The 70632-nt window shown below is 45.1% G+C and overlaps 3 protein-coding genes and 1 long non-coding RNA gene across 5 annotated transcripts in view; 3 read left to right on the forward strand and 1 right to left on the reverse strand.

Moving 5' to 3' along the window:
- The window catches only part of LOC111139772, a 7061-nt gene extending 1158 nt beyond the window's left edge, over positions 1-5903 (forward strand). The window contains exon 3 of the long non-coding RNA XR_002640109.1: positions 5781-5903. This is a non-coding gene — a long non-coding RNA (uncharacterized LOC111139772). The remainder of the gene's footprint in view (positions 1-5780) is intronic.
- Positions 1-22587, forward strand: part of LOC111139764 (zinc finger protein 84) — a 128048-nt gene extending 105461 nt beyond the window's left edge. Inside the window, exons 1-4 of one of the 2 annotated variants that reach the window (XM_022492136.1) lie at positions 5842-5974; positions 12982-13108; positions 13742-13837; positions 19900-22587. In XM_022492136.1, the coding sequence (XP_022347844.1) occupies positions 5960-5974; positions 12982-13108; positions 13742-13837; positions 19900-21878 (2217 nt within the window). In that variant the 5' untranslated portion in view covers positions 5842-5959 and the 3' untranslated portion in view covers positions 21879-22587. Of the gene's footprint in view, positions 5975-12981; positions 13109-13741; positions 13838-19893 lie in introns of those variants that run through there. The other variant, XM_022492134.1, reaches the window with a different exon arrangement.
- A 12091-nt stretch (positions 22588-34678) lies between these two features.
- LOC111139771 (zinc finger protein 140) lies at positions 34679-48956 on the forward strand. Its single transcript, XM_022492149.1, has 3 exons — positions 34679-35443; positions 36004-36099; positions 47126-48956. The coding sequence occupies exons 1-3, from the start codon at positions 35305-35307 to the stop codon at positions 48280-48282; spliced, it is 1392 nt and encodes a 463-aa protein (XP_022347857.1). The 5' UTR covers positions 34679-35304; the 3' UTR covers positions 48283-48956.
- A 9398-nt stretch (positions 48957-58354) lies between these two features.
- Positions 58355-59992, reverse strand: LOC111139776 (zinc finger protein 891). The gene is given in 6 exon segments (XM_022492160.1): positions 58355-58537; positions 58539-58858; positions 58861-59263; positions 59265-59466; positions 59468-59764; positions 59766-59992. Coding segments are annotated over 6 exon segments (1632 nt in total).
- Positions 59993-70632: the final 10640 nt, after the last annotated feature.

Raw genomic sequence — 70632 nt, forward strand, 5'->3', positions numbered from 1 at the left:
CCAGTTGTGCAGAGAAGGGTTTAGGCTTCCGTTTGCCGAGAGGACACGTGGGAGCCATATAAAACAGCTCAGGAAAAACTTGTCAAAACTTTCAATTTTCAGAAATGTATTTGTTTAAATTCAGAGTGAGGTTGAGTCTACATTTTTCTGAGTAACAAATGTCGTTAGAAATAATACCACCACACTGAGGACTTGTCACACTTGTTCACTTGAAATTCTCAGCTCCATGTGTTTTCTATAACAAGTCTACACCTGGTTTTTTTCCTTTGAGAGGGAGTGGGGAAGGGACAGGGGGAGAAGGAGAGAGAGAGACTCAAGCAGACTCCCCACTGAGCATGCCTAATGCAGGGCTCAATCCCAGGATCCCAAGATCGTGACCTGAGCTGAGGCAAGAGTTGGACGCTTAACTCACTGCCCCCGCAGGTGCCCCTTAAGTCCACGTCATTTTGATCTGATGAGTTTTCTACTCTTGGTAAGTTTTCGTTGAAACCTAAGTAAACTTCACTGAGTAGCCTTTGACAACAATTACAAAGGAAATTTTATTTTTATTTTTTATTTTTTTTTAAAGATTTTATTTATTTGACAGAGAGAGATCACAAGTAAGCAGAGAGGCAGGCAGAGAGAGAGAGAGGAGGAAGCAGGCTCCCTGCCGAGCAGAGAGCCCAATGCGGGGCTCGATCCCAGAACCCTGGGATCATGACCTGAGCTGAAGGCAGAGGCTTAACCCACTGAGCCACCCAGGTGCCCCACAAAGGAAATTTTAAAATGACACTGTGAATTTAAGGAAATGGTTTACATGATAAACATAGTTTTATTTGTCACGGTGCCAGAATGTTTATTATGTGAAATGAAGTGAAAGTATAATGCAAAGCAAATGACATTTATTGTCATTATATTTTCCTGGTTTGCGGTGTGTGTATACAGGGGGCGGTTGTGTGGATTTGACTTTTTTTTTTTTCCGACCACACAAAGGTTTTTCCTTTTTTTTTTTTTTAAAGATTTTATTTATTTGACAGAGAGAGATCACAAGTAGGCAGAGAGGCAGGCAGAGAGAGAGGGGGAAGCAGGCTCCCCGCCGAGCAGAGAGTCCGACATGGGGCTCAATCCCAGGACCCTGAGATCATGACCTGAGCTGAAGGCAGAGGCTTAATCCACTTAGCCACCCAGGTGCCCCAACCTTTTTTTTTTAAGATTTTTAAAAATTTTTATTTATTTGACAGACATCACAAGTAGGCAGAGAGGCAGGCAGAGAGAGAGGTGGAGGCAGGCTCCCTGCTGAGCAGAGAGCCCGATGCGGGGCTGGATCCCAGGACCCTGGGATCATTGTAACCCACTGAGCCACCCAGGTGCCCCTACATATTTTAATAGTTTAATTTATTGACTTTTTCTTTTAATTATGGTTCTTGCCTTTGCATTATGTATAGGGAAATTTCCCCCCAAATTTCACAAATACTGTGGGGTTTCTTTTTTTAAAGACTTTTTTCACATTAAAAAAAAAAAAGATTTTATTTATTTATTTGAAAGAGTACAAGCAGGGAGAGCAGCGAGGGAGAGGGAGAAGCAGACGCCCCACCAAGCAGGAATCTTGCTGCAGGACTCCATCCCAGGACCCTGGGATCATGACCTGAGCCCAAGGCAGATGTACAACTGACTGAGCCACCCAGGCGCACTCCCACCCACCCCCCCTTTTTAATTAACATATAATGTATTATTTGTGTCAGGGGTACAGGTCTGTGATTCATCAGTCTTTTTTTTTTTAAGATTTTATTTATTTATTTGACAGAGATCACAAGTAGGCAGAGAGGCAGGCAGAGAGAGAGAGGAGGAAGCAGGCTCCCTGCTGAGCAGAGAGCCTGATGCGGGGCTTGACCCAGGACCCCAAGATCATGACCCGAGCCGAAGGTTGAGGCTTTAACCCACTGAGCCACCCAGGCGACCTTGATTCATCAGTCTTAACACCCAGCGGTCCCCAAAACACATACCCTCCCCTGTGTCCATACCCCAGCCACCCCATCCCTCATACCCCCCTCCCCTCTAGCAACCCTCAGTTTGTTTGCTGACATTAAGAGTCTCTTGTGGTTTGTCTCCCTTTTTGGTTTCGTCCTGTTTCATTTTTTTCTCTCTTCTGCTATGATCCTCTGTCTTGTTTCTCAGATTTTACATATCAGGGAGATCACATGATAATTGTCTTTCTCTGATTGACGTAATTTCACTTAGCATAATACATGTCATTGCAAATGGCAAGATTTCATGGGTTTTTTTTGATGGCTGCATAGTATTCCATTGTGTATATATACCACATCTTCTTTACCCATTCATCTGCTGATGGACATCTAGGTTCTTTCCATAGTTTGGCTATTGTGGACATTGCTGCTATAAACATCAGGGTGCCTCACTTCTGTTTTCTTAAGGCATTGTGGTTTAAATGAAAATCCATATGGAATTAGTTTGTTGTAATGTGAGAGACAAAACTAGCCTTATTTTCTTTTATTTATTTATTTATTTATTTATTTATTTATTTTTTATTTCATTTTTTTTTAAATATCATTTGCCAGGTAGAGTCATTTTATCAAATTCTCCATTTTTAGGAAGCTAAGGTAGACTATTATTTGCTGGGCAAAGGTACACAGAAAAGCCCTGTTTAATGCATTTATGTTTTCTTTTTTTTTTTAAGATTTTTTTTTCCTTAAGATTTTATTTATTTATTTGACAGACAGAGGTCACAAGTAGGCAGAGAGGCAGGCAAGAGAGAGGGAGGAGGAAGCAGGCTCCCTGCGGAGCAGAGAGCCCGATGTGGGGCTCGATCCCAGGATCCTGGGATCATGACCTGAGCCGAAGGCAGAGGCCTTAACCCACTGAGCCACCCAGGCGCCCCTAGCCTTATTTTCTTTTAAATGTTAATCACTTCTGTTCATTAAACAAGCCAGTTTTATTCATGGCTTTGAAATGCCACATTTGGGGTGCCTGGGGGGCTCTGTCCATTAAGTGTCTGCTTTCAGCTCAGGTCTTCATCCCAGGGTCCCGGGATTGAGTCCCGCATCAGGCTTCCCGCCTGGGGGGAGTCTGCTTCTCCCTCTCCCTCTGCCCCTCCCCCTACTTGTGTGCACTGTCTCAAATAAATAATATCTTAAAAAAAAAAAAAGAAATGCTACATTTATTGTCTGTTAAATTTCTACATATTTGAGCTGTAATGCTTCATGCATCTGCATGTCTTATGGAGACAGTGTCAAAAGTTTTTAATTATTTGTACCCGTTAATATTATGTGGACCTGTTCACATTCATTATTTTGTAATTTTTAAAAAAGATTTATGTTATTTGGGAGTGTGCATGTGTGTTGGGGGAGGGGAAGAGGGAGACTCTTCCAGCAGACTCCCTGCTGAGCGCAGAGCAGAGCCTGACTCTTGAGATCACAGCCTGAGCCAAAATGAAGAGACAGTCGCTTAACCAGGTGAGCCGCCCAGGTGCCCCAGTTACTGTGTATTTCTAAAAGTGGCCAAGCTCTTCCTGAACATTTTTCTTCCAGATGAACTTTAGAATTGCTTCTTAAAGAAAACCTTTTTGAGATTATGGTTGGAGTCAACTAAAGATATAAATAATTTGGGGCTAAATTACTTCACTGGGAAGTCTTCCTATCCCAGAGCAAGACCAGATTGTGCCAGTATGAAGCCTCTTTCTATAGTTCCCATTGGTTGTTTCAATTTCTTTCCAATGGGTCTTACATGTTTCTTGTCCGAAGGTAGTCGTACATAATTTCTGTGTTTTTTTTCTTTTCTTTTTTTAAGATTTTATTTATTTATTTGACACAGAGAGATCACAAGTAGGCAGAGGGAGAGGGGGAAGCAGGCTCCCTGCTCAGCAGAGATCATGACCTGAGCCAAAGGCAGGGGCTTAACCCACTGAAACACCCAGGCACCTCTGTGGTTTTTTCTTTGAGAGTAGATTTTATTTCCCATATACATTTTTGCTAAAAATATCCAAACAGAGGGCACCTGGGTGGCTCAGTCGTTAAGCGTCTGCCTTCGGCTCAGGTCATGATCCCTGTGTCCTGGGATCAAGCTCTGCATCAGGTTCCATGCTCAGTGGGGAGCCTGCTTCTCCTTCTCCCACTCCCCCCGCTTGTGTTCTCTCTCGCTGTGTCTCTCTCTGTCAAATAAATAAATAAATAGATGCAAACAGTTTCCCTATCCCTTAAGATTGGTTGTCTGGGTGTGGTAATGGAGGTCATAGTTTCTTACTTGGCTTGTATATGTTGCTGAATTTTGCCATCATGTCTCACTGCTGCAGTCATAATTATGGCTAATACCTGCGTAGTGCTTACGTGTCAGCTTCTCTTCTAAGATAGGTGTATTTTCACTATCTAAAGGCATTGTTTCTCGTGTAACTCGGAGAAACCTCAGTATTTCTGAGCTGGTGCTGAAGTTTGAATCGCAGAAAGACACGAAAGGGAAGAAGCGCTTGTTCCTTTAGGTGGTGTCTGTTAGTATGAATTGGGGGCAGCAGGCCGCTCGTGTGTGTTCCTGTGGAAACGTGGTGGCTGGACGTGTGCGCGGAGATGAGCACTAACTCGAGGATGTACAGCGTGTGTCTGTGCAAACACGCACATGCCGTCCTTCGAGCAGGGAGCGCCTTAAGCGCAGGACGGAGGAGATGCGATGCTGCGGTCCTGCTGCTTGGCCGCCGTGAGTCCCTTCGAAGACCGCTCGCGTTCGGTAACCTGGAGGTTCTGTTAAATGCCTCCTCGGCTTGTGTGTGAGGGTCAAATTATAAAGTGCTCAGAGAGAATTCACATGTTGTCCTTTGTTACTATAAGGAATACTCACTTTCCATTTATTATTTCATTTCTCCCTCAGAATCCCACTGTTAAGTGGACCCAAAGGTCCACTTTATCCTCACAATTTTAACAAGTAAAAAAATGAGGCTTAAAAGCTAAGAAAGGAGCATTTGGCATAAGGAGGGCCATTACACCATGATTAAAGCATAATCTTCCAGAAATACACAACCTCTGTATGTTGAACAATATGCCTTTAAACATTGAATGCAAATATTAATATGATTACAAGGTAAAATTTACCAATCTGTAATCTCATTGGGAGATTTAACATGCTTCCATCAGAAGTTGCTAGAACTGGCTGATGTAAATTGAGGGGGTTGTGGAAGACTTTCTCTGCCTGGTAAAGATAGAAGTTTGTCTGGTTTTGCCCAAAGCCATGTAGCCAGTGGTGGGAACAGTTGGTTGAAATTCTAGTCTTTTTTTTTTTTAAGATTTTATTTATTTATTTATTTGACAGGGAGAGAGAGATCACAAGTAGGCAGAGAGGCAGGCAGAGGGGGAGGGGGAAGCAGGCTCCCGGCTGAACAGAGAGCCCAATGCGGGGCTCGATCCCAGGACCCCGGGATCATGACCTGAGCTGAAGGCAGAGGCCCAACCCACTGAGCCACACAGGCACCCCTCAAGTCTGTTTTAATACAAATCAGTTAAGCTCTCCAAATTCCCATCTGTCTGAAATAGAGTTGTACTTCTTTACACCTGTGAGAGCAGTTGATGCCGCAGTGTCCGGAGTGAGCAGTGAGTGGTTAGCAGAAGTTCTTTACGTCTGGTATTTCTGGATCTGGCTGTCACAGCTTTCCATTCTTCTGCACCATATCCTGTTCTTACCCTGGGTAGCCCCGTGTCCATCACTCAGAACCGCAGATGATCGTGAACGCCAGGTTCCTAGCAAGCGGGGAAGAGATCGTAGGTGCAGCCTGAGTCTACGCCTCAGAGTGTGTCGTTTCTAAGTCCGCAGATCCCGGTCACCCACAGGAAGGCCTGCCCATGCGGTGTGAGGAAGGAGCTCCCGCAGCCAGGACCCCGCTCCCGGTGTGAGAGGCGCAGCCACGGCCTGGCAGAGTTCGGGGCCAAAGCCGAAGAGGCTCAGGGTGCAGCAGGGCTCAGAGCTACTCATCTCGCAACAGAAAATGACCATGTTACAGGTGAGGTGACTGCTGCTTTGTTTTCCAGGGACTGGAAGGGGTGGCTCTGTCTTCTAGGGAAACAAGTGTAAGTAGTCGAGAGGTCATGGGAAAAGAGCCTCAGCATAGAAGACCTGGGTTGGGGCAGAACTAGAGCAGTGGTGGGGTCAGGGGCGCAGGCTTCCTGCACGGGGAAAAGCCATGTGTAACTTTTGACTCCCCCAACCTTCACTCACAGCCTGCTGTTGACCGGAAGCCTTACTAGTAACGGGTGATTAATACCTGTTTTGTATGTGTATTATATACTGTGTTTTATGATAAAGTTAGAGAAAAGAAAATGTTATTAAAATCAAAGGGAAAAAAAATACATTTATAGTACTATAATTGTATTGAAAAAATTCACACGTGAGTGGACCTGCCCAGTGCACACCTATGGTGTTCAAAGGCCAACTTTTTTTTTTAGATTTTATTTATTTATTTGAGAGAGAACACAAGCAGGGGGAGTGGCAGAGGCAGAGGGAGAAGCAGGCTTCCCACTGAGCAGGGAGCCCAGTGCGGGGCTTGATCCCAGCACCCTGGGATCACTACCTGAGCGGAAGAGAGACGCTTATCCGACTGAGCCACCCAGACGCCCTTTCAAGGGGCAACTTTACTAACAATAGGAACTTGAGAAGGTCTTATGATTTGAATTTTTTGTTTTGTTAGGGAGAGAGTGTGGGGGGGCCGCACGAGCAGGTGGAGGAAGGACAGACAGAAGAGGAAACCTTTCTCTCTTTTTTTTTTTTAACAATTTTTTATCTTCTTATTAACATATAATGTATTATTAGCCCCAGGGGTACAGGTCTGTGAATCGCCAGATTTACACAGGAGAGGAGGAAATCTTAAACAGATTCTGCACCCAGTACAGAGCCCAACAGGCTCGATAGCACAACCCTGAGATCATGACCTGAGCCAGAATCAAGGGTCAGATGCTTCGTAGACTGAGCCACCCAGGCACCCCCTGAATTTTTTTTTTTTTTTTAAGATTTTATTTATTTATTTGACAGACAGAGATCACAAGTAGGCAGAGAGGCAGGCAGAGAGAGAGGAGGGAAGCAGGCTCCCCACTGAGCAGAGAGCCCGATGCGGGGCTCGATCCCAGGACCCTGGGATCATGACCTGAGCCGAAGGCAGAGGCTTAACCCACTGAGCCACCCTGGTGCCCCCCCCCCGAATTTTTATAAACCATAGTGTCCTACATAATTAATGAATTTGAGCTGCAAACTTGATTTTCTAATTTTTAGCTGTTGTAATAAAGAAATAAGAATATTTCTGTGGGGTAAAAGTAAATTAGTTCTTCATAGAAAGTAAATATTTCTTGGTCATGCTTTGATGAAATCTTTGAATAAATGATATAGTGTGGGTAATGTCCTCAGAGAAACGTGGTAAATCCATGGGTATTACAGTCATTTTTCCTAGTTTTCCACAGAATGTGACCCAAGAGGAAAATACCGAAGCACTTAGTAATCATAATTATGTATTTAAGTACCTCTTTAATTGTAAAGCAGAATTCATATATGGAAAAGTACCTAAAATGTAAAAGTACAGTTCAGTGAATTATTACCAAGTGCATATGCATGAAGCCACCATTCAGGTCAAGAAGTAGAACATTCCGGGACGCCTGGGTGGCTCAGTTGGCTAAGCTGCTGCCTTCGGCTTGGGTCATGATCCCAGGGTCCTGAGATCGAGTTCCGCATCGGGCTCCTTGCTCGGTGGGGAGCCGGCTTCTCTCGCTGCCTCTCCCTGCCACTCTGCCTGCTTGTGTGTGCTCTCTCTAACTCTCTTCTGACAAATAAATAAGTAAAATTTAAAAAAAAGAAGAAGAAGAGGAAGAAGAAGTAGAACATTCCCAGCCCAGATGAGGCCCTTTCTGTGCCAATCACAGCCTCTTCCTCCTCACACAGAACTGGGACCCTGACTTTTGTTGTAACCATTTCTGTCCTTCTCTTTCTAGTGTTCCTTTAACACTGCAGTTTGGGGCCGTCTGCTGTAGTGTATAGTAACTTGTGTTTTGTTTCTTTCACTTAACACCTTGTTTAGGAGGTTAATTGCAAGTGCAGCCCGCTGTCCAGCAGCTTCCTAACATCACCAGAGTCAGTGTTCAAAATTCCAGTTGTCTTATAAAACCGCAAATCGTTTGAAGTTTGGATCAGAATCTGGGTAAAGTTCATACAGTGTAATTGGTTGATCTGCTCTCTTAAGACCCTCTTAACCTGTTGGGTCTTTTTTCCTAGCCCGTTTTTTTCTTTTCTTTTCTTTTTTTTTTTTTTAAATTTACTTGACAGACAGAGATCACAAGTAGACAGAGAGGCAGGCAGAGAGAGAGGAGGAAGCAGGCTCCCTGCCTAGCAGAGGGCCTAATGCGGGGCTCGATCCCAGGACCCTGAGACCATGACCCCAGCTGAAGGCAGGGACTTAACCCACTGAGCCACACAGGTGCCCCCATTTTTTTTTAAGATTTTTATTTATTTATTTGACAGACAGATATTACAAGTAGGCAGAGAGGGAGGCAGAGAGAGAGAGAGGAGGAAGCAGGCTCCCTGCTGAGCAGAGAGCCCGATGCGGGGCTCGATCCCAGGACCCTGGGATCATGACCTGAGCCGAAGGCAGAGGCTTTAACCCACTGAGCCACCCAGGCGCCCCCTCCATTTTTTTTTTTAAGATGTTATTTATTTGAGAGAGAGAGAGCATGAGTGCGTGAGCTGGGAAGAGGGGCAGAGGGAGAGGGGGAGGGAGAAGCGGACTCGCCCCTTAGCAAAGAGCCTGACGTGGGACTCGATCCCAGGACTCCAGGATCATGCCCTGAGCTGAAGGCAGATGCTTCACTGACACCCAGGCACCCCTCCTCACCACATTTTTGGCGGAAGAGGCCAGGTGGTCTATTCTGTGGATTTCCCACTGTCCGAGTTTTGTTAGTGTTGCTGGTGTGTTCTGTAGAGCTCTGCTGTCCAGTACAGATGCCACTGGCCACATCAGCTGATTCAATTTAAAATGATTAAATCTAGGGGCGCCTGGGTGGGTCGGTAGGTGAAGTGTCTGCCTTCAGCTCTGGTCATGATCTGAGGGTCCTGGGATCGAGCCCCGCATCAGCCTCCTTGCCTGGCAGGGTTCCTGCCTCTCCCTCTGCTGCTCCCCCTGCTGTACTTTCTCTCTCTCTCTGACAAGTAAATAGAATTTAAATAACATAAAATGAATAAAATAAATAGAATAAAATAAAATAAAAATGATTAGATTTAGCCCCAAGTCACACTAGCCACATTTCAGGTGCTCCGAAGCCATGAATTAGCACAGGTAAAGGGCGTCTCCATCTTCACAGACCTGATCCGGAGGCTTGATCACATTCAGGTGTCACTTTTTTGGCAAGAGTATTTCAGAGGTTTTGGTACATACTTTCAGGAAGCAGCTCCTGTCTGCTAGCACTTGTCTGTGGTTGTTGCCTTGATGGATTATTTCCATAGGGGCTACTAAATGATACCCTGCATTGACCTCCTCTTTTTCTTCCACTTCTTTTTTTTTTTTTTTTTTTTTTAAGATTTTATTTATTTGACGGCGAGAGAGAGATCACAAGTAGGCAGAGAGGCGGGCGGGCGGGTGGTGGGGAGCGGGAAGCAGGCTCCCTGCTGAGCAGAAAGCCTGATGTGGGGTTGGATCCCGGGACCCTGAGATCATGACCTGAGCCGAAGGCAGAGGCTTAACCCACTGAGCCACTCAGGCGCCCTTTCTTCCACTTCTTTGTTTATACAGTTATTTACTTACTTTTAAAAGATTTTATTTAGGGGCTCCTGGGTGGCTCAGTGGATTAAAGCCTCTGCCTTCGGCTCAGGTCGTGATCCCAGAGTCCTGGGATCGAGCCCGGCATTGGGCTCTCTGCTCAGCAGGGAGCCTGCTTCCTCCTCTCTGCCTGCCTCTCTGCCTACTTGTGATTTGTCTGTCAAATAAATAAATAAATAAAATCTTAAAAAAAAAAAAGATTTTATTTACTTATTTGTCAGAGAGGGAGAGAGCACCAGCAGTGGGAGCAGCAGAGGGAGAGGGAGAGGCAGGCCCCCACTGAGCAGGGAACCCAATGCGGGGCTCGATCCCAGAACCCTGAGATCATGACCTTAGCTGAAGGCAGATGCTTAACCCACTGAGCCACCCAGGCGCCCCTTCCTTTTGAAAATTTAATAAGCTTTTTTTAACAACTTAGTTCAATTTTTTTCTGTTGTGCTTCTTTGTATGTTCTTTTAATTAGTAAATACGCTTTATCTGCATCTCTCAAGGTGATCACATATCTCTTCTTAATTTGTTAGTGTGGTGAATATCTTTATTTTTTTATTTTTAATGTTAAACCAACCTGTAATTTCTGAATATACCAGCTCAGTCTTGATGTATTTTCTTCTGTATATATTGTTCCGCATAGTGTGGTAACATGTCGGTTAGGATTTTCACAACAGTGTTCATCTGTAATTTGGCCTTTGCTTTTCCTTTCTTGCAATATTCTTACTGCGTTTTGTTATCAAGGTTATGCTTGTATCAAAATGTTTAGTGTTGTGTTCTTGCTTCCATATTCCATAGTTGTTTAGTAAAATAGGAATTCTGCATTAAATGTCTACAGAATTAACTAGTAAAGCTGTTGTTTTGTGAGGAGATTTTATGTTGGAGATTCTTTTTTTTTTTTTTTAAGCTTTTATTTTTTTATTTATTTGTCAGAGAGACAGAGAGAGTACAGGCAGGCAGAGAGGCAGACAGAGGCTGAGGGAGAAGCAGGCTCCCCACAGAGCAAGGAGCCTGATGCAGGACTCAGTCCCAGGACCCTGAGATCATGACCTGAGCCAAAGGCAGATGCTTAACCCTCTTAGCCACCCAGGTGCCCCTATGTTACAGTTATTCTCATTACACAGTTACTCCTGGATGAATATTGACATTGGCTACAGAATCCTTCCTTTCAGCACTTTTAAAATGTTCTCCTTTCTACTGGCCTCTGTGCCTTTGAATAAGACATCTGCAGCCCATTGAACTGCTCCCTGTGAGAGTCATGTGACTCTTCTTTGTCTGTATTCCCTAGCAGTTGGGTTGTGATGTGTTTGGTCGGCTCTCTTCATGTCTGTCCAGTTGGGGGTCCAGCCCGTCTCCTGAGTCTGCCGCCTTATGCCTTTTGCCACATTTGGGGAGCATGGAGCTGTCACTTGTTCTGCCTGCCACGCTCCTGCTTTTCTTTTCCTGGGACTCCTGAGACGCGTTTGGTGTTGTCTGGCCCTGTCCTGAGCCCTGAGTGTCTGAAGTTCATTTTTTTTTTTTTTTAAGATTTTATTTATTTATTTGATAGAGATTACAAAGTAGTCAGAGAGGCAGGCAGAGAGGCAGGCAGAGAGGCAGGCAGAGAGACAGGGGGAAGCAGGCTCCCCGCTGAGCGGAGAGCCCGACACGGGGCTCGATCCCAGGACCCTGGGATCATGACCTGAGCCGAAGGCAGAGGCTTTAACCCACTGAGCCACCCATGCGCCCCCTGAAGCTCATTTTTAAGTCTTCTTTTCTCTCAGTTACTCAAAATGGGTACTTTTATTGACTGGCTTCAGGTTTGCTGGCCCTTGTCAAAGTGTGTGATGTCCTGTTTAGGTGAGGTTTTGTATTTTATGATGGTATCCTGCGTTTTTTAGTTTTCTGGTCATCTCGGGAGGCTTTGGGACATAAAATCCAGAAATCTTTCTGAGACCTAGATTTGGTTATATCACTCCTATTCCGTGAGTCATGGCTAGCTGTTGGCAACAAGAGCGTGTCTAGCTCAGGGGCGCCTGGGTGGCTCAGTCGGCTGGGCATCTGACTCTTGATTTCAGCTCAGGTTATGATCTCAGGGTCGTGGGATCGAGCCCCATGTCAGGCCTGTGCTCAGTGGGGAGTCTGGTTGAGATTCTGTCTCCTCTGCCCTTCCCCCAAATAAATCTTTAATTAAAAAAAGAAAGAGGGATGCCTGGGTGGCTCAGTTGGTTAAGCGGCTGCCTTTGGCTCAGGTCATGATCCCAGCGTCCTGGGATCGAGTCACACATCGGGCTCCTTGCTCGGCAGGGATCCTGCTTCTCCCTCTGCCTCTGCCTGCCTCTTGACCTACTTGTGATTTCTCTCTCTCTCTGACAAATAAATAAAATCTTTAAAAAAAAAAAAAAAAGAAAGAAAGAAAAAGTGTCTAGGTTGGTTAATTCCAGTTAGCCCCACCTCCCATGTGGCCTTTAATCCCTACCTCACACTCTCTGATGTTGTCTAACTTGTACCTCCCGAATTCCAGCAGTTTTGGGGTCTCATTGGAGCTACTGGCTCCCAGTATGCCTTTGCATCCCCATTTTTTTTTTAAAGATTTTTTTTTATTTGAGAAAGAGCGGGAGCATGAGCAGGGGGGAGGGGCATAGGGAGTGGGAGAAACGGGCTCCTCGCTGAGCAGGGAGTTGGACGTGGGGCTCGATCCCGGGGATCATGACCTGAGCTGATGGTAGACCCTTAACTGACTGAGCTACTCAGGTGCCCTGCATCCCTGTTTTGTGGGAAGTACTGCTAATTTCCTAAAACTCATCTCAAGCTTTGCCTCTTGGAAAGAGCCTCAGCTGACGCTCAAACTGATGCTCTTGCTCTGACCCGTGATGTGCCATCTGTTCATTTCTGCCTCTGCTATTACAGTGGCCTGTTGTAGGAACAGGTGTGCAGGTTTGCAGTCCTCTGCAAGGCTGTGCACCTTTTTAAGCTGTTTTACTCTCTTTCTTTTGGTGCCGCTTCTCCGGTGCCACAGCTGTGGTGCAGTACACATTTTGTTGGTAGTTCAGAAGATGTAAAGTTGGGAGCTCCAGTTGTCAGGTATCCTATGAACAGAGGGATGGAAGGGTGCATCGTGGCATTTTCTCCTAGAGACGTGATGCGAAGGAGTCACGGTTGTCATTCTCCGTGGCTTGCTGTGATGGAATGACGTGCGCACGTCACGCAGCGGCCCTTGCTGCAGGTTCACCGGGGCTGTGCTCTTACAGGAGGCGTTCTCATTTGAAGATTTATCTGTGGACTTCACCCAGAAGGAATGGCAGCTCCTGGACCCCAGTCAGAAGGACCTGTACAAGGATGTCATGTTGGAGAACTACAGCAGCCTTGTGTCCCTGGGTAAGGCAGCTCCCCGACGACCTCCTGGCAGGCCCAGCATCTCACTTTTTGAGTTGCCAGGAGCTCCGCAGCTTCTGAAATCTCTAGTTGTTTTGGACCTGAATTTAGGAGATTGAAAGTTCCCTGCGCTGTGACAACTAGGGAAGGCATCTGCACCTCACCTTGGGATAACGAAGACTTATTTTCCATGTGCAGCTCTGAAACTGATCAGGATGGTGGTGGTGTTACCATTAGTAGTCGGCACCAGTGCAAGGAACGTACTGTATTTCGTGTACTGTTCACATGTGGCCTTATTTACAGAGCAGTTTTGTGTGGCTGGTACGATGATTCTCCTTTTAAGTAACTTTCCCAAGGACTGAAAGCTAGTAAGTGGAAGTGTCTGGATTTGAACCCAGGCAGACTGGTCCAGAGCCTTTGAAGTGAGTAATGGTTTTGGGTTGGGATTATAGAAGTCAGAGAGTCTTAGACCCCAGTAGCCACCAGTGAAGACCATTGCCTTTGAGAATTACTTACTCTGTTGATACACCAGTGGGTAGCTTCACTGTGTCCCCCTGATGCCAGACCTTGCTCGTTCTTCAGAGGCCCTAAAGCCCAAGCAGTGGGGGCCACGGCTTTTGTGTTTTCCCCAAACAGGGTACGAAGTTGTGAAACCTGAGGTCATCTTCAAGTTGGAGCAAGGAGAGGAGCCGTGGATTGGAGATGGGGAAGTTCCAAGTTCAGACGGTCCAGGTGGGTGTGAAGACCAGACAGATGCAGGACGCAGAGACTCAGTCTCAGCTGTCAGTGGGCTTGGGTGAAGTGTGCCCTGGAGGGGGCTCTTCCCGACCCCTGCAGCTTTCGTGCTGATTCAGGATAGCCAACGTGAGCTACTCACGTAAGTCACGCTTAGATGTGGCTGCTCTGCTTGTGGCGTAAAGCAGACTATTCCCGGCTTGTCCAGGCGGTAAAGTATTCCGGCTGTCAGGTCTGGGGTGTCGACTTCTTGTTTGGTTTTCTGACATATTTAGTGTCCTTCTGTCCTCTGTTCACCTGCTCGTACCTTCAGGAGTTTCCTTTGCTCTCGTTCAGGCATCCGATGCCCAGAGAAGTGCCAGGGGAGCAAGGAAGTCCTCCTCATCCCTCCCAAACAGTGGTCCTTTTCCTCCTTTTGTGAGATTGGCCTCTGCTTTACTTCTCCTGTGGATTAGACACCATGGAGCACCTCGAATGTTCTCTCTTCACATTCTTATTACTTCAGACTCTTGCCTTTGGAAACTATCTTAACTTCTCAAGTGACACTTGAAACTAGGCGCATGATGTCTCATTCCTGAATTTTCCAAATTGCTCGATGGGTCTAGAGTCTTACCTTTTATAAGTGTTCTCAGATGATACCATGAATTTCAGTTCCTAAAGCAGCCAGCTGTCTCTTATCCGTTTTCCGGCCCTACTTACCTGCTAAGTGACGTTGTTTCAGGCTCCCTCGAAAATAGACCCTGAGATTACATGTCTGACTGCCATGAGTTTACTGTGATGGGAGAAAGAGCAGTGAGACGGGGGAGAAGGAATTGCACTGTGTGTGGTGGAAGGGGTGTGACCCATGGTGGCTGTTGGGAGCCCCATGGGGCCAGGAAGCTGGTCACCCTCTAACTCCCACCTCTCCGGGCTTGAGCATTGCCTTGGGGGTGTTAACTCCCCAGAACGTCCAGAATCCTTGCATATAGACCCAGCGTGCCGTGTGGCTTAAGGATTGTTTTGGGCAGAGGGATGTGGGTCCCTGGGGTAGGCCCCACAGTCTTCCCGAGGTGCTGGTTCCTCTGAATGTAGCTGAGGCGGCAGAAGCGTCTGCTGCAACCTGTGGCCTCTTCCTCCAGGATCTCCCCGGTCTGAGTCTGTGCAGGCTATCAGCTGGTTATCCCTTCCCCCAGTTCATGGCCAAATCCATTCAAACGTTTCTCTGTTTTCGGGTGTAATATTTCTTCTTCTCTGCATCTGAATGTTTGGTTGTGCTTTATCTTAGTCTTTTCTGCATTAGCTCTGTTTCTGCTGCATTCATGCTCACGGAATGTTCCTTGTCTGTTCCGGCTAAATTTTTCTCATTTTTTTCGGAAGTCGCATCCCAGACCTGATCACCGTGCATGGGATGTTCTTGAGCTGGTTGGTCCTGGGGCTGTGTGCGCGCATAAACACAAGGCTTACAGTTTCTATCCACTTACGTGTCAGACAATATTTATGCAATAAACCCATTGTTTTAATTCAGGTGCTTTTACCAGGTGTGCATTGGATTACCTGGGCATTTTTTTCCAACAGTAAATGTTATGGATCCATTACCGGTAAAATTGATTCAGTACAGTGATGTAAGTGTAGTTTTAAAATGGAGTATTCTAGAGCTGGAGTTTGTAGTTTGAGGAACCTCTTGTGATTCTTATGCGCCCCTCATTCATTGATAGCCTCCATTTGAATGACGACTAAAGATGATTGGAAATAAAAGACCTAGAAAACACCTTAGAGAAGCGTAGAAATGGGTTAAGAAGTTAAGATATTTATCGGAGAAAGACAACTATCATATGATCTCCCTGATATGAGGGAGAGGAGATGTAACATGGGGGGTTAAGGGGGTAGAAGAAGAGTAAATGAAACAAGATGGGATTGGGAGGGAGACAAACCATAAGTGACTCTTAATCTCACAAAACAAACTGAGGGTTGCTGGAGGGAGGGGGGTTGGGAGAGGGGGGTGGGGTTATGGACATTGGGGAGGGTATGTGCTATGGTGAGTGCTGTGAAGTGTGTAAACCTGGCGATTCACAGACCTGTACCCCTGGGGATAAAAAGATATTATATGTTTTTGAAAAATAAAATTTAAAAAAAAATGACTTAAAAAAAAAAAAGAAGTTAAGATATTTACGTTTATTTTATTATTATTTGTAAAGATTTTATTTATTTGTCAGAGAGCGAGCGAGCATAGTCAGAGTAGTAGGCAGAGGCAGAGGGAGAAGCAGGTTCCCTGTTGAACAAGGAGCCTGGTGTGGGACTCGATCCCAGGACGCTAGGATCATGACCTGAGCCGAAGGCAGCCGCCCAACCAACTGAGCCACCCAGGCGTCCCTAGTTTTTTTTTTATTTATTTTATTTTATTTATTTATTTGACAGAGAGAGATCACAAGTAGGCAGAGAGCCAGGCAGAGAGAGAGGGAAGCAGGCTCCCTGCTGAGCAGAGAGCCTGATGCGGGGCTCAATCCCAGGACCCTGGGATCGTGACCTGAGCTGAAGGCAGAGGATGAACCCACCGAGCCACCCAGGTGCCCCTTGTTTTTTTTGTTTTTAATTCAGCGTTTAAACATTGAACATTTATGCTTCACTTCAGTGCAGTGCGCTTGTAGTCTAAGTTCACTATACAAGGCCTGTGTGTCAGGGTCCTCAAGACCACTGCCACATTTAGAGAGCTGCGAGGAGAACTCAGGATATCGTCCATATGGCTAGGACTTCTTTTTTTTTTAAGATTTTATTTATTTATTTGACAGAGATCACAAGTAGGCAGAGAGGCAGGCAGAGAGAGAGAGGAGGAAGCAGACTCCCTGAAGAGCAGAGAGCCAGATGTGGGGCTCGATCCCAGGACTCTGGGGTCATGACCTGAGTCGAAGGCAGAGGCTTTAACCCACTGAGCCACCCAGGCGCCCCTGGCTAGGACTTCTTAACAGCAACATAATGACAGCTTTCTCATCAGCGAAAGAGCACAAACAGAGGCTGGAGGAATCCGGGGGCAGGTGTCCTGTGCTGCTCCCTCATTGAGGGTGACCCCGACAATGAAAGTGCAGTAATATGTGTAGTGTTTCTGCACGGGGAAGCTCACTAAAGACCCAGCACCTGGGGACCTCTGCCTGGCACACAGCAGCATTGCAGACTCCCAGGACAGCAGGTGCTGAGCACAGGGAGCCCCTGTTATATCAGCTGGGGAGGGCGGGCACACTCCGGAAACCAGGCTCCAGGCGGCAGCCAAGGGCTACCCTGCAAGTAGCCGTGTGCCATAGGATGCTGCAGAGAGAGATGTCTCTGGTTCTGCAGGTCTTGTGCTGCGTGGCGTGGGTTCCTTAGTGAGCATTGGAGATCAGTTCCCTGCCTGTGCAGGGCTTACTTTCTCCTGGGAGGACAAAAGAAATCAAGTCGGAATAACCAGGGTAAAGCCCAGACCCTGAAAGTTCAATCATAGACGTAAATTGGGTAGATGGTAATAGGGTAGAGGATTTGTTGCTCTCCTTAGGCTGCCGTAACAAAATACCACAGACGGATAAATAGCAGAAAGCTGTTGGCACAGTTCTGGAGGCCAGGGTCAAGGTGCCTGTGTGATTGGGTTCTGATGAACGTGGTTGTGCTGGCTTGCGCATAGCTGCCTTGTGGCCTTGTGGCTTTGCCCTCCTATCGCCTTGCTTCATTTGTGCAAGGGGTGGGGATGAGGTCTGCTCTGGTGTTTCTGATAAGGATACTAATCCTTTTGGATCAGGGCCCCACCCCTTGTTCTCATTTAGCCTTAATTCCTTTGCGATCCCATTTCCAAATACAGCCACACTGATGGTTAGGGCTTCAACATAGAGGTTTGGAGGTGGGGGGGGGTGGTTAAGGGGGCTGCACAAACATTTAGTGCACAACACAGTCACGTGGAGAAGCCAGTTCTAGACATGAAGACCAAAATGAGTGAGCTGTGTGAATTGGGGGAAAGTGTTCCCTGAAGGAATGACAAATATGAATCTATTAGGTCAGGAAGGGACTTGGTGACTTCAGGACAACAGAAAGGAAGCCTTTCTGTTTGGGGGTCTGTGTGCCAGGGAGATAGAGGCTGTGCTATGTGCGAGACCTAGGTCATACATTGACTTGTAAGCAGTAGGAAGGTGGTTAGATTGATTCAAGGAATTTTAAATTTAAAAAAGTAATTAAAAAATAAATAAATAAAACTTTTACATTTTCTAAAAAGATTTTATTTATTTGAGAGAGAGAGAGAGAGAGCATGTGCATGTGCGCACAAGCAAGGGGACGGGTAGAGGGAGAGAGAGAAGCAGACTTCTCACTGAACAGGGAGCCTGATGTGGGGCTTGATCCCAGGAACGTGGGACCTTGACCTGAGCTGATGACACTTAACCAACTGAGCCCCCCGTGCGCCCTGACTTACGTGTTTTGTTTTGTTTTTTAAAGATTTGTTTATTTGGGGCGCCTGGGTGGCTCAGTGGGTTGAAGCCTCTGCCTTTGGCTCAGGTTGTGATCCCAGGGTCCTGGGATCGAACCCCGCATCGGGCTCTCTGCTCAGCGGGGAGCCTGCTTCCTCCTCTCTCTCTGCCTGCCTCTCTGCCTACTTGTGATCTCTGTCTGTAAAAAAAAAATATATATAGATATATAGATATATAGATATATAGATATAGATTTGTTTATTTGAGAGAGCATGCGTGCAGATGGAGGGGAGGGCAGAGGGAGTTGGGGAGGGAGACAAGCAGAACCCTACTGAGCACAGAGCCCCCCCGGTCCCACGACCCTGAGATCATGACTTGAGCTGAAAACAAGAGTTGGGCACTTAGCCAACTCAGCCACCCAGGCTCAGATTTACATTTTTAAAAGTTTGACCCGAGTACACTGTGAAAAATGTAATGGGAAGCAGGGAAACCAGGTGGAAGGATATTTCACTGAGAAAAGTGGAGAGAGTTGGGGTATCTGGGATATACCACAAATGACCAACCATAAAGCAGTCCCATTTTTCTAGTGAGAAAAAAGTAAAAATTTCCAAATGTGTACTTAGTCTAACAATGTAATATTTAAAGTAATGCAAAGTTGTAAGTTTAATTTACAAAGACTTCATTTTCTGCTCTCACATTTCCTATGACCACTTTATTCGGACTCTTAACCTCCATCTCAAAACTAATATTTCTATACTAGACTCTGATTTTAACCACCAGACCTCTTTTTCCCTCATCCCCTATCTTAGGGTATTTTCAGTGAAAGAACACATGGGTCTTAAGGTTTTGTGCCTGAACAGATTAAATGAAGGATGATGCATTCCATGAAATGGCTGTCTTGGTAATAATATTGAAAATGTGCTTAGAAAGTTTCAAAATTCCAGAGAATTTAAAAATGGGGAAAAATTCGCAAACGATTTCTCATTCTTCAAGCTTGTGATGGCTTCAGTAGTTCCTCTATCAATCCTGTTAATTTTCTGTCTTCTTCATTAGAATGTAAACTTCACAAGGTCAGGGGCTGACTGTTTCCTGTCCCCAGGGCCTCACATAGTCAGGGTGGAGGAAATCCTCTCCTCAGAATATTCGATCAGTCTTTCTACCCTCCTTTCTTGGTTCCTCCTTGCTCTTGATGAGTTTTTTACATTTTCTCTCCATTTTATAAACTTACATTTGACAAAACCAGAGGTGACTTACTATACTGCCTGTATCTTATTCCTTTTTATAGAATTTTCTTTTCTTTTTTTCCCCCCCTTACCTGGATAGATCTTATGCTAGGGACTGAGAGACAACCTTCTGAAGCGTTCATCCCTTCAAATAGTGTTGCTAGTCTTGTATTCTGTAAACACAGCCATAGAAGAGGCACTGGGGGAGCTCAGTCCGTGGAGTGTCTTCCTCTTGGTTTTGGCTCAGGTCGTGATCTCAGAGTCATAGGACTGAGCCCTGTGTTTGGGCTCCAAGCTCAGTGGGCAGTCTGCTTGAGATTCTCTCCCTCTGCCTCTCCCCCTACTTTCATGCCCACTCTCTCTGAAATTGATTAATAACCCAAGAAAAACCCAACTATGGAAGCATTCACAGGCTTTTCTTTCTTTATAGAACAAGTTTTGCAAGTAAATGGTCACATGACATGGCAGCAGGATAACCAAGAGAAGCTTAGAAATATGAAACAAGATCATGGATGTGATGCATTTGGGAAAAAATTCAATCTGAGCATGAACTTTGTTCCGTTAAGGAAATCAAACAGTGAAGATGATGTAGATGGATTACTTTTAAAACATCACTTAGATTTACTTATTCCAAAAGCAGATTATGGAAAAACGGAAGCAGGTGGCTTAAGTGTATTTGATAAGTTGTTTCTCCATCCCAAACCTGAGGAAACTGATAATTGGTTAAAATACTATGAATATGATAAATATGATAAAATTAACTCTAAGAAGTCACAGATTATCATATATCATAGAAACCGTTTAGGGGAGAAACTCTATGAATGCAGTGAATGTAGGAAACGCTTCAATAAGAAATCAAGTCTCATTAAACATCAGAGCAGACATATAAGAGAGATCGCCTATGGCTGTGGTAACTGTGGCAAAACCTTTCCCCAGAAGTCACAGTTTATTACGCATCACAGAACTCATACAGGAGAGAAACCTTATGATTGTGGCCAGTGTGGGAAGGCCTTCTCCCAGAAGTCGCAGCTCACATCCCATCAGAGAACACACACAGGAGAGAAACCATATGAATGTGGTGAATGTGGGAAAGCCTTCTCCCGGAAGTCACATCTCATCTCACACTGGAGGACACACACAGGTGAAAAACCCTATGGGTGCAACGAATGCGGGAGGGCCTTTAGTGAGAAGTCAAATCTTATTAATCATCAGAGAATTCATACAGGAGAGAAACCTTTTGAATGCAGAGAATGTGGGAGAGCTTTCAGCAGGAAGTCACAGCTTGTTACACATCACAGGACTCACACAGGGACAAAACCCTATGGATGTAGTGATTGCAGAAAAGCCTTCTTTGAGAAATCAGAGCTTGTTAGACATCAGACAATTCATACTGGAGAGAAGCCCTATGAATGCAGCGAATGTCAGAAAGCCTTCAGAGAGCGGTCAAGTCTCATTAACCACCAGAGAACTCACACAGGAGAGAAGCCTCATGTGTGCATTCAGTGTGGGAAAGCCTTTTCCCAGAAGTCACATCTCATATCCCATCAGATGACACACACAGGAGAGAAACCCTTTGTATGCAGTAAATGCGGGAAAGCCTTCAGCAGGAAATCTCAGCTTGTTAGACATCAGAGAACTCACACAGGAGAAAAGCCCTATGAATGCAGTGAATGTGGGAAGGCTTTCAGTGAAAAATTAAGCCTTACTAATCATCAGAGAATTCATACAGGAGAGAAGCCCTATGTGTGCAGTGAGTGTGGGAAGGCCTTTTGTCAGAAGTCACATCTTATATCCCATCAGAGGACTCACACAGGAGAGAAACCCTATGAATGCACTGAATGTGGGAAAGCCTTTGGTGAGAAGTCAAGTCTTGCAACTCACCAGAGAACTCATACGGGAGAAAAACCGTATGGGTGCAGGGATTGTGAAAAATCCTTCTCCCAGAAGTCACAGCTGAATACTCACCAGAGAATCCACACAGGAGAGAAACCCTATGAATGCAGTCTTTGTAGGAAAGCTTTCTTTGAGAAATCGGAACTAATTAGACATCAAAGAACTCATACAGGAGAAAAACCATACAAATGCAGCGAGTGTGGGAAAGCCTTCAGGGAGAAGTCAAGCCTCATCAATCATCAGAGAACACACACAGGTGAGAAACCCTTTGAGTGCGGCGCATGTGGCAAAGCCTTTTCTCGGAAATCACACCTAATACCACATCAGAGGACACACACCGGGGAGAAGCCCTACGGCTGCAGCGAATGTAGGAAAGCCTTCTCTCAGAAGTCACAGCTTGTTAATCACCAGAGAATACACACAGGAGAGAAGCCCTACCAGTGCCATGAATGTGCGAAAGCCTTCTCCCAAAAGTCACAGCTCATTAATCACCAGAGGACTCATACAGCGAAGAAATCCTAGGACTGGGGTTACTGCTACTCTGACAGCTCTCAGCTCTTCGTACTTCAGAAAATGCAGTTAGGGTAAACCTTTCAGATAAATAGTCGCATCACATCTTACGTCTGTCTGGGTAATCTTTTAGGGTAGGAACTCTGAGGTTATGTAGGGAGAGCTTTGAGCAGGTTAACCTGTTTGTGTAAGAACCCTGAGAGTAGAATGAACCTGTGAGATGCAGTGACTTTCAAAACCCTGTCAGACACACAGTGGGAAATGAAAAGCAATGAGGAGTACTGTGAACGTCAGAAAGCCTTGTAGAGGTGACACCTCATTTGCTGTTGGGAAATATCTTCACTGAGGTAAACCCTAGTCCAGTAAATGAAGAAAAACCCCATGAATGCAGCAAGTAATGTCCTATTTTCATCAAGAAGTCACAGGTCATTGTACATTAAGAAAATACTCTCAGGAATGAAGGTCAGTGGAAATGCTAAATGTGGGACAATGTTCATCAGGTAATCCAACCATATTGTATTTGGGGGGAATTCATAATGTGGGTCAGACTAACAATTTAAAGACCTTGGAAACGTGCCCCTAGAAATAAGGCTATAAAGGGAAGCCATGCATTTTTTAATAGGTGGGGTTATCAGAAATGCCCAATTCTAATGGTTGATGTGTTCACTCTGAAGAATGAAGTTTTAAAAAATGTGTGAATAAATGAAGTCATTGAAGCATCTGAATAAGACACTTCTCAGTGGTACTTACGGCTTATTTTCCTGTGTTACACAGTGTGTGTCATATTTTGGAATCACATGTGTAAATGTAATTGCGAGCATGAAATGCACATACCATACCTGGTAGTGCCTCTGATGTCAGGACATACTGCGTGCTGCTGGTATTTCTGTTTCACTGATAACAGTAAAAAGAGCAATTGATACAACACCTCTTACTGCTAATATGCAGCTTAAGTGATAGCACCACATCCTTTTTCCTTATGGCTTGTTGGCATATAAAAGGGGTCTGTTGTTGCTGACCTTTCTCTTCAGTTATGAAAGGCAACATTATAGAAATATGTTTGCAACCTGAGAGAATTTATATAAAATCTGGTTAATAAGTATTCAAAGGCAGGAACCACAACCTAGCAATAGTGACTCATGAATGAACAGAAGAAAGCAGGTGTGTGAACTCTATCACTCAGCTCTGACTCAGGCTAAATGGCAGTCATGCTATGCACAGTCTTGTTCCTATTCATCTTGGCACCCCTGTGCATCAAGTAGATGTACTTAAATACAGCGTGTATGTTACTTCACTCTGATGAAATATCATGATGCTGTGTGCTGTTACATTTTTGGTGTTTCTTAAAATATCTTGTAAAAAACTAGCTGGAGAAGCCAATTTAAGAGTCACTGTTCAGAAAATGTAAAATACAGATTCTTGTGGTGAGAAAAATATTTTTGGTGTATTCAAGGAAGCCTGCTTTGCCTTCCTATGAATTTCTGTGACTACTGGATTGGTATTAAGAAATAGGATTTTCACTGTTGCATCATTTGAAATATCTGTGTTTCTCGTTTCGTCACCAGTTGCACCCTCTGATGGAGACTCCTGCTGTGAATCTTTCATGACCAGTAGGGTTCGCTTTGGCAGTGCATGACCCACCCCTTAGCTTAGGTAGAACTCTGCATTGATCTTTACAATGTTCCTTGACAAAGTCGACAGTATTCTGTGTATGATGGTGAAATTCAGAGAAATCCAGCCCTGACCTTGTTATCAGGCTTGGAAAAAATCAAGACTTCTCTCATACACAAGTTGCTTTATCAGTATGGTGTCTTGCACTTTTGATTCTAGCAGTATTTTTTTCCTTTAGTTGCCAATTTTAACATCATTGTTGAAAATTGGGACTTAAAGAGTAATTCTCTAAACCACCATACCAGGTTAAAAGTATCTAAGTTCTCAAGTTTGTATTCATTCTCAAATGTATGGACTTCCTACTTTTCTGCATAATACCTGAAAGTGATTTTTTTTAAAGATTTTATTTATTTGACAGGCTGAGATCACAAGTAAGCAGAGAGGCAGGCCGAGAGAGGAGGAAGCAGGCTCCCTGCTGAGCAGAGAGCCCGATGTGGGGCTCGATCCGAGGACTCTGGGATCATGACCTGAGCTGAAGGCAGAGGCTTTAACCCACTGGACCACCCAGGTGCCCCCCTGAAAATGATTTTTATCAACTTCATTTGTAAGACAGTAGTGACAGAGTGATGTCTTATTTTGTAGATTTTCCCATTGTTAAATTTCTATCCATCATGATTCTCTTTACTAGTCCCAGAGGTTGATTCATTAGTTCTTGGATTGAGCTTGGAGTCTGTTGTCTAAAAGTGACTTAATTTTGCTCTCTTTAACTCTAGATGATTCCATTTACTATTAAGCAGTTAAACCCAGTACTTTCCTCACTAAATAATAGAGCTTTGGCACTAGCCCATTGATCTAATACCCAAAAGCAGGTTTTTTCCCTTAGTGCCAGTTACCAGTCATCTGAAGGGCTAATGCTGGCGGCAGAGGTCTCGTTTAGCAGAATGCCTTCTGTGGAGGCCCAGCTATGTTGTGTAGAACTCACTAGGGACTCTTTCTGAAGTCACAAGGGTTTTAATTCTGAAATTAGATATTTCTAGTGTCTATCTTTTAAATTACCTTGGTAAACCATAAAAAACATATGACCCCACATTTCCGCTCATTGGTTCCTACCACAAATCCCACCCGAAGAAGAAAACTGATTTTATAGAGGGATTTATGTGTAGCTTCCTGGTGCACAATAGGTTATGTTGGTTGAATGTGTAAGGAGACCAGGGGGAAGGAGCATCCCCACCCAAGTTCCCCCACTGGCCTGGAGACAGTCCTGCAGAGGACAATTCCTACTGCATTCCTTTTACTAAATAAAGTCTGAGTTTTGGGACCTGTCCCAGGAGGGCCTTCTGTTCAGCGTTTCTCTGTGGGCTTTGGTAATGAGACACAGTTACCTCTGTGTGGGTATGTGTGCTGGACATTTTGATTTCAAGATCAACCCTTGTAGAGCCCAAGGAGAAGGAAACCCAAAGAATATCCAGTTTATCCAGCAATACCTGTATCAAAAAGCAGAATGCAGATCAGTGAGGATTTGGAATCTCCCCTGGAGGCTCTCTCATTGGCCGCTTATTCCAGCAATATGCTCGGGTGGTCGATTTCGCTGAACTGCTGAGTCTGTAAATACTGTACCCACAAGCTGGTCTGGCCCAAGTGCGGACACGCTCACCCCCACCATGACGCTTGTCCATTTCCCACACTTAGTAGTTACTTCAAGATGCAATTCCGATTATGCACTCCTCTGTTGAAATACTGTGCGGCTAATTGTGGACTTAAAGTGGACTGGCCTCATGGTAGATGAGGACTTCTACACAAACCCAACCTGTTATTTCTGAATATCTGTCCTCCTACAGAGTACTTTTTTGGCCTCCTCAAACTACTTGCAGTTCCTTGAGGTTTCTACGGTTTCGCAAAGCTTTTCGCCAGTCTTCTGTCCCTGAAATGCCTGTGTTCCTTGTTAATGCCTGTCCACACTTTATGAACCCGCACACGTGTCTTCTCACTGTGATAATATAACTATCACATGTCTCTTCCATTAGAAAGCTTCTGGAAAGCTGGGACTACCTTCTTTGTATAGTTTTAACAACTGAAGCTGTGACATACAAGCGTGGGTGCTCTCGGTGGCTTCCCCCCCATGTGGGGAAGCATTGTCTACAGAGAGACAAGAATGAAGCCATGGAAACTCGTGCTCCAAGAGCTGCTGCTTCTGGTCTTGATGTCCAGGTTCACCTCTCCTGCCCTTTTCATGCCTTGGGTGTTGCATTCTGTGAGATATTCCAAATATCCTTGTAATAAATTCTGATGTAAGCTTTGACTGGTTCAGGTTGTGTTTGTTCTTACAGCCCAGCTGTTCCTCGCACAGGAGGTCGGGCTGTGTCATGACTCGGACTCTCTGGGAGCGGATCCGGACATGAGGTTTGGAATGCAAGTGCTTGTTGAGGACCCGCTGCCGTGAGGCGAAGGAAGGGTAGTGGGTCAGGGGAAGAGGGGAGGCGGCACAGAGGTGGTAGAGACGCTTGCCACGTCGGTAGGGGGCTCTGAAGCTAGTGCAGCTCAGGAGTGTCTCGTGTTGGACCCAGATGGGCAGGTCTCTGCAGCTCTGAGGTGCTCTGTTCCTGGAGGCCTGCTGCCCTGGGAAGGGGATCGCCCCATGTCAGGCAGTTCTTTTTAGCTGGGGCCAGCTCCACAGAAGCCGGCAACGGGAGGCAGCCTGCGGGCCACTCTCCCTGCCACTGGGCAGCAAGTCCTTCCTTGAGGAGGGTTGGGCAGCCCACCTCTGTCACCACAGTCCGACCCTTCCACTCCTGAGCACCATTTTCCCAGTGTTGGGTCTGTCTGGGGAGAGCCTGAGGAAACAGGCCATTAGGACCAACTGGCCCCTACTGGTGCTGTCCTCTCTCACCTGGGAGCCATTCTGGGACCTCTGCTGGCTCAGTGGCTCACCTCCTTCCTGAGGGGTCTGAGCCATGGTTACCATGGCCTGCCCTGACCCGAGGTGATGGTAAATTCAAGCAGCACCTGTGCGGATCACCAGAATCCATTCTTTCCTCCTCCTCCTGTTGTGTAAGTAGCCCTGCGCCCTCTTCCTTGTGACGCCTCGGGAAGCCCTACAGAAAGAGGGACTCCTGGCCCGCTGGCTCCTGGACATGAGGAGCACATTGCCCACGCGGTACCTGTAGCTGGCAATTAACTGGAAAATTTGCTGTCTCCTGGTGAAAAGTTCTTCTCTTTGGGGATCAAGACCTTAATGCTGCAGAGCCCAGAGTTGTGGATATGGGAAGCACAAAGTCCCTGGAGATAATCATTGGTAATGGTGGTGGTACACAGACCCGTGTCTTCCGCTCTGGGGACACAGCACCGCAGAAGGTCTTACCTGGGTCACAAGCTGCATTTGGAAGGACGGCACCCTGTCCCTACAGAGTACCCCTTTTGAAGTGGGCATGCACTGTACCCTCGTGAGGCCATTCCAGCACGCTGTGGAAGGTGAGCTATGTAACACAGCCGGTGTGGCCTTTCGTGGTGGGCATGTTCCCCCCCACCCCCCACTTTGCGGCAGAGTTGTTCTTCTGGCCTGAGACAGTGTATGAGAGGTCCTATCCTGTTCAATCATTTTGTAAGTGACCTCCCCCCGCCCCTTGCGCTTTTTAAAAGATTTTTATTTGAGGGAGAGAGAGCACACAAGCAGGGGGAGCAGCAGGACAAGCAGGCTCCCTGCTGAGCCAAAAGCCCGATGTGGGGCTCCATCCCAGGACCCTGCGATCATGAATTGAGCCGAAGGTGGATGCTTCAACTGAGCCACCCAGGCGCCCCTGTTTCGTCATCTTTGGATAGTGGTGCTGGCCTAGGAACTGTGGGCAGGAAAGAAAACCCCTACCTGGGTTATGCTTTCTATTGTGAGAATGGTGACCTTTTAGGCCAAAATGGTCAACTTGACACCAAGTCCCAGGGAACGGTGCTGTACTGGGGGGCTCAGCTCTGGTTCCCTTGTTTTGGACATTCACTAACGACAGTAGAAAAATCAGCCCTGTGAGAAAGGTTCTGTACTGTTGGACAGATTGGCATTCTTGGCGATTAGATTAACCCCTGCTCTGGATCCCTGGTCTTCGGCTGAGGGTCACCGTAGCAGGGAAGGCAAAAGGGAGGCCTCTGACACGTACTTCCAGAGAGGATAGTACATCAAAAACAGCACTGCACTTGGACGGGAGGGAGTGGCAGAGAATAGTGCTCCGCTAGACCTTTGGGATACGTTGGTAGAGTGCCTCTCACACTGCTATCTAGTTCAGTAGTTCAGGCCTTTTAGGAGCCCGGGAAACCCTACAGACCACATGGACTACAGACTACAGACAAGTTCAACCACGTAATGGTCCCACTTGCACACCTGGCACTGTCTTCTAAAGCAGATTTATATGCCCTCAGGTACACAGGATGCAGCCTTTGATTCGACAAATGCATTCTTTTTATCCCACTCAGGAAGAGATCAGATGTCTGTATCAGCATGGAGCAGACCACATCACACAGCACGGTTTGCCCCAGGGCTGCCATCACAGTCTGTAGAGGTCCAGGCTATCTGCACATAGTCTGGTACCAGTGAAATCGTGCCCATCCAGTGAGATGGTGGAGAAGGGGCTGGCACGTTGGAGGCCCCGACGCCCCATGTACATTCCAGGGACAAGATGATAAGCCCTGAGAAGGTGAGCAGCTTACTGTGGAAGATAGCATGTGACTTGCTTTGCTTTATACGTATGATTCAGGGAGTTTTGGTAGGCTGTTGTCTGCAGCAATTTTACGTTTACGGACATCAAATTATAGATGCGGACTTTGGATCTCCTCTGTCGTTACACTGAATTTTTCATTTATATTTGTGAATTCTCTTATTCTCATTCCGTCTTGGCAGAAATTTGCCCATTTGTCAGCTTTAACGATGAATAAGATCTTGATTTTGTTGAGCCATCAGTATTTTTGTTTGTGTTCAGTTGATTTTCTGAAATCCTGGTCTTAACAGAGGCCAGCACAAAGGCAGGAGGTCAGGAACTCCTTGGCATAATATAGGGATTTAAGGAAATATGATGCTGTAGGTCTGTTATGGGTAATCCACTCACCAGTTTTCCCCAATCTTGACCTCCTAAGAGGGGCACCAGCATCCTGTAAAAACATGCTAATTGCTGTGCTTAGGGCCAAGGGTGCCCCAAAGTCAGGTTCCTGATATGAAAGGAGACTCCAGGGTTCTGTGGTAGAACAGGCCTAGTAGCAGAATTTAATTTAGGGAGACAAGATGGCAGGGTTACTGTGGCAGGCTCAAGGTCAGGATGGTAATTGAACTGCTGTCCATGCAGGCAACTCTGGAAGTGGCTAATTGATCCTGGGGTCTACAGGGCCAAAATAGATGGACAGCTTAGAAAATCTTATCTCTATAATCAAAAACGTAGAAGCTGGAAATCCTTAAGTATAGACCCAATAATTGGGTCACAAGTACATGCTGTAAACTGAGGAATCATTAATAGACCATCTTACCATCTGTCAGGCTGACTGCTTCCGGTTAACCGAATAACACTCAAGTGTTTCACCATGACCAGGACCCCATTATTATACTTACTTTGCCTTCAAATGGCCCACTGGACCTGAGGCCAGCCAGTAGGCACAAGAGTCACACTGCTCCCGTTTGCTTTCGCTGACTCTCCTAGGCATTCATGTGAGATATAAAATTCCACCTGCTTCATGCCCACTGCCCGAGTGCAGAGTTCAACCACGTTCCCTTTCCCTCAGACTTCCTCGTCCCTGTTGCCTTTGTTCCCGTCAGGATCCTACCAACCAGCCAAGTGAGTCACCTCTGCTGGGATATCTGTGCGTCTCCGTGCTTCCAACCGTCCCTCCATCTGTTATGTAAACGCCTCAGGGCACTGCTCATATCTTTGACCACTGGCAAGGGTTCTCTCGGGGGCTCCCCAAACTGAGGGGCTCCCGTGAATCCGTAGTCCTTTCTAGACGATACGTGATGCATCTGTAAGTTACTTCCTCCTGCGCTGGGCTTTAGGTGCTCCCCAGGGCCTGACACCAGATGAATTGTTCCACAATACAATGAATTCAGCAGCCAACCACGACCCTGACGTTACATCTGGTACCAGTTACAAAATCACATGCTGGGGAAGTGTGCAGGCTCCGTGAGGGCCCTGTGGTGTGGAAGACTCTGCTTTTCAAGAAGTTTTCTGTCCTTGAAACCGGGCTTTGCTACAGAACCCTAGAGCTCTTTGAGCTGTGAGACTCCCGACAGCATCCTGCTCTGCCTTGGGTGCTTCTCACACAGCTTGACCTCTGCTGTTCGGGAGTTCAGCGAGAGGATGCCTCACACCCATCCCGTGCTTGCTGCGGAGCTCTGTTGCCACTCAAAATTGGAAGCTTTACTAACTACTGCAGTGGGGAACCCTGCCCGGGTGCGTTCAGGCTGCCTTCCAACTTCAGAGAGGCCCACGAGGCACTGTCCCTCGGTGTGGTGTGCAGTGTGGACTTGACTAACTTGCCCTTTACCTTAAAGGGATGCCCTGGCTTTCTTCCGTTCACTGAACTTCTAAAAGTGGCACTGATGGCGGGCCTTGAAGACCTTGTGCGCTTTCCCTGACACCTTCTGGCCCTACTTCTGATACAGCAGTTGCGGACCCTACCCCTAACCCCAGGCCAGCCTCTCTGATCAGTTGCTGCCTTCTGTGGTGTTAGGCATGCTATTTGGTTTTGGTTTGTTTTTGGTGTTCCTTTAGCAAATTTTAGTCTATTCATTTTCATTCCTTCTTCAAGACCACATTTTAGAAATAAATTTTATTGATGAAAGTTAGACAAAATGTACCTATTTTTTTAATTTTTTTATTTTTTTTTTATTTTTTTATTTTATTTATTTATTTATTTATTTATTTGACAGACAGAGATCACAAGTAGGCAGAGAGGCAGGCAGAGAGAGAGAAAGAGAGGGAAGCAGGCTCCCCGCCGAGCAGAGAGCCCGACGCGGGACTCGATCCCAGGACCCTGAGATCACAACCCGAGCCGAAGGCAGAGGCTTTAACCCACTGAGCCACCCAGGCGCCCCCAAAATGTACCTATTTAATATTGAGGTGAAGCGCCACCGGTTCTGAATAATGGCCATGCCTACGTCACTACCTCCCCTGCCACGGGGTGGAGAACTTCCAGCACGTCTTCACAGTCAGATTTCACTCCCACCACTGACCCCGACCACTGGTCTCTCTTATCAGTCCTAGAGTTTCGTATGAATGAGTCCTACACCTAGTAACCCTTTGTACCTGGTTTCCTTCACTCGGTGTCATGTTATCGGGGGCATTTTCTTTTCTCTTTAGCCATTTTCACAGCCATTCCATTGTATGGCTATGCCGCAGTTTGTCCACTCATTCACCTGTTGTTGTTTTTAAAGATTTTATTCATTTATTTGACAGAGAGAGATCACAAGTAGGCAGAGAGGCAGGCAGAGAGAGAGAGGGAAGCAGGCTGCCCGCCGAGCAGAAAGCCCGATGGGGGGCTGGATCCCAGGACTGCGGGATCATGACCTGAGCCGAAGCCAGAGGTTCATCCCAGTGAGCCACCCAGGCGCCCCTCCACTCATCTGTTAATGGACACCTGGATTGGTAATTTTTGCTATGAAGAATAAAGCTGAGGGGCGCCTGGGTGGCTCGGCGGGTTGGGCGACTGCCTTCGGCTCAGGTCACGACTCCAGGGCCCTGGGATCGACCATCCGCGCATTCCCTTCTTCCTTCGCTCCTTCCACTTTCGATGATCACGGACTTTCTCTCTTGCCTGCAAGTATTTTCGCATAAGCCGCTCCCTCCACCGGCTGCGTGCTCCCCGTCCCCGTGGGCCGCCTCTCAGCGAACCTGCACGTTTAGGTGGACAGTTCCTCCTCCCGCCCCACCGGGGCTCTGAGCTCTTTTAGGGCGGGGCGGGGCGGCCACCACATCACCCCCACGGCGCAGGGAGGAAAGGAGCTCCCAGGTCGTTCTGGCGGGGCCGCCATTTCAGCTCCTCTTTCCGGAGGGCGTCAGGGCGGCTCGGAACCGCGAGAACGAGGAGCCGGGACCAGCCCCGGGGCTGGAGCGTCTGGGCTCGGCCCAAGGGGGCCATCGCCGGCCCGGATGCGCCAGTCTCTCGGGACCGCAGTCCCTCACGCGGGGACTCGGTCTACTACAGCTGTCCATGCCGCGGGTCTCTCACGGAAGCGTTGCGGCCGCAGTCGCTCCCGGTTAGGCTCTAGGTCTCGGCTGTGGGCATGGAGCTTTCTGGGAGTCGTAACAGACCAAGTCGTATTTGTCTCAAGGCGCCATTAACTCCCCTGCGGGGCGCTCCAGGAGTCCCCGTGTGTGAGGGTCCTCACAGCCGGGCCGCGGTGGGTCCTGGGACCACGGCGCACACCAGTTCCAGCGCTGAGTGCGCAGGCGCGGGGCGTTCCGGCAGTCCTCGCTTGTGAAGGCAGCTCTCCCTCCCTCGCCCGGGTGCCACGGTGGGTCCTGGGACGTGTAGTCGTCTGAGGCCTGCCGGCTCTGTTGCTGTGTGCGCAGGCGCGGGTCGTTCCGGCAGTCGTGCGTGAGGGCCCCTCTCCCGCCCTCGCCCGGGTGCCGCGGTGGGTCCTGGGACGTGTAGTCGTCCGAGGCCCGCGGCCTGGTCAGGGGTCCGGTCGGAGGCTCGGGCAGGCGGAGTTTGCGCGAGCCTGGCGGCGGGGTGCCCGGACGCACAGTCGAAAGTCGGGCTCGCGTCGGCCCCGGGTATGTAGAGCGGCCCTCCCTGCCCGCTCCGCGCTCGCCTCCGGGGGGGCCCGGGCCGAAGGCTCCGTCCGGGGCTCAGGACCGCCTCGCCCACCGGGCCAGAGGCGCCGAGGAAGCGCGCCGTCCTGTGACCCCGTAGAAGGCGGAGGAGTGGCGGGGCCGTGGGTCAGCTCCGGGCTGCCCGGACGCACGCCGTGGTTGGGGGGCGGAGGGGCCCGTGTGGGGCGAGGTCGGCCCGCCGGCCCGCGCTCAGGGCTTCGTTCTCTCCGTGCCAGCTCTGCCGTGTCCCGGTCCCGTCGTCCCCGCGCCGGCCGCGAGCCATGCCTCAGGTAAGCCGCCCCGTCCCCTTCTTTCCGGACGCAGCCGCGCGCTCAGGCCGGGCGGCGCTCTCCGAAAGCCCCCGGCCCGCGGGGCTGCCCTGCGGCGGCTCGCACGGACGGGGGCGTGAGGGGTGCGCGCGAAGCCCTCTCCGCGCCGGCGGGGTACTGGGCCGCCCGGAAGCCGGCGGAGGCGGCTTGACTCCTTTCCCCAGAGCTGGGACCACGGCCCGTTTACCCCTGTGTTTTTGTCCGGCGCCTGCTTCCGGCGCCCGTGTCCGTGGGGTCCCCGGACCAGCAGTATCAGCGTCACCGGGGAGCTTCCTGGGGGTGACTGTCCCCGAGCTCCGGCCCGGACCTTCTGAACCGGAGACCCTGGCTGTGCGGCTCCGGGCTGTGCGGTAGTCACTTCCCAGTGATTCCGACGCGCGGCCCGTCCCAGGGCCGGGGCTGGCGCGGGAGAGCACGACCTGCGGCAGTGCCGCTTCCCCGCGGTGGGGATGAAAGGCGACCCTCCTGACTCAGGGGCCCTGCTTTCATTCCACTTCTCGACTTCGTGTCCTGTTTGTCTCCAGATCCAGATCCTCCCCGGGTTTTGCTGGGCAGTGCCGTTTCCGTCTGCGCTGCAGAGTCCACCGTTTGGGAAATAGCTTTATTTGTCGATAGCCTTTTTTTTTTTTTTTTAAAGATTTTATTTATTTATTTGACAGAGAGAGCGATCACAAGTAGGCAGAGAGGCAGGCAGAGAGAGGAGGAAGCAGGCTCACCGCTGAGCAGAGAGCCCGATGCGGGGCTCGATCCCAGGACCCTGAGATCATGACCTGAGCCGAAGGCAGAGGCTTAACCCACTGAGCCACCCAGGCGCCCCTTGTCGATAGTCTTTTAACACGTTTTTTTGGTGGGAGAGGGAGGACGGGCAGAGGGGACTCTTTTTTTTTTTTTTTTTTTTAATATTTTATTTATTAGAGAGCGCAAGCTGGGGGGCAGCAGAGGGAGAGGCAGAAGCAGCCTGGCCGCTAAGCAGGGAGCCAGATGTGGGGCTCCATCCCAGGACCCTGGGATCATGACCTGAGCCCAAGGCAGAGGCTTAACCCACTGAGCCACCCAGGTGCCCCGAAACAACTTTTTTAAACTGTAAAATATAACTGCCTTACACCTGGGGCTCTTATTAGTTTGGTACCTTTAAAAATTTCTGTCCATGCTTAATGATCATGTGGATTAATTAAGCCCGGCAAAACCAGACTGCCAAGTGGGGCTTATTGTTACCGCTAGCCCTGAGGGGAAGAGTTCTAGGTTCCATCCCGGGAGGTGTTGCATTTCGGCTTGGCTGCTCACCCTGCTTGTCTGTGACACTGCTCGAGTTACCCCTCAGTTTCACAGATGTTTCTTCGGGAGTGGGGACAGCTGTGGTGCACTTGAGTGCATGCCCCTTTTCAGGGGTGCTGCTGCTGTCTGCTGTAGTCAGTTCTTACTGATGAAGTTTTTGAATGTAGGTGGGGGCTGGAGCTGACGGCTAAGAAAGAATTCTTGAGACGTCTTTGGTGCAAAAAAGTGACTTTATTAAAACCCAGGGGCAGGACCCGTGGGCAGAAAGAGCTGCTGCATTGAGGCTGTGAGGGTGACTGATTACATACGGGGGAGTTGGGGGAGGTAAGGAAAAGGGAGGGTTTTGTTTTTGTTGTTGTTGTTGTTTTAAGATTTTATTTATTTATTTGACAGACAGCCAGAGGGAGAGGGAGAAATAGGCTTCCCTTGGAGCGGGGAGCCCAGTGCGGGATCATGACCTAAGCCTAAGGCAGACGGATTAACAACTGAATGACCCAGGTGCCCCAAAAGGGAGGGTTTCAAAAGAACTTTGGTATGCTGAAGAGGACCTACAAGATATTGGAGGCCTTGCCATTGTCAAGGTGATTGTCCTTGAGGCAGTTGGGAGTTTCCTTCCAGAAGTTAGGTTATTGGTAAGAATGCATTTCTCTTGGGGCGCCTGGGCGCTCGTTGATGAAGCATCTGCCTTCTCCTCAGGTCCTGGGATCGAGCCCCACATCAGGCTCCCTGCTTGGTGGGAAGCCTGCTTCTCCCTCTTCCTTTTCCCCTGCTTGTGTTTCCTCTCTCGCTGTGTCTCTCTGTCAAATCTTAAAAAAAAAAAAAGAAGAAGAACACTTTTTTCTTGTAAATCACTAAGATGTTTGTGAACCGAGGGAGACCCACGTCTCGCAGAACTTTAATCGCTGTAAATGAACCACTTGTTTTCCCTTCCCTTAGCTTTAGAGCAGCCAGGAGTGCCTGAGGAATGTTCCGGAGAACCCACCTGGGGGTGTCAGCTTGAGCTTTGTCCCCAGCTTGCCTTCTGCTCCCTTGTCAGTCACCAGGAAGAAACTTGGCCAAATCATATTAAAATAGGGCTGCCATTAAGGAAAGTAAACATTGTTACACACAAAGGGATTGTCTTCACTATTCATTCAGTGTTGTAAGATTCTAAGAACTTTCGCAACAAAAAGCCAGGAATCGACTTTATTCACATGTATACGTCTTTATCTTTCACAAAGTTGTAAATGATCTCAGGACAAATTGTGTTTATTTTTTCTCTTTTTCTTCAGTTATACAATAAAACGAAACAGCTAGGCTCTTACTTACAGTCTTACCAATCACTTAGAATTTTGAAAGCTCCTATTGCTGCTGCTTGTGTCCACTGTCTGCTCTGCACCGTGGGCCTCGCTCTACTCCTTGACGAGCATCTTTGGGAGCCTGGGTGTCGGTGGTGCAGGTAACTGTATGTCATTTCAGGGGTCAGTGACTTTCAGAGATGTGGCCATTGACTTCTCCCAGGAGGAGTGGGAATGGCTCCAGCCTGCTCAGAGGGATCTGTACAGACATGTGATGTTGGAGAACTACAGCCACCTGGTCTCACTGGGTAAGTGTGTTCCTCTCAGAATTTGAACTTTGGGATGGCTTCGTGAATCTTGGTTTTCTGATTGAATATTCCCACGGGGCGGTGTGTTAGTTTTCTTTTTGTTTGTTTTTTACTTTTTTTTTTTTTAAGATTTTATTTATTTATTTGACAGAGAGAGAGAGATCACAAGTAGGCAGAGAGGCAGGCAGAGAGAGGGGGAAGCAGGCTCCCTGCTGAGCAGAGAGCCTGATGTGGTGCTTGATCCCAGGACCCTGGGATCATGACCTGAGCCGAAGGCAGAGGCTTAACCCACTGAGCCACCCAGACACCCCACTTTTTTTTTTTTAAGCAATTTTTATTTATAAGTAATTTATACACCCAGTGTGGGGCTCGAACTTAAAACCCGAGATGCATGCTCTACTGCCTGAGACAGCTAGTCACCGGTTTTTTATTTTTCAAAATGGATTATAACCACCTGATCCTTAGACATCTCTCATATTTACATCTGGCGTTTCTTTTAATGTCCCTCTTCTAGGAACTCAAGGATTGATAATTGAATTTATTTCATTTTCCACAAATAGGTCTTAACATTTCTAAGCCATATGTTGTTTCCTTACTGGAGCAAGGGAGAGACCCCTGGCTGGAGAAAGGAGATGTGAGAAGAGATCTGTTTTTAGGTGAGTAAGTTAATAACAACCCAGCGAATCCGGGAGAAAGCAATACTTTTATATGTTGGTTGTAAAGTTTTCCCTTAAAGATACAAGACATATGGGGACTATGAAATCTTGTCCATATCCCCATGAGGAACCACTTTGCGTCCTCTTACCAGTCTATCTTCAGTTCTCTTATCCTTTCCCTGCTTTGTCACAGACAGATGTGTTCTTTCTTTCCATTGTGAGCTCTGTCTGGGCTCTAAGTTTCATTTCTTTTTGACGACTTCTCCCTTTCTTTCTTGAAACTGACCTATGTTTCTGTTGCCTAAATTAAAAGGTATATATTGTTTCTGTAAACTTTGTTCTGTTTAACCATCTTGGAAAGACTAATTCATTACTTTTTGGTCAGTTGATGGGTTTATTCATTCACTCACACATTCTCTTAATATTTATTTATTTATTTATTTACTTTTTAAAGATTTTATTTATTTATTTGTCAGAGAGACAGAGAGCACAAGCAGGCAGAGTGGGAGGTAGAGGCAGAGAGAGAAGCAGGCTCCCCACTGAGCAAGGAACCCGATGCAGGACTCGATCCCAGGACCCTGGGATCATGACCTGAGCCGAAGGCAGAGGCTTAACTGACTGAGCCACCCAGGCGTCCCTCTCTTATTTAGTTAAAAGACTTTCTCTTAGGTGCTACAAAGAGGAGAAAGTATAAAAGAGTGTAATAACTATCAAAGAAGTTATAGCCTAGTGAGATAAAATAGGTCTGGAAGTGACTACATTACATGTCCTCAAATTTGCAGTTCAGCAATAAGGAGAAAGGAATTCCAGTTGGTGTTTTAGGCCTATGTGATAATGTGCAGGGGTAGTAGTAATAGAAACGTAAAAGACAGGAAAAGGATCCGTTTTGGAGAAAAAATGATGAATTCATTTGAGATAAGCTTGGTGTAGGTAGAGGATGGTATTTCTAAGTGAGGATTTGCACTAAGCTGTTGGAATATATGGTAGGAAACAGTTCCAGTTAGAGATGTACATGTGGGAATCTTAGTATTAAGCAAAATTGAAGCCATCAGACTGAGATGTCACCTTGGGTTAATAACAAAATTCCGGTTGAAGCTCTTTAAAAATAAATGGCCATTCCCCCCCACCCCGGAAGATTCTGACACAGAAGATCTACGGAGCTTAAATTCTACATCGATGAAAAGTTGTGCAAGTTCTTCAGTTGATCCTGAAGCTTCTAATGGCGGTACGTGACCTGTCCCTGAGATAGCAGGAGGAATGCTTACACGGACAGAGAAGCAGCGGCTCGGAGAGCCTGATGAGGGACAGGAGCAGGTGCCATGGAAACAGCTGCAGCTGTGAGAGCCATGGTGGTAGTGACTGTCCTGTGCCGCAGAGACTTTCAGGAGGGCAGGAGAGAGCAGGTGTGGGTGGAAGTCGCGAACTGGAGCAGGTGCTGGGAGATTTCTCTTTTCCAGTAGGAGTTGAAGAACAGTGTCCTCTTATTAATCTTGTAAGAGCAATAAAACTGTTAGAACTATGTACAAGGGAAGTGAGGTAGAGGACAAAGGTAGAAAAGTTGTCTCTAATTCCACTACTTCATTTGTTCTTTCATTCATTCATTTATTCACTAATTTTTTTTTAAACACTTTTTTTTTTTTTAATTTATTTATTTGACAGAGAGATCACAAGTAGACAGAGAGGCAGGCAGAGAGAGAGGAGGGAAGCAGGCTCCCTGCTGAGCAGAGAGCCCGATGTGGGGCTCGATCCCAGGACCCTGAGATCATGACCTGAGCTGAAGGCAGAGGCCCTAACCTGCTGAGCCACCCAGGTGCCCCTATTCACTTATTTTTTAAGTGATCTCTTTGCCCAGCGTTGGGCTTGTACTCTTGAGGCCGAGACCAAGACTCACATGCGCTATGTACTGAACCAGCCTGGTGTCCCTCCACAACTTTAATACAGCTCTTCGAATTTTTATGTGTTCATTCTAGTAGCCCTCCTCACCCTTATTTTAACAGGAAGTAGGATTTGTTGGTGGGCATGAATAAGGAGGGGGCAATGCTAAGGTTCGCATGAGCACAGGGCCCATCGTTTGTCCAGGAGGCCACAGTTAGGGATGTGTTTGACCCTACAGACAGTTGCATTGAACTGCTTTTCAGCCATCGTGGCTTCAAATTTTTGTCCTTTAAAGCAAGTAAAGTCCCACTTCTTGGAGATGTGATCTTCCGGCAGCCCCAGGGAACTTGTCCCTGTGTCGGCCCTCCATCACTTGCTCTGCCCGTCGGTATGGATGGACATGATTTGGCCTATGTGGACCTTGGCCACTGTGCCCCAAGGTTTCCCAAGGGCACCCCACATACCTGTTTGGAGCCTGTATTGGGGGCAGCATGAGTTCAGATGTGTGTCCACCAGAACAAGCTGTGTCTAGGGTCCTGTAAGGCAACACATATAAGCAACAGGCCACGTACACTACTGAGCAGGCCACTGTTTGCCACCGTCACACACCAGACCCTCCATGGGGAGGCCGCACGGTTGGCTTTGTTGGCTGCAGTGCAGAAATTCTGTAGGAAGGTGACGTATCACACAGAAATAATGCATAAAACGTAAATGTGCAGCCTAACAAACGATTGGGAGGTACTGACGTAACCACCCCCCCGGTCGGGAAGCAGAACACTGCCGGGTGTCTGCGAGCGCTCTGTGTGATCCCAGAAGGCCCGGGACAGCCTTCTCCTTACTTTAATGGGAGTAACTTGCCCTGCTGGTTACTTGACAGACTGGTCAAGTGTGTGTGCTTCTCGTCACTACAGCTCAGCTGCGTGTGTCTGTGAACTGTGTGAAGTTCTGTGTATTTAAAGACGGGTCCACACTGTATGTACTGTGTTTCGCTTCTCAAAATTACTTCAGACTTACGCATTTTGCGTATGACTCCAGTAGTTTGTTTCATCGTGCAAGTCGGCACTCCCATTTCTTTCTTCTATTATCGAGGCCTTCGTGCGTTGTTTGCATTTTAGGGCTGTCGCAAGCCGTGTTGCCACTGTCCCCGCATCCTGGCACAGACTGGCCGGATTTCCTGTGGTCTGTGTCTGGGACTGGAATGCCGGGTCAGGGGACAGTGACCTCTTTCTTATCATTAGATTATGCCTCATCTGTGAGCTGCCTCTTGAAGGTTTTTGCTCATTTATGTATTGGATTCTCTGTCGTTTTCTTTTCTTTTCTTTTCTTTTTTTTTTTTTTTTTTAAGATTTTATTTATTTATTTGACACAGAGACAGAGAGAGATCACAAGTAGGCAGAAAGGCAGGCAGAGAGAGGGGGGGAAGCAGGCTTCCCCACTGAGCAGGGAGCCCGACGTGGGGCTTGATCCCGGGACCGCAGGAGCATGACCTGAGCTGAAGGCAGAGGCTTTAACCCACTGAGCCACCCAGGCCCCCCCCCATAAATGCCTTTTAAGTGTGTTTTATAGCTGGGTTGTCTTGTCCTACAGGATGATGAAATGTTTCTGTTTCTCTGTATGTCTTATAACTTGGATTTTAACCCATTGATTTTCACGTTTTAAGACTTTGGGTCTTGTTTAAGTTCTGTTGGAGACAATCATTGTTTAGGCCGGTTGTCAGTATGGGTAAGTTGAGGCCATCAGTTGTAACCTCTCTCCTGTGTACGTGGTTCTAGGACAGTCCTGGTTTTTTTTGTTTTGTTTTGTTTTTAAGATTTTATTTTATTTATTTGACAGACAGAGACCACAAGTAGGCAAAGAGGCAGGCAGAGAGAGGGAAGGAAGCAGGCTCCCCGCCGAGCAGAGAGCCCGATGAGGGGCTCAATCCCAGGACCCTGGGGTCATGGCCTGAGCCGAAGGCAGAGACCTAACCCACTGAGCCACCCCGGCGCCCTAGGACAGTCCTGTTTTTAAAGCCTCTGTAGGTCTCCAGTATTTGTCATGCATATGCACCTCCTGCTGGCCTTTCTGCACCTGGGCAGTGGGTTCCCCTGTGTTTCCGTTTTCAGTTTCTAGTGTGGTATATAGGGTCAGATCCATGCATGCACAACTCAGGGATGAGCTCAGGATTTCATATACGACTTCATGGGAGCACTTTCTTGAGCTCCCTCTCCTACCCTTTCTGGCTCTCAGGCCCCCTCTTTCAGGTCTTCCAGGTAAAAGGGAGACCTTTAGTTTCCCCTCTGCTCTGTACCTCCTGCTGTGTCTGCCTCTGCAGCCAAGTAACAAGGAGACAGAGTGAAAAAGAGGAAAATGGGTATTATTCCTGTGCTGCAGGGAACATAGACTTCTCTTTTCTTTTTTACAGAGATTTTATTTATTTGAGAGAGAGAGTGAGCAGGAGCTGGGGGAGGGGCAGAAGGAGAGTGAGAAAGGAGCCTGATGTGGGACTCCATCCCAGGATTCCAAGATGACGTCCTGAACCAAACGCGGACGCTTAACCAACTGAGCCGTCCAGGCGCCCCAAGATGAACAACTTTGAAGAGGAGGGAAGATTATATCAATTTGTGACTTTCCGAGTGTCGGATCTTTGTGGGTTACTTGACTCTATCAGTTCATTAGGCAGTTGAGTATCCGACGCAGGAGCTTAACAAAGAGATCACTGTGCTTCTCAAACTTTAGTCATTTGGAGAGGTTTTCTTCTTCTTGTTCTTTTTCTTTTTTTAGATTGATTTATTTTAGAGAGTGTGTTCACATAAACTGGGAGGGGGAGAGGGCAAGGGAGAGAAATCCTCAAGCAGACTCTCCACTGAGCACAGAGCCTGATGTGGGGCTCGATCCGAGGACTCTGGGATCATGACCTGAGCAGAAGGCAGACACTTAATGACTAAGCCACCCAGGCGCCCCTATTTCTTTTCTTTTCTTTTTAAACTTCTTCCTTTTTTTTTTTTTTTTTTTTAAGATTTTATTTGTCAGGGAGAGAGAGAGTACCAGGCAGTGAGGAGCAGAGGGGAAGGGAGAAGCAGCCTCTTCACTGAGCAGGGAGCCTGATGCGGGACTCCATCTCTAGAGCGTGGGATCGTGACCTGCGTGGAAGACAGATGCTTACCTGACTGAGCCACCTACGCACCCAACAGCTTTTTCTTTTTAGTGCTAAATAATATTCTGTTTTCTGGATGAACTGGAGTTTACTTTTGCATTCTCCTACTAAAGGGTGTGTGGTTGCTTCCAAGTTTGGGCATTTATAAAGAGAGCTGCTATAAACATCGGATTGCAGGCTTTTGTGTGAACCTAAATTTTGAGTTAGTTTGGGTAAATGTCAAAGAGTGCAGTTGTTGAATCATGTGGTAAGAGAATGTTTAGTTAGGAAACATCCAAACTGGACACCTGGGTGGCTCAGTCATTAAGTATCTGCCTTCGGCTCAGGTCATGATCCTGGGGTCCTGGGATCGAGCCCTGCATAGGGCTCCCTGCTTGGTGGGGAGCCTGCTTCTCCCTCTCCCACTCTCCCTGCCTGTGTTCCCTCTCTCCCTGTGTCTCTGTCAAATAAATAAATAAATAAAACCTTTAAAAAAAAACAAACCTGCCAGACTAATTTCCAAAGTGCTTCTACCAGTTTACATTCCTACCAGCAATGAATGATAATAGTCCCTATCGCTCCGTGTCCTTGCCAGCATTTGATGGTGTTAGTGGATTGGATTTTGGACATTGTAATAACTGTGTAGTGGCATCTCATTTTATTTATTTGGTTATTTATTTATTTTTAAATATTTATTTAATTGAAAGAGACCACAAATAGAGTGGCAGGCAGAGGGAGAGGAGGGAGCCTGATGTGGGGGTCGATCCCAGGACCCTGGGATCATGACCTGCATCAAAGGCAGCTGCTTAACTGACAGAGCCACCCAGGTGCCCTTCATTTTAATTTAGAATTTTCTCATGGCATGTGATGTTGAAGATCTTTCCATATTCTTGCCGTCTGTATATGTTCTTTGGTGATGTTGCTGTTCAGGTCTTTTGTCCATTTTTAAAGTATATTGTTCATTTTCTTATTGTTGAGTTTTAAGAGTTCTTTGTATATTTTTGATACCAAGTCTTAATAGACAGGTCTTCTGCACATATTTTTCTCCGTTTGTGACCTGTCTTCTCATTCTCTTGATGTTGGCTTTTGCAGAGCAGAGCTTTTTTACTTTAATAATGCCCAGTTTGTCAATTGTTTTCCTGGATCATGACTTTGGTTGTTGTATCTAAAAAGTCATTGTCATACCTAAGGTCATCTAGGTTCCCCCTATGTTATCTTCTAGGAGTTTTATATTTTTGTGCTTTAGGCTTAGATCTATGATCCATTTTGAGTTAATTTTAGTCAAGAGTATAAGGTCTGTGTCTAAATTCTTTTTTGGCATGTGGATGCATAGTTGTTCTAGGAGTGTTTGTTGAGAAGATGTCTTTGCTTCTTTGTGTTTTCTTTGTCGCCTTGTGAGAGATCAGTTGAGTGTAATTAGGCAGCTCCGTTCCTGAGCTCTCTGTTTGTTCTACTGATCCGATCGTCTCATCTTTCACCGGTACCGCACCGTCTTCATTACTGTCAGTTTACAGTAAGTCTTGAAGTCAGGTAGTGCCAGGCTTATGGCTTTGTTCTTTTCCTTTGGTATCCCATTAGGTATTGTAGGTCTTTTGCTTCTTGATATAAACTTTAAAATCACTTTGTTGAACTCTATAAAATTACTTTTTGGGATTTCATTGTATCTATAGATCAAGTTGGGAAGAACTGACATCTTGACAACATTGAATCCTCCTATGAATGTGGAATTTCTGTTTCTCCGTTTAGTTCTTTTCTTTTTTTTAATTTTATTTTATTTATCTATTTGAGAGGAAGAAATCACAAGTAGGCAGAGAGGCAGACAGAGAGGGAGAGGGGGAAGCAGGCTCCCTGCTGAGCAGAGAACCCAATGCGGGATTCGATCCCAGGACCCTGAGATCATGACCTGAGCCAAAAGCAGAGGCTCAACCCACTGAGCCACCCAGACACCCCTCTCCATTTAGTTCTTAACTTCGTATCTTTCAACAGAGTTTTGTAGTTTTCCTCGTATAAATCTGGTACATTTTGTTAGAATTCTACCTAAGTATTTAATTTTTTATATGTTAATGTAAACAGTAATGTCTCAGTTTCAGCCTTCCTTTGTTCATTGTTTGTATATGGGAAAAACTGACTTTTTTTTTTTTTTTAAGATTTTATTTATTTATTTGACAGACAGAGATCACAAGTAGGCAGAGAGGCAGGCAAAGAGGTGGGGGGGAGCGGGCTCTCTGCTGAGCAGAGAGCCCAATGCGGGGCCTGATCCCAGGACCCCGGGACCATGACCCGAGCTGCAGGCAGAGGCCCCAACCCACTGAGCCGCCAGGTGCCCCGAAAAACTGACTTTTATACATTAACTTTATATCCTACAATTTTGTTATAATTCCTTACTCCACTTTTTTGGTAAAATTTTTCAGATTCTTTGCATAGATAATAGAGTCATCTACCAAAAAAAGTTTTACTTCTTCCTTGCCAGTCTATATACCTTTTACTTTTCTTGTCTTATTGCATTAGCTAAGAACCGTTATAGCATTGAAAAGTAGTGCTGAGCTGCACCTGGGTGCCGCAGTTGGTTAAGCATCTCACTCTTGGTTTCAGCTCAAATCTGACCTGAGGGTTGTGAGATTGAGCCGTATGTCAGGCTCTGCACTCAGTGTGGGAGTCTGCTGGAATTTCTCTCCCTCTCCCTCTGCCCCTTCCCCCTGCACTTCCTTTCTCTCACTGAAATAAATAAATAGGTCTTTAAAAAAAAAAAAATGCTGTGAAGTAACATCCTTGCAGTGTTCTTGGTTTTAGCAGGAAAGCTTCAAATTTCTCACAATTAATAGGGTGTTAGCTATAGGTTTTTTGGTGTTCTTTGCAACTTGAGGAAATTCCACGCTATTCCTAGTTTGTTGAGTTTCTTCATGAATGGATGTTGGATCTTGCAAGCCGTATCTACTGGTAACACGTTGCCTTAGTTTTTGTCTCAGAATATCTTTTTTTCTCCTTCACCTTGAAGTGTAGTTTTTCGGGGTACACAATTCTAGGTTAGTGGGTTATTTCTCTCTGTACTACATTAAGTACTATCTCGATGGTCTTTTTTTTTTTTTTTTTTTTTAAAGATTTTATTTATTCATTTGACAGAGAGAAATCACAAGTAGGCAGAGAGGCAGGCAGAGAGAGAGGAGGAAGCAGGCTCCCCGCTGAGCAGAAAGCCCAACGCGGGGCTCGAACCCAGGACCCGGGATCATGACCTGAGCCAAAGGCAGCGGCCCAACCCACTGAGCCACCCAGGCGCCCCACTATCTCGATGGTCTTAAGTAACATTGGTGATAGAGAATTTTTTTTTTTCCCATAAGAAGAAAGTGAGTGCATCTGAGTTTTGCTTTGAGTATGTTAGCTGCAGATTTCTCATAGGAACCCTTCCTTACATTAAGGATGGATCCTTGTGGGTGCCTCGGTAGCTCAGTTGGTTAAGTGTGTGACTCTTGGTTTTGGCTCAGGTTGTGATCTCAGGGTTGTGAGATTGAGCCCCGCGTCAGGCTCTGTGCTTGGTGTGGAGTCTGCTTGAGATTTGCTCTTCCTCTTCCTCTGCCCCTCCCTCCACTCGCACACACCTTCTCTAAAACAAATAAATCATTAAAAGAAAAAAAAAGGGGGTGCCTGGGTGTGTTAGTTTTTAAACGTCTGCCTTCAGCTCAGGTCATGATCCCAGGGTGCTGGTGTTGCGCCCCACATCGGGCTCCTGCTCAGCGGGAAGCCTGCTTCTCCCTCTCCCACTCCCGCCGCCTGTGTTCCCTCTCTCGCTGTGTCTCTCTGTCAAATAAATAAATAAAATTAAAAAAAAAAAGAATCCTTGTATTTCTCTAGGCTTTTAATTAGTATAATAACTAAGTTATATCAGATCCATTTGACCTTTACCAAAGAGAGTATGGGCATGGAGGTGATAGGAGGGGGAGGTGACTTTAAGGAAATGAAGCGGGGTGAGAAATATATAATTAGCATTCTATTCATATTTGGAACCTGGTTTTCTTGGTTGTGCTTTTTATTCGGATTGGTCTGTGAAACCATATGGCTGGTAGTATATGAAATCTCTGCAGTTAACCCCAGTTCTTTTTCTTTTTCTTTTCTTTCTTTTCTTTTCTTTTTTTTAAGATTTTATTTATTTATTTGACAGAGAGAGTGAGAGACACAAGCAGGCAGAGCAGCAGAGGGAGAGGGAGAAGCAGGCTTCCCACTGAGCAGGGAGCCCGATGTGGGGCTCGATCCCAGGACCCTGGGATCATGACCTGAGCCAAAGGCAGTCAGTCGCTCAACCAACTGAGCCCCCCAGGCTCCCCAGTTACTTTTTCTAATACCATTAAGTATCTATGCTCCCCTCATATATCTTGCTGTATTTCTGTTCCCAACTAATTTCTGCAGTGAAGTCTTTCTAGATGAGCTTATCTTGTTTTTTTATACCATTGTTTTCTTCTGTGTCCTCTTTATCTTCCTATTTATGTTCTCTGCTCATGAAAAGAATTCTTGCGTTTATATCTCCAGGGCTCTTACTGATTTGCTCCGTAGATATGGAATTGGTTTATGGAAGAGCCAGGAAAATAATTTAAGATTTACCTCTATTGAGACCATTTTCTTCACTATTGTTTTACTGCCTCCCCACCTTTATCTTTCATGTTAACGTGCCTACCATGTAGGTATAGTTCTTGGTGCTTTGTTCATATACCTATTAAAGAAATAGGTCGGGGCGCCTGGGTGGCTCAGTGGGTTAAAGCCTCTGCCTTCGGCTCAGGTTATGACCCCAGGGTCCTGGGATCGAGCCCCGCATTGGGCTCTCTGCTCAGCAAGGAGCCTGCTTCCTCCTCCCCTCTCTGCCTGCCTCTCTGCCTGCTTGTGATCTCTGTCTGTCAAATAAATAAATAAAATAAAATCTTTTTTTAAAAAATCCACCTGTTGCTAATGTTTTGCCCCATTCATTTTACCATTTGGTATATAATTTTTTTTCCCTGACAGATCGGACAGTAAATTGCATACATCATGGCCTTTTACCTCCACATATTCCTAGGAATTAGGATATGAGTGAATATATTTTTAAAAAATTCTTCATGCTTGTTGTACTGTTTTGTTCCTCTGGAGAAGATCAGGGCCGATGTTTGACTGTTAAAGGCATCTCATAGGGCACGTGGGTGGCTCAGTGGGTTAGTGTACAACTCTTGGTTTTGGCTCAGGTCATGGTCTCAGGATCATGAGATCAAGCCCTTTGTCAGGCTCCAAACTCAGCAGTGAGTTTGCTTCAGAGTCTCTCCCTCTGCCCGTCCTGCTTGTGGACTCTCACTCTTTCTAATAAATATACCTTAAAAAAACATTTAATGGAAAGACACTGTTACAACAAAGTTGAGCTTCAGTTATCACTTCGCCAAGTAGAGTACGAGTGAGGATCAGAGACAGTCATTTCCTTTTACTTATTTATTTAAAGTAAGTCACTGTCAGATGTTCCAAAGGCATTAAGTGAACAGTCTGATGTCTTTATGGGACCTGAGGAATATGTGTAGTTTATTAGCAGCATTATGAAATTGTCTTTTTCAAGTCCTTTTTGCCTCGAATAAAATTTAAGTAGAGCTGAGAAAGACGAAAACACATCCTTCCCAAGTATTTATCTTCCTGATAGTATTTTTGGTAGTATTTTTGGTAAGATTTTATTTATTTATTTGTCCGAGAGAGAAGACAAGCAAGAGTGAGCAAGCACAAGCGGGGGGTGGGGGGTCAGAGGGAGAGGCAGACTCCCCACTGAGCAGAGAGCCCGACATGGGGCTCAATCCCAGGAGCATGACCTGAGCTGAAGGCAGATGCTTCACTGACTGAGCTACCCAGATATTCCCTGTCCTGTTTCATCTCTCTTCTGATGTCTTCTGAATTTCCGGGCATACTGCTCAGATTTCAGTCTATGTGAGAGCTTTGAAAGCCATAGAGTGTTGAGGTGTGTGTGTATGTTTTAATCCCTCATTGAAGAAGTGGAGTGGCTTTACTCAGTATAGAAAAAAAAAATTGTTGTTTTATTTTCAGAGTCAAAGGGTGAGATCAAAGAGTTTTCTCCAAATGTCATATATGAAGATGGCCCGTCCCAGTATTTGGTAGTGGAAAGAATCCTAAACCAAGACCCTGAATATTCCAGTTTTAAAGGAGGCTGGAAATGTGAGGAGGGCACTCAGATGCAAGGAAATCAGGGATGTATCCGGCAAGTGTCAGCCTCTCATCAAGGAGCACTGTCGCAGCGCATGAGTATCAGTACCGGGGAGAGGCCCTATGGATGTCATGAATGTGGAAAAACCTTCAGTCGGCGCTTTTCCCTTGTGTTACACCAGAGAACTCATACTGGAGAGAAACCATACATATGTTCAGAATGTGGCAAAACCTTTAGCCAGATCTCCAACCTTGTGAAACATCAGATGATACATACTGGAAAGAAACCCCACGAGTGTAAGGACTGTAACAAAACATTCAGTTACCTCTCATTCCTTATTGAACACCGGAGAACACATACTGGGGAGAAACCTTACGAATGTACGGAATGTGGAAAGGCCTTTAGCCGTGCCTCAAACCTCACACGACATCAGAGAATTCATATAGGAAAGAAACAGTATATTTGTAGGAAATGTGGGAAAGCCTTTAGCAGTGGCTCAGAACTTATTCGCCACCAGATCACACATACGGGAGAGAAGCCTTACGAATGCATTGAATGTGGGAAGGCGTTTCGCCGTTCCTCACACCTTACGCGGCATCAGAGCACTCATACTACCAAAACCCCCTATGAGTGTAATGAGTGTAGGAAAGCCTTCCGCTGCCACTCATTCCTTATTAAACACCAGAGAATTCATGCTGGAGAGAAGCTCTATGAGTGTGACGAATGTGGTAAGGTTTTCACGTGGCATGCATCCCTCATGCAACATATGAAAATTCATACTGGAGAAAAGCCGTATGCATGTACTGAGTGTGATAAAACCTTCAGTCGGAGCTTCTCCCTCATTCTGCATCAGATAACTCACACTGGGGAGAAACCCTATGTATGTAAGGTATGCAATAAGTCCTTCAGCTGGAGCTCAAACCTGGCCAAACATCAGAGAACACACAGCCTAGAGAACCCCTATGAGTATGAGAATTCATTCAGTTACCACTCATTCCTTACTGCGCACAACGGGATTCGCACTACAGAGAAAACCTAACAATGTACGGATTCAAAACAAAAGCAGAAACAGTTAATGCCTTACTTTGACTTCAGAGGATTCCTGGAAAGAAGCCTTAAGTGAATATGTTGAATGTGAAGAAGGTGGGTTATACTTGATTCAACATCCTGGAAAGTAGGAGCCCAGGAATGTGTTGGAAAGCCATGAGCACATTCTTTTTGTAACATCAGAAGATGAAATCAGTACTGAGAAGACTTATCTGGTACGATTCCCTCACTTGACATTTGTAAATTCCTACCAGGGAAGGACACATGGCCAATAAATGTGAGGAAGCTTTTATTGAGAAAGTGGCCCCAACTCTGCATCTGTCAGCCCAAACAGGACAGAGCGTGTGGGCAAGAGTCATTTTCCTTTTTCCCGGACATCAGAAAATTCATAATGAAGCAAAGTCATGCAAATGCAGCGATTTGGCGATGTTTTTGTGTACCATGCAATATTTACTAAGTCTGAAAATACTCTCAAGAGAAAAAGCAACCCTATAAATGAACTGAATAGAGGGTGACTTTCTGCTTTATTTCAGAACTGCAGAATTATACCGGGGAGAAACCTGTCATAAGGAGTTTGGCAAGATCTTGAGTTCTGAGAAGTCCTACTAGAGGGAGTTGGGGAGGTTTTTTTTGGGGCGTGGGTATTTTTGTTTTAAAGCAAACTCAGACAAGAAAGCTATGAATAAATATTTGGTTTTTAGTTAATTAATCTGGTACTTGCAGAGTTTTTTTCCATAGCATGTATCATTCTGAAAATGCAAATACCACAGCATTGACATCAGCAGTGAAGACTAGTGTGCATTGGTAGAAACGTACATGGTCACAGAAACATTTTTCATATCTTTTTTTTTTTTAAAGATTTTATTTATTTATTTGACAGAGAGAGATCACAAGTAGACAGGCAGGCAGAGAGAGAGAGGGAAGCAGGCTCCCCGCTGAGCAGAGAGCCCGATGCGGGACTCGATCCCAGGACCCTGAGATCATGACCTGAGCCGAAGGCAGCGGCTTAATCCACTGAGCCACCCAGGCGTCCACATTTTTCATATCTTAATGGCTTTAACTTTGAGATAGAGTTTAGATTTAAGGTTATGCTCACTCATGTTTATCCTTGAATGTAACTAGACCTGTCTTAGCTTGAAGTAAATGTACATGAGGTATGTTGCAGGAAATGCCAAGGTGGTTTTCCTCTTTTGATCCACTTATAGTGGGAACATTACTTTTGTAAGCACATATTTGTCAAAATAAACCAGATGATGTTTTTACTCTCCATGTACACCTTGCCCATTTTTTTAACGTCCCAGTTAAAGGTGTATCTTATCTTGGAAGCATCTGCCTCCTTTTAAGGACTGAGCTTGCATTTAGGATAGGTTATATGCAGTTTGGTACTTGAGTAAGTGCCTCATTTAAGTATATTTTAAGTATGGGTGAATCTTTCACCAAGTGAGAGGCTGGCAACCGTCTTTCATGCTGACTGTGATGTAACACATAGCCGTTCCCTGGTAATTTTCTCAACACCTCAGTCTCCGCCAGAACAGTTCCATTGTACACATCCTTCCTTTCCTATGGAGTAGTAGGCATTATGTAATATTCGGGGATATGGCCATAGACTTGTCTCACGAGAAATGGGGCTGATTGGACCCTGACCCAAAGAATTCATAAAGGAATATAATGATTTGGAACTATGGGATCCTCATCCGAGGTTACCATTCCTCCATTCAGAACATGAATTTACGCATCTTTGCTTTCTCTTTTAGGAAAAGGGTGTGGCTTTAACCTTCCTGCCTGAATTCCTACTCCAGGTTCTTGAGGAAATGAAGTAAAATTGGTAGAAGTGGGAAGTGGCTTGCATTCTTTCTTGAAGGCTCTGCCTCTCCCTGCCACTCCTGCTCTTTTGAGGGAGGGAAAGTGAGAGAGAGCATGAACAGGAGAGGGGCAGAGGAGAGGGAGAAGCAAGCTCCTTGCTGAGTGGAGAATCCCATGCCGGGCTCGATCCCAGGACCCTGAGATTGTGACCTGAGCTGAAGGCAGATGCTTAACCCACTGAGCTGCCCAGGCACCCCTGGCTTCTCTCCCTCTGTATTAAAAAGTTGGGTCTGGACCTAGGAAGAACCATAATCTTTTGAAGTATCTATTTTCTCCCTTTTGTAAGCAGGGCTCTGTATTTCTAAATCAAATGTGACCCTTACTGGAGCAAGGAGGAGTCAAAGAATGGTGGCAAGAGGGTGACAAGAGGCCTGTGATCAGGTCGGTGGGGGTGGTCAGGCAGGGAGTGCCAGTGCATGGAGTGGTCCAGCTTGCCACATGCCTTGAACCGTTTTCTCAAAAATAGTAAATTTCCTTTAAAATCGCCCTCATGAAACATCATTCTCAACTATGTAACTCATCCTAAAGCTAATTTGTGGTAAAGATACATCAGAAAATAACTATGCTTTTATGTATTTATTTGAGAGTTGTTTGAGAGAGAATGCATGTGCGCATGAGCCGGGGGAAGGGCAGAGGCAGCGAGAGTCTCGGGCAGATGCTCAGTGCTGGGATTGATTCCATGACCTGAGTGGAAATCAGAGTTTGGCCACTTAACTGATCCACCTAAGGGCCCGTGCTATTATTTTTAATTAAAGTAAATATTTATTTTTATACTTTAATTAAAATTTAATTTTTAATTAAATTTTATGTGGACTCCACATACATTTAATTTACACTTTAATTAAAATTTACTTTATTTTTTAAAAAGATTTTATTTATTTGAGAGAGAGACAGTGAGAAACAGCATGAGAGAGGAGGTCAGAGGGAGAAGCAGACTTCCCATGGAGCTGGGAGCCCGATGCGGAACTCGATCCTGGTACTCTGGGATCACGACCTAAGCCAAAGGCAGTTGCTTAACCAACTGAGCCACCCAGGTGCCCCTAAAATTTAACTTAATTAAAGTAAATTAAAGATCATTTCTAGATTATACAATAAGAGATATCAAGAGACTTGCTACTGAAAAAAGAAAATGAATAGCTTGTGGCCATTTTCATTATACAATATATTTGTCATATCAAGAAGGTGCTGGCAAGGTTCACATTTGCTTTCTTTCACTGAATTTTAGCACACAAATCTGTTTCATCTTTCCATATTTAACAATGATTTTTTTTAAATAAGCTGTAGTGCTTTATAGAGGTAGCAGAAAAGTAAAAAAAGTTGCCTGTTTTTTAAGATGAAATTTTTTTTTTAAGATTTTTTTTTTAAAATTTATTTATTTGACAGACAGATCACAAGTAGGCAGAGAGGCAGGCAGAGAGAGAGAGAGGAGGAAGCAGGATCCCTGCTGAGCAGAGAGCTCGATGCGGGGCCCGATCCCAGGATCCTGAGATCATGACCTGAGCCGAAGGCAGAGGCTTTAACCCACTGAACCACCCAGGCACCCCTAAGATGAAATTCTGTAACAATAGCCAGATACACTAAGATATAAAAGCAAACAGTAGTAGAAAGGCATGATGTTACATTTTAGAAGGTAATATTTCAGTTCCTATTTGTGTTGTTAAGACAAGAAACAGGTGATACATGGTGTGACCGTCTCTGTACGTGTGAAGGGGTAGGCATCCTGCTCGAACATTTTGAACTTTGTAGTATAAGCTGTTTCTATCTCAGGGCACCTGGGTGGCTCAGTCAGTTAAATGTCTGCCTTGGGCTCAGGTCGTGATTCCGGGGTCCCGGGATCTAGCCCCGCATCGGGCTTCCTGCTCAGTGGGGAGTCTGCTTCTCCCTCTACCCTCTGCTCATGCTCTCTCTCACTTGCTGTCTCTCTCTCAATAAAATCTTTAAAAAAAAAAAAAGATGTTTGTGTCTCAGACACAATTCTATTATGTCTGCATATTCAAGATGTGTAAAATTCGGTGAAATAAACTCAGGCATGGTTGCAACCATTATTTCAGTCAAGGCTGTTACCAGACTTTCATTCTTCTGTCATTTTTTAAGTTATCCATACGTTGTAAAAGCATCATACTCCCAATGAAGAGGTCTTTCCTCAGTGGAACATATAACACATGATGTCTTTTCTGGAATATGACTCCATATATTATTTCTGTGTGAAGCCTTGTTTAATTGAGTTGACCTTCAGGATAATTATCTTGTACACAGTCCCTCGGAGTGTACAGCTGAATGGCTCTCCACATCTGGCACACTGACGTGCAGTTGTCATGCAGACGTGCCTGTCTCATGGCTGCGGCAGTTTTTACTGGTCTCTCCTCAAGCGAGTGCAAGTTAGCATGAGCTTGGGTTTAACGGCACTTATAATGTCTTCAAAAAGTCTACTTCCAAATAGCATGCAGAATTGTGGCAAGCAACCACATAGATACAAAAATCCTGTTTTTAAAGGCATCGTTGAGCTGTGGAAACAATGATGACTAGATGAGCCAAAATTCCAGAGAGAAATCACAAGAGTTTTTGTGGTCAGTTGAAGCTGAAATGGCAGGACAGCAACTTGAGAATCTTCAGATATATCGCTGGTTCCCTCCCCTGGGACATTTGCTGAATTTAGGGCTGTGCAGGAGGGCTGGGGAGCCAGAATAAAAGCTTCCAAAAGAGTGAAGTATCCGCAGTGTCTTTGGAGCTTAGGAGTGAAAAGCCCACTAGAGAGGGTGGCCGCCCAAGATATATGGCCAGTCTCCCCCCACACTATCAAAATTTGAAGCTGCGTGGGCTGGGAGGTTAGGGAGATTAGGACCTGCCAAACCCTCCAACTTAAAAGCTTCAGCAGAGTCCTACCCAAAACACAGAGGCTAAACAAGGGTAAACTGAGGCTTATTAAAAATGCAGTGGAGATCTGACCCAGCTCAATCTTACTGGACTGAGGTGATTAGCCTCTCAAACGAGCAGAGGAAAGGAGAAACTCTGGTAGAAGGTAACAGAACCTGGAGCCCCTGTGGTTCTTTTAAACATAAAGTCTGTGCCCCCTCAAAATACACACACACACACACACACACACACACACACACCCCATTACTAGGCATGTTATGAACAAGATACAGATAAACTTCATTTTATTGTGATTTGCAGATACTGCCTTTTTCTTTTAATTGAACGTTTGTGGCAACCCTGTGCTGAACAAGTGTATCTGTGCCATTTTCCCAATAGTATTTGCTCATTTTATGTCTCTATCACATTTTGGGAATTTTCGCATAATCCTATCTTTTTTGCATTATATTGAACTGCTGCCATCTAGTGATAAAATTTTAACAGATGAGGAGTTGCTTCTTATGGTTGAACAAAGAAGTGGTTTCCTGAGATGGAATCTGCTCTTGGTGAAGATGCTGTGAAGGCTGTTGAGTGACAAAGAACTTAAAATATTACATAAACTTGGTAAAGCGGTGGGACGACTTGAGCGCATTGACTCCTAAATTTGAAAGAAATTCTGTGGGTAAAATGTTATCAAACAGCATCATACTGAAAATTAATTAATGGATTAAACTTTATTAAGAAAATGCCACAGCCACCCCAACCTTCACCAAAGACCAGGCTGATCCGTCAGCGGCCGTCAGCGGCGAGGCAATACCTTCCCCCAGCAAAAGGACGGACTTGGTGAAAGCCCTCGTGATGGTTAGCTTGCCTTTTTTTTCTTTTCTTTTTTCTTTCTTTCTTTCTTTCTTTTTTTTTTTTTTTTGCAAGAAAGTATTTAACTGAGGTATGTCCGTTTTTTGGGGAAATAACTGTATTATACACTTAATAGACTGCAGTAAAAGCATAACACTTACCTGCACGGGAAACCAAACTCCTCTGCCTTGCTCTGTGGCGGGATTTTGGCTCGACTGCAGTGTTCTGGAAACAAGCCTGCACTGTCTCTGAGGTGCGCCTGTGGGTAGTAAGAGACCAAACAGAGAGAGGTGCACCCAGAAGCGACCTAGATACCGGGGTTTTTAGACAAGGATTTTGATGTAAATATGGTTAGTACGTTAAAATACACAAGAAGATGGAAGAAAAAGAAAACTGGACAACTTCAACTAGTAATTAGAATCTAGGAAAAAAACAGTCAAATGGCTGGCTATTCTAGAATTGAAGACACAGTATCTGAAATTAAGAATTTCATAGTCAGACTTAACAGCAAATTGAACACAGAACAAAAAAGTAAGCTGGAAGGCAAATGAACAACAATACTGAGACGGGCAGAGAGAAATATGGCAAGGTCTGAGAGAAGACTCGGAGCTTTGCTGTTCTCATTAGAAAGCTTTTCTGTCCTGTCGCTCTTCGTCCTCCGTGGAGGACTACTTCATTTCCTTCAGATTTTGGCTTAAATGTCATCTCACGGAGATCTTTCTTGACTTCCTTATCTAACACAGGTTCCCTGCTTCTTATCCTATCATCTTGTTTTTTCCCCTCATATTTTGAATTTAGCTAGAAGTCAATTTAGAAGGGCTTTTTCTTAAGATTTTATTTACTTGAGAGAGGGGGAGAGAGTGGGTGAGCTAGTGAGCATGAACAGAGGGGAGGTGCAGAGGGAGAGGGAGAAGCAGACTCCATGCTGAACAGGGAGCCTGACATGGGACTCGATTTCAGGACCCGAGGACCATGACCTGAGGCGAACACAGAGGCTTAACTGACTGAGCCACCCAGGTGCCCCAAGTCTATTTCCTTTAAAAATATTTTATTTTTAGGTAATCTATACACCAACCATGGGGCTTGAACCCACAATTCTGAGATCAGGAGTCACATGCTCCACTGACTGAGCCAACCAGATGCCCCTAGATGAAGTCTAAAAAGAGCCCATGCCCCTTAGCAATATTTTTCAAATGTCCTTTTCAAAGAGTTTGCCTTTAAAACACTGGAGATAGAAAAAGTGGGGTGCTGTACTTGATCAAATGCTTTTCTGCATCTATTGATATGATCATATGGTTGTTATCCTTTCATTAATGTGAAATCACATGATCACATTTATTTGGGAATGTTGAACCACCCTTACAACCCAGGAAGAATCCCATCTTGATTGTGGTGAATAATTTTTTTTTTTAATGTACTGTTGTATCAATGTACTGCTAGTATTTTATTGAGAACTTTTGCATCCATGTTCATGATATTGGCCTGTAGTTTTTTGTTTGATTGTATGTTTGTTTGTTTTTTAGGTTGTTGTTTGTTTTTTGTTTTTAGTGGAGTCTTTAACTGGTTTTGGTATCAGAGTGATGCTGGCTTCACAGAATGAAGCTGAAGTTTTCTTTCCTTCAGAAAGTACCTGTTAAAAAATCAAACTGGACGTTATAGTTCTGGTACTCTGAGGACAGCTCCGTTAACTCAGATAAAAGTAAAGAAACAGGGTAATTGACACCAGCCCTCCTTCTCCTTTCCTTTGCCTGTGGAAGTGTCTTCTCAGAGCTAACAGCAATACTCTCAGTCGGTGCTCCAGAACCCTCCAACCCCCTCAGGAACTTTGTATTATTGACTGTCTCTCCTTGCACCCGCATATGTCATCTCTCCATAGCGGACACATTGCATAAAGGTTTACACATGTTCTAGTTCCTCATTCTTAAAAAAGCTTTATCCATTCATTTGAGAGAGAAGAGTCCCAAGCAGACTCCACACAAAGTGCTGAGCCCCACGTGGGGTTTGGGCTCATGACCCTGAGATCATGACCTGAGCTGAAACCAAGTCGGTCACTCAACCACCTGAGCCACTGAGGTGCCCCCAGTTTCTCATTGTTTTAAAAGTCTCTTGCCTTGACCAAATCTCTCTTGCTACTACCCTTTTCGAACTTGTCTATATTGTCTTTACTTACTTTATTGATTACTGAACTCATCCCAATGTACCATCCATCCTCAACATTATTATTTCCAACTAAGGTCAACAATATTCCTCATGCTGCTCTATGATATGTTCATTTTTAAAGACTTCATTGAATTTGACCTCGAAGTAGCATTTATTTTTTTTTTTTTTTAAAGATTTTATTTATTTATTTGACAGACAGAGATCACAAGCAGGCAGAGAGGCAGGCAGAGAGAGAGGGGGAAACAGGCTCCCCGCTGAGCAGAGAGCCCAGTGTGGGGCTCGATCCCAGGACCCTGAGATCATGACCTGAGCCGAAGGCAGCGGCTTAACCCACTGAGCCACCCAGGCGCCCCTAAGATTCCTTTTTTAAGCCAACCTTTAAGTACAGCAGGTCTTCGTGGTCAGTGGTAGACACTCTTTTTCCACCATCCATTTTCTCTCTGCAATCTTCGCCGCTTTCACAAGACCTACCGCAGTCTGTGGACTGACGTTGCTAAAGCTGCATGTCCATCCCAGACACCTCCTCAGCTGCACAACCGCAGTGTGTCAGCCAGTTATCTGGGTGCTTCACAACTCTATAAAGGGATCATGGCTAAAACTGCACCTGCTGCCTCTTTTTTCCATCATAGGTTCCTCCTTCTATGTTTTGTTTCTTAATAAATTAGAGCTGAGCTGGTCAGTATCTGTAAGACCAAGTAGCAAAATCTCAAGGGCTGCTTTCAGCAACAAAAACTGGTAACTTCCTCTCTCTGAAAACTCTGGATTTCCAGTACTCAAATATCGGGATTTCCCTGCTTCTCTGATCACTTGGCTTTGGTAACCTTGGATCCATCATTATTTCTAGCCTAAGCACAAGTGTTCTGTCAACATGCTTTCATTCCTCCCTTTTCTATGTTCCTATCCAAACACATGCATCCAACCTAAAATATTTACTCTGCATACCTCTCCCGTCTTTAAAAACAACAACAACAACAACAAGGTTACTGTGTGGACTGTAAGCATGTGCTTTTAACGTCAATAAGCTGATTTTTCTCACACAAAAATATCCAGGTAGAAGCAATACAGCTCTTTTTTTTTTTTAAAGATCTTATTTATTTATTTGACAGACAGAGATCACAAGTAGGCAGAGAGGCAGGCAGAGAGAGGGGGGGAAGCAAGATCCCCGCTGAGCAGAGAGCCCAATGCGGAGCTCGATCCCAGGACCTTGAGATCATGACCTGAGCTGAAGGCAGAGGCTTAACCCACTGAGCCACCCAGGCGCCCCACAAGCAGTACAGTTCTGGTACAGCTATCTAAGGAGTCGCTGAGGAACCAGGATCTCCTTCTTCACCTCCTTAGGCCATGGGTGTCATTCTTATGGTCACAGATGGCTCCTTCAGCTCTAGAAGTAGAAAACTCAAAGGGAAAAGAATGAGGAAGGCAGAAAGGTAAACCCCAAAAGGCAAAGAGAAAAAACCAGACAGGTCTGTTTCCAGTGATACTGTTTTTGATTAATCAGGAATGAGGATGATGGCTACAGTGGGGTTCAAGGAGACTGAGAGGACTTTTGTAACTGGACATATTGCTATTGTGAGCCCAAATAGGATTGTCAGTAGGGAAGGATGAGCTGGATGTCTGACTGCCTACTAATAACACCTGCCACAACAGGCCAGAAAGCTCCCAAGAATATACCAATAAAATAATATCATATACCCCAAATATTCTAAACGTGATGCAATTAATTTAGAAATCAATAACAATGAGGGTGTCTGGGTGGCTCAGCCAGTTGGGCATCTGACTCTTGATTTTGGCTTGGGCTGTGATCTTGGGGTTGTGCGGTCAAGACCTGCACTGGGCTCCACACTCAGTGGGGAGTCTGCTTGGGATTCTTTCTCTCCCTCTCTCCCTTGGCCCCTGTTCACTGTCTTTAAAATGAATTTTTAAAAAGATTTTTCTTATTTGACACAGAGAGAGATCACAAGTAGGCAGAGAGGCAGGCAGAGAGAGAGGGAAGCAGGCTCCCTGCTGAGCCGAGAGCCCGGTGCGGGACTCGAGCACAGGACCCTGAGACCATGACCTGAGCTGAAGGCAGAGGCTTAACCCACTGAACCACCCAGGTGCCCCTACAATGAATGTCTTTTTTAAAAAAGAAAATAACTGCAAACTTTTAACTATTTTGAGAACATAGAATTCTAATCAGCTATACGCTCATTAAGTCATAATACATCTTATACAACATTTAGAATTAAACATAGGCCAAAATGTGTTACATAGTTCAAGAGGTATTTAGAAGACTATAGTCTTAAATGCTTATTTTGGATGATAAAGCTTGAAATAATGAGTTGGAGTCCACCTCAAGACAATGAATAAATCAATCCCACATTCATAACATTTGTAGAGTTTCTCTTGCGGTGAAGAACTCCAACTGAAGGCTTCCCACATTGAATACATTCATAGGATTTTCCCCCAGTGTGAGTTCCCACATATCTCCTAAGGGAAGAAGAAACACTGAGGGTTTTCCTACATTCCTTACATTGAATGGGGTTTCTCTCCAGTATGAATTCTCACAAGTATTTTAAGGGATGAGAGACCACTAAAAACTTTCTCACAGTCATTGCATTTGTAGTGATTCTCTCCAGTGTGTATTTTCTTGTGAACTTTAAGGTGCGAGCTTGTAGTAAAGGCTTTTCCACAGTCACTGCAGTCATAGAGTTTCTCCCCAGTGTGTATTCTCTTGTGCACTATTAGGTAAGAACTTGTGCCAAAGGATTTTCCACAATGATTACACTCATAATGTTTCTCTCCAGTACGAGTTCCCACCTGAGCAAGAGGTGTTTTTTGACTAGAGCATTTCCCCATTGGTTACATTTATATGGCTTCTCACCAGTGTGAGTTCTTACATGTCTCCTTTGGGTTGAGGAATTGTTGAAGACTTTCTCACATTCTTTACATTCATATTGCTTTTCATCCATGCAACTTTTCTTGTGCAAAATAAGATTACAAGGTCTTCTGAAGGCTTTCCCACATTGATTACATTCATGACATTTCTCTCCATTAGGAGTTTGTTCCTATTGCCTATGGGATGGATGATGACAAAAATTCTTGCTTTTATTACATTCATAGGAATTCTCCATTATATGAAAATTATTATAAGTAGGAAGCATATTATTATGTTTGAAGTGTATACCATGCTTGAAGCTTGCATATTTTTGTGCTGTCTGAGTTTTTTCAAGATGTCACAGAGGTCTACATATTTATGACTTTCACACAGAGCTTCCCACTTACACAGATCCTCTTGTAATTATTTAGGATTGAATTATGTTTCAAATTCTCAAAATCTAGGTAACATTTATGGCAATGTTTACTGGTGGAAACTCTCTTTGAGAAAACAAGTTTTGATCCAAGTTTAGAGTTTTCCTCTAATTCATGATGGTCAAATAATCTAAGATGCTGTTTTCTTTTGGGTCACTTTCCTCAAATTTCGTCCTGGGATCTTGTGCTGTTTTCTGATCTTATGACATTCCTGGTCTTCACTTAATGTGGAGGACCAATTGTCCATTATGAATCTTATCATTTTCACTCCATTGGATGATTTTTCCCTAAAAATATTCTGCGTAGGAGTTGATTTTTTGGTTTTAAGTTGAATCTCCTAGTCTGTATAGGTATCTTGGAGAATAATCTTTTTCATAGTTCTTATCTCTTCTTGACCTGACAGGGAGATCACAATAAACTTCCATAACTGATATTCCAGTGAGGTAAGATTTATAGTTTTCCAACATCACATCTCTGTAAATTCTTCTCTGACCAGAATCAAGCATCATCCACTCCTCCTGGGTGAACTCCACAGCCACATCTTTAACAGTCACAGGTACCTGTAACCAGGTTGCTGGAAATTTGGCCACTACTCTTTTTCCCTCATTATCTCTCACGTATAAAGAGGCAGAATTCTGGGTTGGCAGAGCCCATATGAGGGGTAGGTCAGTGGCTGCCATCTTAAGAGTCTGAAAGTGATATCTGCCTGCACAATAGGGCACAGAGATCAGGATACTTCTTTTCTTGTTCCTCTGATCCAATCAAGCATGAATGCATTTCACTGGGTGTCCTCCCTGTAGCCAAAGAGGCAAGTTCAGGTAAAAGAAGAAACAGAACCCCATTGTTGGCAAGGAAAAAGAAGAATTGTAGACCCTCTCCACTACTCTCAGCAAGGTTTGGCCAGTTTAAAATCTTTACAGGGATTTGTAGTCACATACAATATTGTCATCCTTGGCCCCTTCTAAAACTGTCACCTTGGTAATTTATGCTAGCTTCTCCTGGAGACTACTGTTCAGCACTGTGTGAAAGGAGCATACATTATTTATTTTCTTTAAAGATTTTGTTCACTTATTTGACAGAGAGAGACACAGCAAGAGAAGGGAACACAAGCAGGAAGAGTGGGAGCGGAAGAAGCAGGCTTGCCCAACTTGGGGTTCGATCCCAGGACCCTGGGATCATGACCTGAGCTGAAGGCAGATGCTTAATGACTGAGCCACCCAGGGACCCCCAAGGACCAGGCATTTTTTTTATTTTTTAAGATTTTATTTATTTATTTGACAGACAAGAGATCACAAGTAGGAAGAGAGGCAGCAGAGGAAGGGGGGAGAAGCAGGCTCCCCACTGATCAGAGAGCCTGAGGCAGGGCTTGATCCGAGGATCCCAAGATCACAACCTGAGCCAAAGGCAGAGGCTTTGACCCACTGAGTCATCAGGTGCCCCTAGGACCGGGCATTATTAAAAGAAAAAAGATTAAAGCTAAAGAGAAGCAGGTCAGAGAGGCAGGGTTGATTAAATTTTGTGCATACTTTGCTACTTTTTTAGTTAACTTTTGTTTTTTGGGTTTTTTTTTTTTTTTTTAGATTTTATTTATCTGTCAGAGAGGGAGAGAGAGCGAGTGAGCACAGGCAGACAGAATGGCAGGCAGAGGCAGAGGGAGAAGCAGGCTCCCCGCCGAGCAAGGAGCCCGATGTGGGACTCGATCCTAGGACGCTAGGATCATGACCTGAGCCGAAGGCAGCTGCTTAACCAACTGAGCCACCCAGGCGTCCCTAGTTAACTTTTGGAATGGGAAAGTAATTTTCCTGTGAAACATAATTATCCTAGGTGTGCTTACTTTCCTGTATATAAATTGGCGTTTACCTGAATAACGTCATACATGATTAATAACACTGATGATTTAGCTGCTACTCAGGAATTTTATTGGAGTTGTTAAGGGTAGGTATGTGAATTTGAAACAAGTGTTCAGGGGCGCCTGGGTGGCTCAGTGGGTTAAAGCCTCTGCCTTCGGCTCAGGTCATGACCCTAGGGTCCTGGGATCGAGCCGGCATCAGGCTCTCTGCTCAGCAGGGAGCCTGCTTCCTCCTCTCTCTCTGCCTGCCTCTCTGCCTACTTGTGATCTCTGTCTGTCAAATAAATAAATAAATAAAAACTAAAAAAAAAACAAAAAAACAAAAAACCCAACAAGTGTTCATTTGATTACCTCCAATTCAATCTCCTTCTCCAGAGCACATCTTTCCTCGAGATAATTTATCCTATCTAAAACTTGAATGGAATCAACAAAAAAGCATGATCCATGACCCAACCTTTGGGAGTGAGGTCTTATTGTTAATAAGATGGCAGAGTACTTTCCTATACAATTTTTACAAAGGCTTTAAAATAAATTTTAAAAAGATGCAGTGTGAATACAAAAAACGAATGCTTAGAGACTTTAGGATCATAACAAATCACGCAATAATTTGTTATGCTAATTTTTTACAGGTGTTCCTTTTTGCAGATTACCTGATAACCTTCAAATGTGAGTCCTCTATCTCAATGCTACAATAGAGTTCAGTTTTAATGGATAAAATCACAGATTTGGGCATTTTATTTAGACAAATTTTTTTAAAGATTTTATTTATTTGGCAGACAGAGATCAGAAGTAGGCAGAGAGGCAGGCAGAGAGAGAGAGGAGGAAGCAGGCTCCCTGCTGAGCAGAGAGCCCAATGCTGGGGTTGATCCCAGGACCCTGGGATCATGACCTTAGCCGAAGGCAGAGGCTTAACCCACTGAGCCACCCAGGTGCCCCTAGACAAATATTTTTAAAAATATTTTATTTATTTATTTGACAGATCACAAGTAGGCAGAGAGGCAGGCAGAGAGAGAGAGGGGGAAGCAGGCTCCCCGCTCAGCAGAGAGCCCGATGCGGGGCTTGATCCCAGAACCCTGGGATCATGACCTGAGCCAAAGGCAGAGGCTTTAACCCACTAAACAACCCAGGTGCCCCTAGACAAATATCTTTGACAGGTAGATTCTATGTCCTTAAACCAGAAGTGTATATGTCTTTAGTGTAAACCATACAGAAATAGACTTCCATCTGATTTGTTCATTGCTATATTCCAAGTACCTAGAACATTGTAGCACATGGTAGACACTCAACAAATATTTATCGAATAAGCTGAATGAGTCCATGGCAATTAAGGCTTTGTGAAGGAACCTCTACCCCCACCCCACCATCCATACCCTTTTTTCGTTCGGAGAAAAAAAATTAGAAAGTTATGATTCCTCTTCAAAAAGGAACTTACTCTGGAGCACCTGGGTGGCTCAGTGGGTTAAAGCCTCTGCCTTCGGCTCAGGTCATAATCTCAGGGTCCTGGGATCGAGCCCCACATTGGGCTCTTTGCTCAATAGGAGCCTGCTTCTTCCTCTTTCTCTCTGCCTGCCTCTCTGCCTACTTGTGATCTCTCTGTGTCAAAAAAAATAAATTTTTTTTTTTTTTAAAAAGGAACTTACTCTGTCTTCTGGTTAAAGCTTTTTAAAATTAACCAATTAATTAATTAATTAATTAATTTATGTCAGAGCAAGAGAGAGAGACTACAAGTAGGGAGAGCTGAAGGCAGAGAGAGAAGCAGGCTCCCCACTGGGCAAGGAGCCCAATGAGGGACTCCATCCCAGGACCCTGAGATCATGACTTGAGCTGAAGGCAGACACTTAACTGACTGAGCCACCCAGGCATCCCTGGTTAAAGCTTTTTAAGCTAAGAATTGTATTCTGGACTTGTTTCTTAGTTCCCCATGTTTTATTTCTTTTCTAGTTACAGAACTAATTAGCAAAACTAAACACTTTAGGGACAAACAGGAAAAAGTAGCTGAATAAATGGAGGAATTCATTATGATCATGGATAGAAAGATTAAATATTATAAAGATTTCAATGTTTCACTAACTAGAATTGCATTGGATTTTCATTATTCTATATATTCAATAGGGGCTTTTTGAAATGACAATTTGATTTTAAGATTTTATAGGAAAATGAAGGTACATGAATAACAAGGCAATTATTAAAATAGTGTTTTACCTTACTATATTTTTTATTTTTAATTAACATACAATGTATTATTTGTTTCAAGGGTACAAATCTGTGATTCATCAGTCTTACACAGTTCACAGTGCTCACCATAGCTAATACCTGCCCTAATGTCCATCACCCAGCAACCCCATCCCTTCACCCCCACGACTCCAGCAACCATCATTTTGTTTCCTGAGATTAAGAGTCTCTTATGGTTTGTCTCCCTCTCTGGTTTTGTCTTGTTTTATTTTTCCCTCCCTTCCCCTGTGATACTCTGTATTGTTTCTCGAGTTCCTCAAATCAGTGAGATCATATGATAATGGTCTTTCTCTGAATGACTTATTTCACTTAGCATAATACCCTCTAGTTCCATCCACGTTGTTGCAAATGGCAAGATTTTGGTTTTTCGATGGCTGCCTAATATTCCATTATATATATACACCACATTTTTAAATCGATTTATCTGTTGATGGACATGCAGGCTCTTTCCATAGTTTGGCTATTTTGGACATTGCTGCTATAAACATTGGGGTAAATACCCAGTAGTGCAATTGCTGGGTCATAGGGTAGCTCTATTTTCAACTTAAAAAAAAATTTCTTTTTCTTTATTTGAGAGCAAGAGTAAGGGAGTATGAGCAGTGGAGATGGGCAGAGGGAAAGGGAGAAGCAGATTCCCTGCTAAGCAGGGAGCCCCATGTGGAACTTGACCCCGGGACCCTGAGATCATGACCTGAGCTGAAGGCAGATACTTACTGACTGAGCCACCTAGGTGTCCCTATTTTCAACTTTCTGAGGAACCTCCATACTGTTTTCCAGAGTGGCTGCACCAGCTTGCATTCCCACCAACAGTGTAGGAGGCTCCCCTTTCTCCGCATCCTCACCAACACCTGCCATTTCTTGCTTGTTAACTTCAGCCATTCTGAGTGGTGTGAGGTGGCATCTCACTGTGGTTTTGATTTGTATTTCCCTGATGCTGAGTGATGCTGCGCACGTTTTCATGTGTCTGTTGGCCATCTGGATGTCTTCTTTGCCAAAATGTCTGTTCATGTCTTCTGCCCGTTGATTGGATTGGTCTCTTTGGATAGGTATGCTGCCAATCTAATATTTCTATTGTTGTAGATTACAGTCCTCTTGTCCTGAGCTGCTTTCATGATTTTCTCTGTCTCTGAGACTTGTAAATTTTACTATTAGGTGATGAGGTGTTGACCTATTTTTATTGATTTTGAGGGGGGTTCTCTGTGCCTCCTGGATTTTGATGCTTATTTTCTTCCCCTAATTAGGGAGTTCTCAGGTATAATTTGTTCCAATATACCTTTTGCCCCCCCTTTCTTCTTCTGGGATCCCAATTACCCTCATATTATTTCATCTTATGATATCACTTACCTCTCAAACTTTCCCCTCATGGTCCAGTAGTTGTTTGTCTCTCTTTTTCTCAGCTTCCTTACTCTTCATCATTTGGTCTTCTGTATCACTAATTCCCTCCCTGACTTATCATTATCATACATTATCATATATACTCTGACTTATCATTATCATACATTATCATATATACCCTGACTTATCATTATCATATATTATCATATATATCCTGACTTATCATTATCATATATTATCTCTGCCTGACTTATCCTAGCAGTGAGAGCCTCCATTTATTATTGCACCTCATTATTAGCTTTTTTTATTTCGACATGGTTGGATTTTAGTTCTCTTATTTCTCCAGAAAGGGATTCTCTAGTATCTCCTATGCTTTTTTCAAGCCCAGCTAGTATCTTTAGAACTGTCATTCTGAACTCTAGTTCTGACATCTTACTAATGTCCATATTGGTGAGATCCCTGGCAGGCGGTACTGCCTGTTGCTCTTTTTTTTTTTTTAAGGTGATTTTTTCCGTTTTGTCATTTGTCCAGAGAAGAATAGGTGGATGAGAGAACAAAATGCTAATAGGATAAAAATGACCCAGAAAAATATACACTAAGTGAATCAGGAGAGTCCTGCAACCAGCGGGAAAAGAAAGGAAAAAAAAATAATAGAGAATATGATCAGGCTGGTGAATAGAACAGAGCTACACACTAAATTTTGGGTGTATTTTGATCTGTTAGAAGAAACGGCCTCCCAAAATTTTAAAGACAGAAAATATATATATATACACACAATAAGTGTAAGTACAATGAAAGGATGGAATATGACTGTAAAGATGAAAATTTAAAAAGATTTTAAGAAGGAATTCATAAGAAGTTGGTTGAAAAAAAAGAAAAATTTAAAACAAGGGGAGAGAATGTGTTCAGGCAGGAGACAAGAACGAAGTCATACACTAGATTTAGGGTCTATTTTAGTCTGTTAAAAGAAAGTGTATCCCACAATTTTATTTATTTTTTTTAAGATTTTATGTATTTATTAGAGAGAGAGATCACAAGTAGGCAGAGAGGCAGGCAGAGAGAGAGAGGAGGAAGCAGGCTCCCTGCTGAGCAGAGAGCCCAATGCGGGGGTTGATCCCAGGACCCTGGGATCATGACTCAGGCCAAAGGCAGAGGCTTTAACCCACTGAGCCACCCAGGCACCCCAATCCCACAATTTTATTTATTTATTAAAAGATTATTTATTTGACAGATAGAACACAAGTAGGCAGAGAGGCAGGCAGAGGGAGAGGGAGAAGCAGGCTCCCTGCTGAGCAGAGAGCCCGATGTGGGGCTTGATCCCAGGACCCTGGGATCCTGACCTGTGCTGAAGGCAGCTGCTTAACCAACTGAGCCACCCAGGCGCCCCCCACAATTTTAAAGAAAGAATAACATATATATACACACACAAAATAAGGTTAAATACAATGAGGGGATAGAATATGACTGTTAAAAATGACATTAAAAAAGATTTTTAAAAAAGCTATTGATGGGGGCGCCTGGGTGGCTCGGTGGGTTAAAGCCTCTGCCTTCAGCTCAGGTCATGATCTCAGGGTCTGGGATCGAGCCCTACATGGGGCTCTCTGCTCTGCGGGAAGCCTGCTTCCCCCCACCTCTCTCTGCCTGCCTCTCTGCCTACTTGTGATCTCTGTCAGACACATAAAATCTTTAAAAAAAAAAAAAAAGCTATTGATGTTAGTTAATATAGGAAAGAGGAAAAATTCAAACAAAAAAAGAAAAAATAAAGAAAATTAAACACATTTAACTTGAAAGACAAAAGAATCATGGGAAAAAAGCCATGAATTCTGTGTTGCTTTCCCCTACTGCTGGAGTTCCACAGTTCTCACTGATCGGTGAACTTGGTCTTAGCTGGATGTTCTTGCTGATCTTCTGGGGGAGGGGCCTGTTGCCTTGATTCTCAAGTGTCTTTGCCTGAGGCAGAACTGCACCACCCTTGCGAGGGGCCGGGCTAAGTCAAATGATTGGGTTTGCTCTTGGGAGCTTTTGTCCCCTGAAAGCTTTCCGTAGAGCTCTGGAGGACAAGAATGAAGATGGTGGCCTCCCAATCTTCGGCCTGGAGGGGCCGTGAGCTCCGGGGCCCCACTCCTTAGTGCGCCCTAGGAGAAAACTAGTCAGTCACGACTATCCCCTTTGTCTCGGCTGCTCTATGTGCAAACCTGGCCTGTGACCAAGTGTCTCTTCTTTGGTACACGACCCCGTGTGGAGTCTCCAAACCCAGCAGATCCCTGCAGTGTGCTCCCCTTCCACGCCTCCCATTGGAGGAAGCGGGGTTCTCCCCAGATCTGCCACTTGTGGGGTCCCTGCTCAAAGAGCAGTGGTGTGGGGTGCCTGGGTGGCTCAGTGGGTTAAGCCGCTGCCTTCGGCTCAGGTCATGATCCCAGGTCCTGGGTTCAAGCCCCACATCGGGCTTTCTGCTCAGCAGGGAGCCTGCTTCCTCCTCTCTCTCTGCCTACTTGTGATTTCTGTCAAATAAATAAATAAAATCTAAAAAAAAAAAAAAAAGAGCAGTGGTGTGACTGTGCTGTGAATCAGTTTATGGCAACCCTGAGATGAGAGCCCACTCAGCTCTGTCTTTGCAGCCGGTTTCCCCGCTCTGATACTTGGGGGGTCTGGCACACTTAGGCACCCCCAGTCTTTCTGTGGCCCTGAGGTTCCTGACACCACACTCTCCCAGCGAGGGTTCCACCACCCGCTTAGCCACTGGAGCGATGTCCCTCCATGGAGCAGACTTAGAAAAGTTCTGCTTTTGTGCTGTGCTGCTCTATCACTTGCTGTAGCGGGATGATGGAGGCCCCCTCCCCTCGCAGTGTATCTTCCCAAATATCACCAAGGATTCAATTCTCTGCAAGTCCTCCCTTCCACAAAGCAGCCCTTTTCTGTTCATAGAATTGCTATTTTCTTCGATCTCCTGTTGAGTTTGTAGGTGTTCTGAATGGCTTGATAACTAGCTGAATTCCTGGGACCAGACGAAATTTAGGTCTCCTCCGCCACCACCATCTTGCTGCTCCCTGCCCTACTATGTATCTTTTTAAAAAGATTTTATTTATTTATTTATTTATTTGTCAGAAAGAGAGAGAGAAATCACACAAGCAGGCAGAGAGGCAGGCAGAGGCGGAGAGAGAGGCAGGCTCCCCGCCGAGCAAGGAGCCCGATGCAGGACTCGATCCCAGGATCTCGGGAACATGACCCGAGCCGAAGGCAGTGGCTTAACCCACTGAGCCACCCAGGCATCCCTGCCCTACTATATTTAAAGATGCATTATAAATTTTTAGTAACTTGGGGCACTTGGGTGGCTCAGCTGATTAAGTGTCTGCCTTCAGCTCAGGTCAGGATCCCAGGGTCCTGGGATTGAGCCCCACGTTGGGCTCCCTGCTCAGTGGAGAGCCTGCTTTTCCCTCTCCATCTCCCTTTGCTTGTCACTCCCCCTGCTTTTGCTCTCTGTCAAATAAATAAAAATCTTTAAAAAAATAAATTTCTAGGAACTTAAATTCTGATGATGATGGGGCAATAATAAAAAGTAAAACAACTTCAGAAACAGACTGATGTGTAGCTGGACAGCTGGTACATGATAAAGGCAGCACTATGAATCACAGGGGAAAGGACGGGTAGTTATTAAATGGTGTCAAGACAGCTGACTGGGAAGCAGATTCTGCTTCACATATTCCCATACCCACCTGGATCAAGGACATAAATGGGCATGTAATAGGAAATCTAGAATAGGAGGACAGAGGGAATATAAAGGAAGCAATATTAGTGATAATGACTGTTCTTCTCCCAAGCTCAAAGAAAGGTATGAGTCCTTCACCCATAAGTGTATGTACCACACGTCAACCTGAGGAAATTTCTGAAATCCACATGGATACACTGAATGTAAGCTGTAGAGAGTCAGGAATGATGAGTGAAATTTTGAAGTTCCTGGAGAGAAAAGGCAAATTACCTATAAAAAAATACCAGTTATACTGACTATAGGCTTTTCAGCCACAAAGATAGAAGCCAGAGGAACACAGAATAGTATCTTCTAAGTGTTAAAGGAAAACAGTTTCACCCTAGAAGTCCATAGTGTCCTAAAAAGTGAGAAAAACACTGGCATATTTCAAAGTGACAGCAGCATCCTCAGAGATGCTCATAAGAGAAATGCAAGTTGAAACAAGATTGGGATAGAATTTCTTTAAGGCACACCTGATATTAAAGCTAAAACTGCATGAGACTTATTTAGACCATGAGTCAAATAAAGTAACACACACACACACGAAATAAAAGAGGATTTTGAACACTGCCTGTACATTTGATACTAGGTAAGTCCTGCTAATTCTGTAGATGTGATAATAATATATTTTTATGATTTTTAGAGGAGTTATTATTGGAGATGGATTTTGATATATTTATATCATATAAAAGACCTGCTTCAAAAGAGTGATGGATACAAGGGTGTCCCACTTTTTTGTGTTTTGAAATTTTCATAATATAAATCTAAAAACCATCAGAGAGGGTGGCTGTGTGGCTCAGTTCTTAAGTGTCTGCCTTCGGCTTAGGTCATGATCCCAGGGTCCTGGTATCGAGCCCCCGCATCGGGATCCCTGCTCGGCGGGAAGCCCGCTTCTTCCTCTCTCACTCCCCCGGGGTTGTGTTCCCTCTCACTGTGTCTCTCTCTGTCAAATAAATAAAATCTTAAAAAAAAAATCATCAAGAGAGATATTTCATTCATAAAACATTAACAGGATTTATGGCTGCTTTGCTTTTTTTACATACAAAATTGCAAAATAAGTGGTCTTAGGAAATTTAAAAGTATGGTAACAAAAAAAATTTAAAAAGGGTAAAAAGATTTAAAGATAAAGCTTAGAAACTCTTCCAGGAAGCAGAACTCCCAAAAGAGAAAAGCAACAAGAGAGAAAGGTAAGAAAATTTTATGATGAATTTCAAAGGTTCAATAATAATTGAACTCAGATAATTCAGAGTTCCAGAAAGAAAAAAAAACAGAAGAAAGAATCAAACAAATACAGAAAAAGTTCTTTAAAGTAGTGAAATAGGGCGCCTGGGTGGCTCAGTGGTTAAGGCCTCTGCCTTCGGCTCAGGTCGTGATCCCAGGGTCCTGGGATCGAGCCTCGAGTCGGGCTCACTGCTCAGCAGGGAGCCTGCCTCCTCCTCCTCCTCCTCCTCTCTCTCTCTCTGCCTGCCTCTCTGCCTGCTTGTGATCTGTCTGTCAAGTAAATAAAAATCTTTAAAAAAAAAAACCACATTTTAAAGTAGTGAAATATGTAAGGACTGACCCATCAAAATCGGCAATGTTTTTTTTAAAGATTTAATTTATTTACTTGGGAGAGCATGAGAGAGAGAGCACGAGTGCGGGGTGGAAAGGGGCATTGTGAGAGGGAGAAGCAGGCAGCCCAATGTGGGGCTCCATCCCAGAATCCTGAGATCATGACCTGAGATGAAGGCAGATGCTTAACTGACTGAGCCACCCAGGCACCCCAAAATGGGCAATTTCTTGAAAGACTGGAACTAAACATATCAACATTAAAGTTTTGAATACCTAAAATAAACTGATGAATCTAAAAGTTGCAACAGATGACAAATAGGTAACATACACAAGCACAGTCACAGGTGTAGAGCAGGACTTCTCAATGGTAACACCGCTTCCTCTCTACCCAGCTTTGCCCACTTTCCTAAAATGCCCAGGAAAGGCAAGTTCTTCCATCCACCCCCTAAGAGTGACCCAACAACCCTTCCTCTTCCTCTTTGCCATCTGCTCAGCAGCCACAAAGCAGCAACCATGTGCAAGTTCATTTCCATCCAGGCTGGTGTTCAGAATGGCAATGCCTGCTGGGAGCTCTACTGCCTGGAACACAGCATCGAGCCCAATGATCA

The sequence above is a fragment of the Enhydra lutris genome, unplaced genomic scaffold, assembly GCF_002288905.1.
Source record: "Enhydra lutris kenyoni isolate GAN:26980312 unplaced genomic scaffold, ASM228890v2 scaffoldscaffold117, whole genome shotgun sequence".
Taxonomy (NCBI): domain Eukaryota; kingdom Metazoa; phylum Chordata; class Mammalia; order Carnivora; family Mustelidae; genus Enhydra; species Enhydra lutris.

What these genes read in the sequence shown, in the direction of transcription:
- LOC111139771 (XM_022492149.1), top strand. Translation starts at nt 35,305, where the DNA reads ATGTCATTTCAGGGGTCAGTGACTTTCAGAGATGTGGCCATTGACTTC. An exon ending in CAGCCACCTGGTCTCACTGG is followed by an intron (nt 35,444 to 36,003) that starts GTAAGTGTGTTC and finishes TTCCACAAATAG; the next exon opens with GTCTTAACATTTCTAAGCCA. An exon ending in GAGAAGAGATCTGTTTTTAG is followed by an intron (nt 36,100 to 47,125) that starts GTGAGTAAGTTA and finishes TTTTATTTTCAG; the next exon opens with AGTCAAAGGGTGAGATCAAA.